The 72,089-nt window shown below is 33.7% G+C and overlaps 1 protein-coding gene across 1 annotated transcript; it reads right to left on the bottom strand.

Moving 5' to 3' along the window:
• Positions 1-12,592: 12,592 nt before the first annotated feature.
• LOC112683754 (segmentation polarity homeobox protein engrailed-like) lies at positions 12,593-58,221 on the bottom strand. Its single transcript, XM_025554914.1, has 2 exons — positions 56,055-58,221; positions 12,593-14,777 (listed from the first exon to the last, which is right to left on the bottom strand). The coding sequence occupies exons 1-2, from the start codon at positions 57,874-57,876 to the stop codon at positions 14,440-14,442; spliced, it is 2,160 nt and encodes a 719-aa protein (XP_025410699.1). The 5' UTR covers positions 57,877-58,221; the 3' UTR covers positions 12,593-14,439.
• Positions 58,222-72,089: the final 13,868 nt, after the last annotated feature.

The following is a 72,089-nucleotide window of genomic DNA, read 5'->3' as shown; positions in this document are numbered from 1 at the left end:
ACCCCTGAACAATACTAATAAATATGATACTATTTTCTTAAGAATAACAAAATCATAAAATTTTATAATGTACAGCTAAATTTATAAATTATAAGAAGCCTGTAATTAGAATATTTTTTTTAATTTATTGAGATTTTTTCCTTAAACTACTATATCCTCGACACTTATCACAAATAAACATAATAAATTAATAATAATAATTTAAACTGTATTATTAGATATTATAAGTTGCGATGTTCGTTGACAACTAGCTATATGTTAGTGACGAAAAATAATAATAAAACACGTACACATTTGAATACATATAGTTGTGACGCTAACAAACTTATTATTTATAACTTATTATAACTTATTGAACACTAATTAAAATTTAACTTTTCTTTGGATATGGATAAAATCACTTTCGGCTCCTGTGACGGTGTTTTAGAGGGACAACTAAACGTTGGTAAATCACAAATAACACAAGACGGTGGTACTGGTCAACAGTGTGAATGGTTCAATGTGATACCCACCGTACCATTAGAACATCCCAAGGGGCCGGAGTTTGATCCAGATTTCGGAAAGATGAACGAAGAATTCCGGAACATGATAAGAAGGAGACAACAAGAGGAATGGGATCGAACAGGAGCCCAGTGATAAGAACGGAAAGAAATTAAATGTGAAACAACTTTCGTAAAATTGCTCACCGAGGCCTTTTATAAATTGCAGCAATAAAATACTGTACCATATATTTGTACGTACATTGTAAATTTATCAAATAATATTACTAATAATTCTACGGATAGGACTGGACATACCTTTGTATTTGTTGCCTACCTCGTTACCCGATATTAAATATCCTTCTATCGATCTACTCCATCTATAAATGTATTGTAATCTACTATGCTTATAGGACATTCTATGGATATCTTTTTGCCTTTATTATTTTTTCTAATTACTATCTCAATAGATGAACTATACTGCATGTTGCTTATTATGACATTGAAGATACTGTCCAACATTTCACAGAAACAATCCAATCAGCTGCTTGGGGCTCATCTACTTTAACCCCTCCTAGAAGCCAAAACTCCTTTTCAATTCCCATTCATATCCGAGAACTAATAGCAAAAAAAAAACGTGCTAAAGCTATGTGGCACCGCACTAAACTTCTATCCGATAAAAATATATGTAATAATGTCGCATCTTCACTAAAACGAATTCTAAAACAACTCAGAAATGACAACTTTAGTTCATGGTTCTCCTCAAAAAATGGCTCTCTTTGGAAGGCAACTAGGAATTGCTTAAAGTAAAAGCCCATAAATTCCCCCCTAAAAAAAGAAGATAATAATTGGTGTAAAACGGATAAAGAAAAGTCAGAACTATTACGTACACATCTAACCAAAGTCTTTCAACCACATCATGACATTGTAAATAACGCCTTTGAAACATAATATGTTATATTGAAAACTCTCTAATTTCCCCCTTCCTCTCTATTTAGCCCCAAAATCGTTTACACCTGGTTAACTCCAATATCATATAAAAATGTTTCCTCTAAAAAAATTTCCTGGTCTGGACCTTATTACTGCTGAAGTTGCTCGTCAGCTACTAAAAAAAGCAATTAGTAACTTCACTCATATATTTAACTCTATCTTAAGACTTTCCTACTTTCCTCTACAATGGAAAACTTCTATCATAATTTTGATTTTAAAACCAGGCAAACCACCCGAAATCCCTTCTCATATCGTCCAATAAGTCTCAGCCTCTCTTCGCTAAACTCTGTGAAAAATTAGTATTGAAACGTATCTATCCCTTCATAAATGATGTATCAACCATTCCACAAACCCAATTTGGTTTTCGCAAAGGCCACTCAACCATCCACCAATTACATCGGCTGACAGACTTAATAACAAATTCCCTGGAAAAAAAAGAATACTGCTCAGCCGTCCTCCTCGATGTGGCCCAAGCATTTGATAAGGTTTGGCATTCGGGCATTCTATACAAATTGAAAAAAAATCCTACCTCTCCTTACTACTTATTCTTTAAATCTTACATCGAAGACCGTTTCTTTGCAACAAAGGTAGGGTGTGAAATTTCGACCTTAGCCCCAATAGCAGCAGGAGTCGCCCTATATATTATATTGAATATTTGAATTCAACATCACATCATCTGTGATAGTTCTCAGTTTAATAGGCGATTATTTTTGTCAATCTGAGAGTTGTCAGAAAAATATATCATCCGTAGTAAAATTTCAAATTTATTCCTTCTAATGATAGTTCCAAATTTAGTCTTATACATTTTTGAACTGCTCCAGTATAGTTCATATGCTGATAATTGAACCAAACCTGTCCAAATTAGGATTCCCAAAAATTGTTTCATTTTAATAATATTTGTATCTTTCCATTTACTTAGACGGGAATGAGGTGATATATGTTAACTTCTAATTTTCTGGAACGCATATCTATTAGTTTCAACAACTATTTTCCTTAGAATTTCTTTATTAACTAAAAGCATATAAAAATGAAGTGGAGCCCATCAATCATAGAATAAATTAAGTCAGGATTAATTCCTGTAATTTTATTTTCAGGATTGAATATAAATTCATTGGTAACTTTGTCATCGACTCTCCGCTGATGATTTGGTTCGGATACTGGGTTTTTTTTGGTTCTTTGGTCGTCCAGGCGGTTTACTTATGACTGTAATTTCATCTTCAGAGCCACTAATATGAGAAATCCATATTTACAAAATTTACAATAATTATAAAACAGTATATATTATGTATAGAAATAGTTTTCATTTACTAGAGTCATAATCATTGTTTTCATCAACATCCATAGTCTGAGGCTCAGCTAAATAATAAATAATTAAACTCAAATATTGTACAATTAAAGTAAAATAATTACCATTAAGATGTAGATTACTAGTTTCTAGAAATAAACAACGTTTTAATTTTATTCTTTTAGGTTCTGAATCACTTTCATATACAAAGCGTAATATAATATGAAAATATGGATAGTTAAAAAAAAAAATGTCGTGGACTATGTATAATAATGTACAGGCACTTACTAGATAAATTAGGGTCATCATCGGTTCATATGACTGAAAATAAAAATAGACAATTCGACTTCACTCGTACACAATTTATTGTTAGATATTGGATACATTTATGGACACTTTTAGAAATAATTCAAACTAGTATACAGTTTAGATATTTTAGAGTAGTAGATAATTATAACTATATTATTTATTAATTATAATTATTAATAATAATATATAATAATAAAATATGTTGATGAATGCTAAATGTTAATTTCACATAACTATAGGTACATAGCTTTTCATTATCTTGTATACGGTAATAACACTAATAAGTAGGGCTAGGATTTATATGCATTTGCATGTTTTTTTCCTTAAGTCCAAATCGATTGTTTGTCAAATTTGTCCACGATTTTGCTTACTCTCGTTTAAATAAAATCAATTTTTTTTTGCATATAATTGCATATTTATAGATTTTAATGTTTTTTATTTTTTTTTTAACTTAAATTTTTAAATTTTTATAAATTATTGTTAATTTTAAATGGCGTTTATTTCATAATACCGATAGTTTTTGGTTTATCCGTCGAATTGTAAATATATAGTATAAATATTACCCATCTAATCTTATCTTATCTACGACCGATAGGATTACCTACACATTATTTAACGACGTATTTAATTTCATTAGTACGACGTGTGTTGCGTAAATGTGCGGACACTTATACTTAAAATTTGAGTGGTTTTAATAACAGTATCAGTTAACAATTTTATAAAATGCCGAAATTTCAAAGTGAAAGTGCCAAGTTACGTCAATTTGTAGAAGATTTTTCAAGTGACATTTTTAAAACAGATGGTAAAATATTATATTGTATTATTTGTGATCAAGCTGTGCCCGTAACAAAACGTTTTCAGGTGGTAAAGCATTTAAATACAGGCAAGCATAACAAAAATATTAATTTAAAAGCCAAATCTAAACAGTCGTTCATTAAAAATACATTAGATAACCAAAATGAACAAGCGAATTTTCCTCTAGATTTATGTCAAGCAATGTTAGAATCCGATATACCTTTATGGAAGTTAAATCATCCATCATTTAAAATTTTTTTAGAAAAATATACTGGTAAATGTGTTCCTGACCAGTCTACAATTCGCAAAAACTATGTTTCTTCAATTTATGAAAATACTATGATATTTCTCGTATTCGTTCGGAAATTGGTGATTGGCCAATTTGGGTTTCAATAGATGAGACCACGGACGTTGACGGTCGATATATTTGTAACGTCATAGTTGGTCTCCTTCACGAAGACAATTATTCAAAGCCGTATCTATTAATGTGTAAAGAACTAGAAAAATGTAATTTCCAAACTATTGGCAAAATATTTAATGATGCAATGCACCTATTATGGCCATCAGGAGTGAAGTACGAAGAAGTTTTACTTTTTGTTTCTGACGCCGCGCCATGGTTAAATCAGCGAATTCCTTAACTATGTTATACCCTAATTTAATTAATTTAACATGTTTGGCACATGGGATTCATAGAATTAGCGAATGTTTACGAAATGAATATTCTACTGTTGATAAATTAATAGCGACAATTAAAAAAGTATTTTTGAAAGCTCCCAGCCGAATTATCAAACTACATGAACTATTCCCAAATTTACCTTTACCACCTCAACCAATTATCACTAGATGGGGTACATGGTTAAATGCAGTAGAATACTATTCAAATAATTTTGATTCAATAAAATCTGTAATATCCAATTTAGACGACGAAGCAGAATCAATTAAAAAATCAAAAGAATTGTTTGAAGACAAACATTTACAAAATGATTTGGCATATTTAAAAAGTAATTTTTGTTTTCTCATCCAAGCTATTACTAACCTAGAAAAAAGTACACTATCCCTTGACGAAGGTTTAAACACTATTTTAAATGTGAAAGATAAACTGAATAAATGTAACGGGAGAGCAGCAGAATTGGTAAAAACTAAAATGGATTTTATACTAAAAAACAATAAGGGATTTACAACACTATTAAAAATTCATAGAATTATAAACGGTGAATATGAAAATGAAGAAGAAGATATTGATATTAATCTAACTCCAGGGAAAATCGCGTCATTCAAATATGCACCAGTAACCTCGTGTGATGTGGAAAGGAGTTTTAGTCAGTATAAATCTATTCTACGTTCAAATCGCCGGTCGTTCATATTTGAAAATTTGAAACAACATATCATAGTAGCGTGTAATAATATAAACTAATATTTAATGTAATTATATAAACTTATATTTAATGTAATAATAATAAATTATGAATTATGATAAAAATACATATCTAGAAATAATAAAAATTTGTTTTTGCATATTTTTGCATACTTTGGTAAATCAAATGCATATTTTACAATTTGTTATTGCATATAAATCCTAGCCCTACTAATAAGTAATAAAATGCTATTTGAAATACTGGCATTGAATTTAATGACGACGAATTTCAAGTGAAATATCAAAAACCGCTGGCGGTAGCGGTAAAATTCGAGCATGCAGCAGTTACTGTAAAAACCGCGTCGCGATTTTATTACCGCACCGATTTACCGCTGCAGTGTGTGTTCACTAATCACAATACATGGGATACAATTTAACCGCTACCGCTGCAGTGTATGCGGACCTTTTATTGTTATTAATTTATTATTTACTTTTTAAAGTTCCGAAGGGGCCAAAGCCCTTGTGATGTGGTTTCTGCTATTTTCCAATATACGAGAATACAGTGGTTCGTTTGGTATAACATTTGATCTAATCACTTTGTATATACTAGAGAGATAAATTAAAAATTCGCGGAGTAGCGAGAGATATGTGCGCATATGACGATTGTTCGACCACGACTATAGTCTGCGGATGCATTTATTTTCTGTTTCTTACTTTTCTTTCAATAGTAGAATGCATGCTATCGACTTCCATTTGTGTATGGCCACGTTGAAGGAACTTTAGTATTAAAGTCACATTTGAGTTAATTGATAAGTTAAGTAATGCATTAGATAAAGTAGTGTTTCTATTTTGATAAGTACAACCATCACTTTATAATATATTAGAATTCAAATTTCCAGTATTTGAGTTTATAATATATTTTTGTAAAAAATAAATTATAATAGAACTAAACTCATTGGAAGATAATCAGTTTCATTGGCTATCGAACGATAGAGAACGTTATACCTTTTTGGCCGAACGATTGACAACACTTAAAATTAACAAAGAACTTATTGCTGACCCAAAAAAAAACCAAAATACGATACGATTGAGAACGAATTTATGTGCAACGCTGCCATAGTTCCATAGTTTGCCATATCATTTATTTGGCTTTGAAAAATTCAGTATACATACAATAAATATTCTCGAAAAAAGTTATAAATTAATAATTACAATCGTATACAAATAAATGCCTAATAATATGATATATAATATGAATAAAAAATTAAAAATATGTAGGACTTATAAAAATATTTAATACCTGTATAGTGTATATATGTAAAAATAAATTGTAAAATTCGTAGAATTTATAAAATTTATTAATTTCCAATAATTTTAGATCTTCACCTGGTTCGCTTCTTATAATTTTAATTTCGTTCTTTTCCATTTTAATAAATATGCTATGTAGTATATTATATTGACGAATAGTTTGTGTGACGACTACAAAGCCTAACCGTCATTCTTTCTTATCTGGTATCTTAGTTACTATTAACATCCACCTAATCCGATAAAAGTCCGATAAATATCAACAGATTATTGTGCTCATATTATCGATCGATTATATTTAACAACGATGGAAAAAAAAACGAGCGTTCTCAACATAGACAAGTATACTCAATCGTGTTACCAAAAATAACGTTCTCAATCGTACCGTTCTCGTATTTTACAGGTTTCATTCCATAGAAAACAGTATCCATTTTTTCTTTAACATAAAGTGTAAAATTATGCACTATAAGTTTTGATTTATAATAAAGTGAAGAAACATTCGATTTTTGACATAAGAGGACAGATTGTGGATCCATAGTAAAAATTTCATTTTCTGACATTTTGTCCTTTTCTTTTTCCATTCTTGTCTCTTTTATCAAACTGTCATGTTCTTCTTTTTCTTTTTGAGATAAATTTTTTATATCAAAGGCTGTACAAATATTACAGGCATCTTTTTTATGTTGAAATAATCCAATATTTTGTACTTCTATAACTTTATCAAATACATAGCTGCTCATTGGTGTGGTTTTATGAGTGGTGCAATAATCATTACAATAAAATTATACAATTCAATTTTTGAAGTCCAATTTGGTTCTAAATATAATTTGGATGTACTTGCTCTATAATAATGGCTTTCTAATTTGGGCAAAGTGTTTAAAAATTTGTTAAGAAAACTTTTTTTCTCTGATACAGTGATTTTAGTAATTCGTTGATTATTTGAAATGTTTAAAGCATCTTCTGTGGTCTTAAAATTATCATCGATATCATGATTAGAAGTTGAATTATTGCTGTCTTTATGACTGAGAATTTTTAAACAATCTTTTTCATTAATTCCAATTGTATTTAAAAATAGTACTTTACAAATTCTTACCCTATCATCAGCTGTTTGTAAATAGTATTGGATAGATGAACTTCTCTTTGAAGGAGTTAATGTATCTTTAAGCCTAAGAGTTGGAATTTTTTTTGTATAGTTTTTTCTCAATTTTTAAAAATTCCCAAAATTCTTCAAATATTTTCAACCGTTCCTCTTCTTTAACTTCTTTACATTTCAGTTTACTATTTTTTGAACTTAGTTTACAGTTGCAAACACATTTCAAAACTTTTGCAGGTTTATGTATGTTGAATAATCATACACCATTTGTTTTTTCTTACCATATTATTTTTTACCATTCAATTTATTTTTTTTTGTTTATGTTATAACTCCAATTTTTTGAGTTAGATCTTTTTTTCATGTACGTACTGCAACTGATTTTCTATATTACTAACGTTTTCTATAGAAAAATTATTACTATCGTTATTCATGCAATCATTTAAATTTTCTAAAACAAAAATGGAACCATATAATTATATTCAATAATATTGTTATTACTACCTAAAAATAAGACAATGGATCAAAAAATATATCAGCCTCATGCATATAATGCTAAAAGTACGATTTAGAGGGGATGTGTAACCATAATTAGTTATATTCTATTAGTTCTATTATTTAATTCTTTTTAAAAGTTATGCGTTGCCTAGAATTAAAAGTTGGAATAGTGATAGGAAGTAGTGAAAGAATATCAAGGGAATCAATTGATCCATTTAGTAGTTTATATAATATAGAATAAATGCAATTTTATTAAAACGACGTCTGTTAGTTAAGGAATTTAAAATTGGTTTTGTGCCACTACGGTATTCGGGAAAATTTAAAAACTTATTTTGAATGCCGTTAAAGCCGATCAATGTTAGTTTGTCGATGAGGATCCCAAATAAATTATGCAAATTCTAGGATTGAACGAACAAGGAAAGTAAAGAATGCCTGAATATTTTTAAAGTCGTGAGTTTTACAGTTAATAAAGCCCAATATTTTTGATGATTTACGACAAATATAGTCAATATGGTTATTAAATGATAGATCAGAGGAAAATATAATACCTAAATCTTTGATAAATTGGACTTGATCAATAAGTGACGAATTTATGGAATAATTAAAATTAATAGGAAAATGAGTTTTATAGAATGAAATGGAATCACATTTTTCAATATTATTAGAAAGCGAATTATTTTGGCACCAATTATTAATATTATTTAATGAAGACAAGACAATGAAGACTTTGCAGTGGATGATCCAAGTCCAATAAATAGCAAAATTAAAATGAATAACCCGTCAATACCTGATGATCTAAACGATATTCAACCCGAGCCATTTTGAAATTGCATTAAATAACTCATTTCTGCTAGACTTAGGTAACTTGAAAACAGGACAAACTCAAATTAAACTATACGATTAAACATCGATAGTTTATCGATGTTTTGAAATTTTTTATATTAGTTTTTCCTTAAAATTATTTATATTACAATTTTGCCTCGCACCAAAAGTTGTCAGTTGTCACAAATGTTTGTATGTTCATTCAATGCATTTTTTAAATGTGTTAACTAGACCAGCGGTCGCCAACCTTTTGAACCTCACGAACTACTAAATACATACTCTAAATTCTACGAACCACTTTTAGCTTAAAATAGCTTTTTACATAAATACCGTTAAATAAATCGATGAGGTATTTTTTTTCAGTCATATTTAACTTGTTATTTTCGTTGTTTGCTGCAATGAATCTATTATCCACATAATACCATGTCTAGGGTCTTATTTTTTTAGGAAATAACGACAAAAAGATTCTGTAAGTACCTAACGTTCAAATTTTTTTTGCGGACCACTTAAATTTTCTCGTTAGTGAACTAGTCAGTTAGTGACCGCTGGACTAGACGACACAAATGTCGCCCAGTGACAATGTTTTGTCGCTTAGTTAATAGTGTTTTGAAAAGTTGGGCAAAATACAATAAACTGTTGAAAGAAGATATTTTATTAATTATTTAAAAAAAAAAAAATAAGTTTAATTTAATAACTCAAAATTAATTTTTTTTTTTATGTAATGTAAAATAAAATGTCAGGTAAATGAGACACCTATAAATTGTTTTATCTAGGAAATATTCTCTTTCACTTTAATTCAAACTAACGATAAGGAATTTTTGGAATACATTTTTTCTAGTCCTATAATATAGCCCCCACAGATAATAATACCAAGCTACGTCCATGGTATTGGTCGACCAAATTTTCTTTTCCTTATAACCGCCATATGTAAAATTATTATTATATTACTATTATGTTAATTTGCTTTATTGTATATATTGAGTTTTGTTAATTATTCAATTATATATTTATTGTACCACGATGGGCAACTGAATTATTATTTATTCATTTTTATTATGTTCTTTTTCTATTATAAATGTATGTTGTGCCAACCAGGCAATTGATTTATTTTTCATATATTTAAATTGAGTGTTGGTAATTAGTCAATTATATATTTATTTTTATTGTATTCGTTTTCTATTATAAATTTAACATTTATGTCACTACCGTGACTGGTCCCTCTTATCATCGTTATCGCTCAAACAACAACTAGAATACCTACTTATTATTGTCTTACGTGCCATCGGTTTGATTTCAACTTGAGTAGTTGATGATTTATGATTTTTAATTAAATAAAAGACTTATACTTTTTATAATATGTTTATTAAACGATTTAAGGTTTTAAATAAATCTGATACAAAGAGACGTGAAGTTACTTGTAGTTCCGTGACTAGAACCCATTTGAATCAAGCGCGGATCCAGAGTAAATTATTAGGGGCACATTTTATATTGGGGGTCATAATATGATACCTATATAAAATTAAATAATTCTATAATATTATAAGTATTACCATAAATATTTCTTAACACTGTAAAGTATAAAGGAATAAACATTCAACTAAAAATGTTTAAAAAAACGTAATAAAGTAAATGCAATGAATTTATCATATAAAGGAAGTGCTTGAAAATCGTCTGCTAAGGCTATAATGATAACGTCTGATTTATTTAATGAATATGAAGTTGAATTTTCATTTATAAACTTATTAGAAAGTATATATGAAAGATTGAAGCATTCTAGTGTTTTTTGTGAAAAACGTATGTGATTATATAACATATTTTTTACAAATAGTCATCTTAATATTTAACTAATTGGTCATAGTCCAAGTAATAGGTAAAATTGTACGCCATTTTTTTACCATTTTATTATTGTAATGGGCACGAATTGCCTTTATTTTATTATTACATCGCGAATCGCCGTTATTATTGTAATGCATTATGTAAATTATTATTATTATTATTATTACTATTGTGAATGCCCTTACAATCTCTTAGGTATCTCTCTTAATTAAAACTCATAATAAAAATCAACTTAAACAGGTATACATAATACGCAATTATTGCATACAAATATACAAAATTAAATTGTATATTACAATAATATGTATAGGTGCTTGTAAAAAATAATTACGCTGTTGAAAAAAATCCATAGAATAGACCCTGTAATAGTGTTTCTACTTTTAAGTCCATTTTTGTTTTTAATATATGCCATATTTTTAGTTGTGGTGTGTTTCTATTGTTGTCGGTTCGGATTTTTAACGACCACAAAAAAATAGTTCATAAGTGGTTCATATCGTCAACAGCACAACCACCTAGTACCTATAAAAAAAAATTAAAAATCGTTCATAAGTAGTCCGTGAGATCTTAGCCTAAAATATATTGTATTTTCATCAAAGGTACGTATTGTAACAATTGAAATAACAACGAAGATAAAATATGGTTAAATAAGATTCTTTATTGTTATTATTAGTAATCACTAACCATCATTATTTGTACAGCGAAATTAATACATACGATATAATTAAAAAACACAATAGAATAATAATATTTAATCACTCAATAATGATTATTAATTGTGTGTGTATAAATATATTTATGTGTACATGAAAGGTTTATATTTTTATGTATAACTCAACACGTAATTTGATTCTACAGAACATCATATATTTTATTATTAATTTAGAAGTCACGAGTGACTATTGCAGACATTTGTACACTGTATACAATTGTACAAACAAAGTAAATATATAAATACATTTAGCGTAATAATAATATAATAATAATAATTATATAATATAATGACTAGATATACAGTTAAAAATGAATATGTATAATCGTAAAATGCTGACACGTTTCATTCTCGACGGGAAAGGTATGGGAAATAAAAATAAAAATTCTAAATATTTTTCAGTCTACGTTTTACGTCTAATATAAATATTTACAACACAATCTGTAATAGTATAACGATATGACGTCACTCATGATTAATATTGTTTTTAAGAATTATTTCAAACCGCCTAATTTTTTATTTCTAAGTTCCGTGTTACGCACACCCCCTGCTACAACGACATAACGTCCGATAGTCGCCAAAATCGTCAGTATTTACTGTGATGATGAATAAACTTGTAATTTATTTTTTGCGCTCATTATCTGTTACTTATGATTATTAACAATCGTATTGAAACGTAGACGCGAAATATTTGCAATCCACTAGTCGTAGACAGTCCTGAACAAGACTGGTTATAATTATGTGATCGTTATCGATTACGCGCGCGCCTACATTTAAAAACGATTATTGTTGTATAGTGTAACGTTTGCTCGCAAGTCTATTTTACTCAGATGCAGTGGAGTAAACTGAATGGTGCAAATGTGGCACTTGCAACACCACATCTAAAATGTGGTGGTACAAAGATATGTTTTTGCACCACCAGAAAATTATTGAAATTTGTATACCTATAATATTATTTTCAAGAGCCAAGGAAATCAGCATACTAAAAACAAAATTAGATTGTTTTTTTTTTTTATAATATTATAATAATAAAGGTTTTACTGCTAAAATAATTTAAAATTTATTTGGTATTTAAAGAAATGTTTGGGGTAATATATAGTTTATTGGGAAGAATTTTACTTAGGAAATTGGAAAATTGGTGTGTTGGAAATTATAAGTTGAGAATATGCCTCTGCACCACCAGAAATTGGATCCAATTTACGTCACTGCTCAGATGCACGTGTACAATGTGGAATTTACATAAACAATACGAATTTAATATAAACTATTATATGTACAGTTTATCATGGAGTTTTTAATAAATAAATTGACTGTTGGGTTTACACGTCATTTTTAAGTACGAGTATATACTGTAAAACTTCAATAGGACGGTAACCCCGTTGATATGGAAAATATCTTTGGTCCCGTTTCAGATATATAATGAATTCATCCCGTCAAGGCGGAAACCTCACTAAGCCGGAAACGGACACTTTATCGTCTGAAAATAGGCTCAACCACCCTCCCCTCTAAGACGGAAAACAACATGAAAAGCCAAACTTAGAATGGCCATTAATTTTATATTATACATATTATTATGTTCACTTGCTAAAAATAAGTAATCTTTAATTTCCATTTCTTTTTTCTTGAACCCCATTTACACGGAATATTTTTACGGTGTTATAAAGGTTTTACTGTATACGTAATCTATTAAAAAAGGAGAGGGGGAAAGAAAACACGATAAATTACCGTTGATACAATATAAAACCGAAACATAAATTTCTAGTTGTATATCTGAATCGATCATTGCATGATATTAATGCATATAAGATCGTATGATAAAGATATTTTCCGTGAATTTCTGTGGGCTCAGAATATTTACCGTCCACTAAGTATCGTAAAATTATGTATTGCAACTGTAAACGAAGAGTAAATTATTCTTGGTCGTAATACCGTTTATTTTCCTTATGTACACATACGAATCGATGAATTGGTCGAAGTAATAATACACATGCATGCGGATCGAGTTCGCGTGGCACAAACAAAATCGACTTTAGTGAAAAGTATACGGGCGTGGGTGTGCGGATGTGACGGACACTAACTACGTTAACTATCGGTCTTATTTCAATTTAAAATAATATATACGCACAGTATATGCGCGTATATGGAAAGAAGACACTTTGATTATAACTATATAATATATATACTTATAAGATAAATATTTATCTATGTACATCATCGCTATGCAACACAATAAGCGACGGACACATCACGCTCACACATGAATGTGTACGCGTTTTCCGTGCGGTTCGATAGACGAATCGCGAGTAAAATTTTATACTTAATAACATATATTATTATTATCATTATAAATAGAAACGTAATAGAAACAAAAGTTTTAACAAAAAATGCGAGTTACTGTAATAATAAATATACGCATTATACAATGTTATTTACACGTGCGCGGGATTCGGGGGTGGTGGAGAACGCAATTAAACACTAAAACGTGTGGGTATATGGGGATTGTGGAAGTTTTGTTTTGGGACAAATTGGAAAATACATTGAGATGTATAGAGGACGAAAACGTACATAGAAACGGAAGAAATACAACGTCGTATCTATATGAAATACAAATATAACTTTAAGTATCATACATATTACGTAAATGTTTAAATCCGTACAGATAACGTGGCGAAGACTTCTCGGGCAGGAGATTAACCTGATCAATGAACAGCCAATGAATAGGTCCTACAGCGTACACGCGATATGCATATGATATGCGCAATATGCAGAGCGAGTACTTGGACACGACATCGATTGAACACTATGTCGCGAAGAAGATTCTAAACCTATCGCCTCGTTGCATATAATATACGTGTACCACCCTAACATGTGCCCCAGGGGTACGCACTGTACCTATTCCGGTGGGAGTGTTGGGCTGCATCAAAAAAAAAGCTGGCATAGAGGGCTCGGGTGGCAGGACCGAGGGACACATTACGAGGACGCGACGGTCAAGTGGTCTTCCATCTCGTCGTCGGACATGGGCACGGTAGTATGATTGTACAGTCCCTGAGCCATTAGTTGTAGGGCCAGCGGGTTCTTTGAACCGCTCGACTTCTTGATCTTGGCTCGCTTGTTTTGGAACCAAATTTTTATCTGCGCCTCGTTCAACCCCAGCTCGTTGGCCAGCTCTTGGCGCCTGCGTTCCGTCAAGTACCGATTCTCGTTGAACTCCTTCTTAAGCCGAGATAGCTGCTCGCCGCTGAATGCCGTCCTGGGTCGTTTCTCCTCCGGGCACTTATCCTTACGTTTCATCCTCCGCGAACGTGGTCCTGCGAACAACAACAAAATTCGAAAACATCAATAACACGCCCAAAAATTTCTATAATATTCGTGACGCATTGCAATTACTCAACCCTTCTCGCGGGTTAGGTTCGATCAATCAGGTTAGATTCGATAAGTTTTCACGCGTAATACGTTATTTACAACTGTGGACCAATATGTACTTGCATCGAATTTTCTTTGAGGTGAAATTCATAATAATTACACCTACTATAAGTAGCGACCTCGATTATTATAAACCGTAACGGGATCAACTCTGTGTATTGTCGTAAATCATAATATTACGATCTCGAAGCGCTAGACGCAGATCGCAGGAGATCTATACGGTGTCCGAGGACCGTCTATGGTCATTCCCCCTTCCCATTGGTTGTATTATTTTTTTTATTTTTATTATTGATTTAATATCAATACATCCATAGACTATAAATAAAAAATATATAAGTATATTCTAGTAGTTTTCTTATCTCGTGTAGTATAGAAATCTGATAAAGATTTATTAAAGAAATACTGATAGCTTAAAAATTATCTAGTAAGATGAAAGTTGTAGATTGTATTATTTGTACATTATAATGCCTAATAATATCTGTAATTGTTGAACTATAATAGTTTGTACTAAAAGTTCTTAAATAAAAAAAAAAAAAAAAATGCCTGATATTAAAAAGTTTACCTTAAATTTATTGAGTTGTTATCAATAAACTAATATAAATAAAAAATTGTTTTATACTCGTGCTGAAAAAATAATACACATATGCTTGTAGAACGCGAACAAAATAACCTACAGAAGTGCGCTTGGTGGCATTCGGAAGCCACTTTCCCCCTTAATGCGCATACATAGTTTGAACGCATTGCGTTTTCCAGTTCGTTTTAAATAGCGCAAGTATTTTCTAGTGCTATATCAACGCGAGTTAAACAGCACGCTGTTGTCGGAATTTTAACAGTTGAAAATGTGACTACTATTAAGATACATGGCCGTTCAAAAGCAGTTTATGATAACGACGACACTGTTGATAGATCTACTGTAAATCGATGGGTATTAAAATGTCGGGGTTGCGAGCTTGGAAAAATCGTAATTGATAATACGCGCAGCGGACGGACGATCAACATCTCCAACTCGTTGACGATTTGGTTCAAAGCGACCGGCGAATCACCCAAAAATGTATTGCAAATCGTACGGCAATATCCGAGGAACGTGTATCTCAGTGCAATGTAGCTTGGTAGGAGTCGCAACGCGTGTTTTGTTTGGGAATCTTTGTCGGAACGATTTCCACCGAAGAGATAATGGACGGCAGCCGCAGACTACGTGGTTGCCGCTTATTCCATTTCGTAATATTATTGTGTTTCACCTGTGCTCCGTTGCCGAGTGGGCGGAGCGGTTGGACGAACCCCTCGCGACCCTTTACAGGCAACCACCGCCGACGGGAACCGTCGTGCATCGCATACTCTCGTACACGTCCATGATTCTAGTTGTCGTTGATTATGATGAAAAAAAACATAGTATCTTCCGCCTGTGTACGTATTATTCTACTATCGTGTAGTGCGTATATGACACAGGAAGTATTTTAGACTCCGTCTGCGCAATATTCTATTACTCTTGTGCGCACCCGTCGTTGTAATCGTTCTATTTGATTTCTTTCACATTCGGCAGAAGAGGTTCGTTTTTCGATGAAAAAAAATAAAAGAAACTTAATCGAAATAGTTGTTGCAGTTTGCATTAAGACGGAGTATATCTGCACGTGACAAGCGCCGGTATAGACGTGGCCGCGCGTCTCAAAAACGGATCCGTCAATAGTAAAGAAAAAACGAAAAATGCACGAGGAGCTTCGCAGTGTGTTTTGTGCGTGAGAGGGTATTATATGCCGTCGCGAGTATAAGAGAATATTTTATAGTACAAAGTCCGTGGGCACTAGTACCCCCCTCCAAGTGACAATTGAATGTTACCCAGTGACGGGTGATCGTTGTATCACTGACCAAACACATTCTCGTAATGACACGAGTTAATTTTCTTCGTACGTTCCTCTGGCAGACGATTTTATTATAGTATTGTTATCCAGTGAAGACCATGTAAAACACGCTTTGGTACATCGGTCGTACGCAGACACGTAGCTAAGGGAGGTTTTAATACCCACTCTAATATGTGTCCAGCCTTAGGCCGACCCACCCAAAGTATTCAGAGGGGCCCACGTTCACGGACACCTCACTTTTTGATATTATTCATGTATCTACTTCAGAAAAGCACTTTTTTATTACTTCTATAGCATATAATTTTTTTTTTAGTAATTGGTCATTATTGTTATAACAGTAATAGTATAAAATAAATTCAAAACCCTATAATAATAACGATATGTCTAATTCAACTTCAAAACTTTCATCTAAAAACTCTTCGATAGTTTTTTTAGAACTATTAGCCATTTTTAATTTTCACACTGTAAATCATAAACACGAAATGGCGTACGCTATTTTGCGTTCAAAACGTAATTTTTCAACATTCAAACCGTAATCAGTTTTCGTATACGGAACCGTTTCTTGGTATCATAATATCATATAATTAAAAAAGCAAACAATATCTATATCAACATCAAAACAAGAATTCCACCAGAAAGTATAAAAATAGAACATGTTATATTTGGAATAATATTATTGTGTGATAATGTTATGTGCCTAAATATATGAGTATACGTAATGGGTCAGTCTTATTTCCAGTTTCGTATAATACCATTAAAAAAAGTACTGTATGAGCAGTAATGCCCGATTTCCTTGATTTTGTAAATTACTGATGTAGCAGTAGTGACCAATTACATAAAAATTAAAAAAAAATTTAAATTACTACTATTGCAGTAACTGACCGTGAACGTGTTATATGATGGCTTTTAATTTGTATGTAAATTTTTAATATTGTCTAAATATGATGTAAATACTACCAAATATATCGAGTTTCAATTAGAATCTAATGTAAGTAACGTAAATTGTAACTATATTCAATCCTGTCTGTTTCTGGGAATAAAATATGCACGTATCAGATTGTACTATAATAAGCGGTTATCCATTGACAATGTTGGAGGGGGGCTACAATTATTTACATAAATCTAAAAAGTAGGGGCTTCGGCTCCACACACTCTTTAGAGTTCAATTATGTACCAATTGTGAACATTATATTCAAATTTCATTTTATCCGAAGAAATCTATTTTTTATTGATACTACAAAATTATATAATGCATAAAAGACAACTAACATATCAATAATTAAGTAATAACAGTAATGGATAATTTATTTTAAAACCAGCATTCTGGAGGATTTTGGGAATTCATTTAAAATATCTTCCCGTTTAATACTTTTAGTCGGGTCTTTTTCGATGTGAATAATAGATAGATTAGTAAACCGATTTTATTTATTTATTTACGGACCTGAGTCCAATTAAAAAGTAAAATGCTTAATGTTAGAACTTATAACTTGGAATAACAATTAGGATAAAAGATTATACATAGCATGATAATAATAAAAACATTAAGAACAATAATATTAATGTAGAAACTATATAAAACAAAACAACAACGAAAAAAAAGATATTAAATTAAATACTAAAGGTACATTAAAAATAAAAGACAGATTTATAAAAAAAAAATCAAAATCGGTATTGACAGAGTTACCATTAAGTAATAGATTATTTTATATTGGAATATAGTAGTTCTCATCCATGTCTTAATTCTACGTTGAAAAACTACGCTCACACGTTGCAGAGCTAACTGGTAAAGTGAGTGGCTGTAGTAATCAAATATTGTGCTCGGGGCGAAACTTCAAAATGAGGCCTTAAGTATTTTAATTTATAAAAAAAACTCACTAAAACTGAATATTTTTTATAAACGCAATATAAATAATAATTTTACCTCATAATTAAGTCTGGGATTTCGATGCACTTTGCATTGTTTTCCAAAGCTTACTGCGTGATGCTCGTCTTGTCATATATTTGTTTGTTATATGTACTCTTGAATGAGAATAAGAGTTAATTTTGTATTTTTTGGAATTAATAGTTGAATTAATTTTTATTCGCGTTCGACCTATATTCCTAGAAAGATCGAACAGTCGATCGCTGTTGTATTGGTATATAATATAAGGAAAATTTTCTCAATATTTGAAATGTACAATGTATATTTGAAAAAAATGTTTCTTAAAATTTGGCAAACATTTATTAAGAGGGACTTAGTGGTTATCAGAGGACTACCCCCACCCCAGATTCTGTTGCTACCAAGAATGAGTGATAATTTATTTTTATGATAAATAATATTGTTAACGATCGATTAGGAAATAATTGCTATTTTAAGCCAAATACCGGTACCATACTACAATGTCACGTTAATTTATCTACACAGTTATTATCGTATGCCTATTTTTAAAATATTTTTGAGCGAGGGTATTATCATTATATTGATTCATATAGAAATATAGAATTATATTATTGTCGCCGGTTGAACACTCACACTCACATTCACACTTGTGCAAAACGTCATCTGTACAATTTATAGTGTTTATAAATTTTATTTTATATGTTTTATGTTTGAATTAATTTTAAAATGGCCACCTCTCAGCGGTTAGGTGCTAAAATAAAACTAAAATTACCAAGAGAGAACAACATGATAAAACATGATGTAATCAGGTTATACACTTATATATTTGTAGTAATGATAACTAACTTTTTATAGTATAGATAAGTCGGAAAGTAGGGGGCCCACCTAGTGAATATTTTCTGACTACACGCCTGCTTGTACGGCATTCGAATGGCATTCAATTGAAACGGAAAACATTGCCGCACCACCGGTGTGCGATGCGCGCGGCAGCGTTAACAATTCGACTCGCGGGGCCGACGGTCTTGACGGGGTCCGCTAATGCGCTTCGGTCCCTTTAAGATTCGAACGCGCGCCTCGCGCTCCGGTACCATTACGACGTGCGCGGTTTCATTAATAAACATTTCCGGGACGTTTGAAAGCGCACATGCCATTAGCGAGACCGGAAGTCGCGCGCGCATCACAATAATAACATTATGTACACACGCGAGCGACGGCGATGAAAAATCGGTCGTCGTCGAGTGTTACTACACGTATAGAATTTATTATACTTTTACCGCGTACGCTTTTACGCACAATAATAATAGGTACGTAGCGTTCGCCATTATGTAAACGGGCGACGAATCTCGGCAACGCGTTGACAAATGGAACGTCGCGGCGACCTTTTCGGGCGATGACGTACGCTCGTCGTCGCTGCCGGATGGTCCTGTCGTCGGCCCGGCACTTAACTTCGCGGCGCCCGCACACGTGTGCCACGGACAAACGCGGCGCAAGCTCGGTGGTAAGTGAACCGAATGTTTACGTCGGGATTTCCGCGCGTCACGTAGAGAGCGTTTATTTCCGTTCGATCGTGGTTTTTTATTTTCGCTTCTTTCCCGTCCACGGCACGCCGTACGCGCACGCAGTACGAAAACGAGATGTAACGGCGGACGGGCGAATTTTGTACGCCTTGGTGTCGAGAGAAAATACGATCGTTTTGCAGCCGCCGAGAACGGATCATGTCCGAAATTATACGGTCGATCGATACGACGTACGCGTTTATTTATTTTTTACGAATACAACGTCTTCGAACAACAATTATTGACAGTAGACTACAGCAAAATTACAAGTTGATATTGAATAGTACAAATTTCTAAAACAATAATAATAAGTAATATTACATTAACTGTAGCTGGTAAAACTTGAATTAAAAAACTCTATATAATCAGTTTCAAAATAACAGATGGTTGTTACCTGTATTAAGTTGTGAAAGACCGCCGAGACTTACCGAAAAAAATCAAGTGCAGTAGTAATAATATTGACTGAAAGAAGAACCCTAGAGAGGAATGAATTTGTACCAGTGTTTGTTTTGTAAAACGGAACGTTAAATAAATCAAATCACGAGTGTGTTTACGAGGAATACGGAAATTAATTAGGGCTAAGATCTCAGAACAAATGATAAAACCATTTGAAATATCAAAAATTATCATAAAATCAACTAATTCACACCTTATATCAAGATAATGAAGTCGTCCTAAAGAACATTTGTAATACATTTGTTATTTATCACAGCTACTAGTTCTGATCGTCCGATTCGAATTCGTTGTTGTTCCACGCGTATACGTACATTTAATAATTGTATCTGCATAACGTTTTAGTCTTCCACTTTTTCTTTGTACGTATGTATAAATAAACACCTACATCATCGTCATCATCATCATTCATAATCATCGATGCAATTGCACATATATTTTCACGTCACGCGTATTACTAGGTCATAAACGATGTCGTGTACTCCGTTTTTATTGTTACATGTTCATTAACGTTTTTATCTTTCCGTGATTTATTGTTTACCGTAGTAATACGAAACGAGTAATTCAAATCGCTCACACGGTCAGAAAAAAAACCTTGCAAGTTGCAACCGCTATCGTATATATGTACACGTATAGACTCCGCAGGAATGCGGCCGAGGTCTTCGTCGGTCTGACCGAAGTTTTATCTATAATACGAGAGCTACTTTGCTATTTACGACTTAACGGTATTGCCGTTGGTTTCAGACATGAAAAAACATGAAAACTCCTACGGCGTAATCTCGGTGTGATGGTTACAACGAAAAAAACCAAGCAAACATTTTTTTTTCCTCGAGACTAATAAATATATATATATAATAAATTATAAAAAGCCGGTAGGATATTACAGAAGCCGGTTTGCTATATTCTCGCCTTAGTATATATTTGAAAGCAATAATAATAAATCGACGGATTTGAAAGACAATGCCAAGTAAAGTTTAGTGTAATACAACGTGTCCCATGATGATTTACTAAGTGGTTTCGTGGTAATATGCGATTGCTGCGTACTGGTTAAATTACCTAAAATTTTAACTCGAATCACGTAACATAATCGTCAATACTTGTGTTCGAATCAAATGTGTACAGATAAGCCGCGCCAAAGATTTAACTTTATTTTTATTGTTTTATTTAAATTAAAAGTCTTGTAAAATGTAATTTTATTCCAAATCGTTCACTCTCGGTCGGAGAATTTCAAATTCAAGCCAAAAAACTCGAAATATATCAATTACGTTACGTTTACATACATATCCATAAATGTGCATATATATTTGCGTATTATATGTCCGTAGTAATAACTCGAGGAAAAAAATCGGAGTAAGTTAATGGTGCAAGAAATGGTAAGTTCTCACACGAAGCATAGCAGGTAAAAATTTACATATGTAAGTTCGTAAACGAAAAAAAAAGTATAATGGTACATAAATTCCTAAACAAACAAAAATACACCGCTACGTAAGTTCCTACACGAACATAAATACAGCAATATGTAGTATGTATTGCGGATGTCGTTTCCATTTGGGTCAAGCTTGGAACCGTAAAACTCAAAACTTAAGTTTAGCACAAGAATTTTATTACGCAAATGATAACCAAAGAAATTGGTTGTAAAACCAGATAATAATAAAATAAATAAATGTTGCTATTATTTAATGACAAATTACATAGAAGAAAATAGTACGTTACCCCTAGTATTTGGGCTATTGCTAGTTATTTTAGAAGTCTTACAACAAATGCTTGTGAAAGTTTTCATTCAAAATTCAAGTCCAATTTTTATCATCATCACAATATATTCAAAATAATAGAAGTTTTAAAAATGTTTCAAACATATATCGAAATAAGAACATCAGATACCAATAGACCTCAACAAATAAACGAAAAAAAAACAAAACTATATAAACAACAAAATATAAGAATTATATTACTTAAATAACTTCAATAACACAATATGATTTTGATACAAGTTTGAGTTTTAGTAATAAACCACATAAAATGTAATTAATTTTATTATTATCATATTGAATACGTTTAACATGTGTATTATTATATAAATACACGGACAAAATTCAATTAAAAATTGGATTAGATTTTTTTACAAAACACAAAACAAATTTTAACCACACCAACTACTTTATCAGTCCTTAGTCTGAATCGAATGATAAGGACGTTTGTATTCGTTATCAGTTTTATTCGTGTGAGAACTTATGTATCGGTATATTTTCTTTCGTGTAGGAACTTACATTTGTCGAATGGTGCGCCGTGAGCGCGTGTCCGATTACCTTATATTCGAATGAGTTTCAATAACAATGTAGTGCACTATAATATATAATATTTTAATGTACTACTCTCTGAAGTCGAAATATTTTTACGATTCTCGTTATGGTTATAACGACCGTCGGAGAAGACGTTGAGGCGTATATATATTTAATGTATAAATGGACCGCCGACGAGCACTCACATACACACACGTATAGGAATGTCATGCACATTTATATATAGTAAGTACGCGTCATCATCGTGAAGTGTGTATGTGTGTGTGTGTATGTACGACAAGGAGACGTTAATATGCGTTTCATATGTACACCTGAACACGTATAATATATACCAAATATTATGACGATATTATTATTTACTGTGTAACATAATATATCGTCGAGCCATGTACCGATAGATGATTACATTCACGACACGACGTATTTTTAAACCATTAAACGCGTTATTGTTACGGATGGACAAAGCGGCGGCGTAGAGAGGAGAAGAAGAAAAAAAAATACTCGTTCGTTACAAACTGATTAATCAAAGTAGAAGAAAAATGGGAAAACGAAATAAGAATGAGCGCGCTCGGTCTATACGTGTATTTTAAGGTCGTCGTAGCCCGTAGAAGAATATGATATTATATACGCGTTTACGTAATGATACGGAAAAAGTAATAATGGAAGCGCATCCGTCTGACTAGAAAAAACACAGCCATTACACGTAGAATTTCGATGTACACGCCGAGCGTGTCTTGTGGGTGACTCGTTCGGTTTTTCTTTTATCGCGTGCATTTAATCTCCTCGTGTACACGGGTACCGCCCGTTTGCCTGTACGTTGTTGTGCGATCGACCCTTGTAAGGAACAAAAAAATAAAAAACAATAATAATAATCACCGAGATTATGTTGTATATACGGCGGCCGAGCTCTCCCTCTCCGATCAAAAACCCAACGTTAACGACTACTGCGTGGGAGGAAACGTTATCGAAATAATAATAATTGTAGCGCTATGGATTCGTTCATCATCGGGGGTACCGGTTACACGAAAAAACAACTAGGTATACACCGAGACTCTGTACTCTCATCAAGGTTGCAACAGACTTCATTATAATTCTGTCTTGTACAATGTATGCCTACTTACCACCCACTCGGAAATGGAATCAGTAATAGATAAGCCCGCGGTAAATGGTGAACAAATAGTTTGATAACGAATGCATTGCCAACGGAATATTAAAATATTATGTTAGCTTAGGTTGTCGCGCTGCAGTGTACAAAAACAATCACTCGTTGAATCTCAGTCGAACATACAAACATATATATATATATACTTAATAAAAAAACATGTTCGATAAATTTGACATGGTCTCACGCTATTCAGTGCCATAGGTGTGTAAATTGCGGCTGAAAACACACGTGTCCAATTAAAAAATCTAGTTCTTGACGTGCAACGGTGTCAGCCGTAGTGAAAACTATTCAGACTCGGAGTCAAATACGCAAGCCCAGAACTATAGGATCATTATGGTGATTAACGAAACGAAAGTATTAGAACTAGAGTCGACTAGAATACTAAAAAAGGAGTGGTGGTCAATCCGGTAAACGCGTTTGAGGTGTTTTGACGAGGCGTCAAGCTCACATGTTGCATACGTAATGTGCAAGTTTTCTGTTTAGAATGAACGACAATTATTTTTGACACATTTTCGCTTGCGGTGGTGCATTGAGCCATTAAAAGATCGCAGTCGTTGTGACTGTTCACGGTTCAACGTACACGATGACGGGTAAGAAGGGTTAAAATGCAAGGGCACGCGTTGTAATGAAAGCACTCAACATTTTGGCGATTCGAATGTTTACATGATTGTAAAAATATGAAAAAAAAAATCGTTAATCTTGATGGTTTTAAAAAAATCAACCCTTATATTAGTTTATATTAGACATTATTAGGTAATATCAAAAAAAAAAAAAAAAAATCGAATTAAAAGCGTTCGAATAAACCCGTTACCATTTTGCGGAGGGAAAGCAGCAAGGAGCAAACAACGGCGCACAACTACACAGGCAGGGCGTTTCGGTGTGGCGTTGGTGGGCCCGAAAGGGGGAGATATGTGTGATGTGTCTCAAAACAATTTGGCGCCCGAAAATATAATATAAACGTCCCAGGGGGGAGGTAATAATAACGACGACAACAACAATAATCATAATCATCGTATTCATTAACCGACCTAGGGCGGATATATGGAGTACGCGCGGCTATTTCCTCCATACACGCGGCGTCGTCATCATTACCGTCGTTACAATATCATCGCATATGGAGGGGACGACCCCAAACGCGCGATGGCGCGCGAAGGGAAATCATCCTCTGCCGGCGTGTTGCGGCGGCGGTCCGTGTTAATACGCGTAAACGAACGCGTTTTCCAGCCTTTTTCGCGGGACCGTAACCGTCACTGCGCGTACGTGCTCTTTTATTCACCGCGAAACCATTTCTCACAGGGGCGTGTGCTCTATCTAGTCCTTTGCGCACACGCCATCCGCTACACTCGGGATACGCGCAGATTAAGTGCACGCAACGTGCCACGATAAACGGGTTGAAGTTACGGTAATATTTCTTCGTCGGTTTTAAAAGTATTTATGTTTATGATCACAAAATATACTACCGAATTTATGCTACTACATATATTTACTATTATATGAAATTTATTTAATAATTCATCGCTAATTAGCTAATAAGAACGATTGATGGGGATGTTTAATTTCAGTAAAATTGCCATACAGACATTTAATATTTGATACGCGTGTCGTCAGTGACGTAGTTACGAGGAGGGGGGGGGGGGGTTGTAAAGGGTTCCCCAAATTTTTTTTTTAATGACAATTATTATTTATTAATATTTACATATTATAGTAAAATTATTTTTCATTTTACTATGATAAGGTATACTCGTATATTAAAAATTAAGTAACAAAATAATTATCATTAAATACGGGACATAATAATAATACAATATTAAATGTATTATTGTTATATAGGACGTCATATTAAGATATATTATAAATTAGTGATGGATCGAACTGTTCGAATCTCGAATCAAACCGAACCGAACCCATGATATTCGGTTCGGTTCGAAATTCGAACTCGGCACGAAAAAAAGTCGAACCGACCTATTAAGTATCTTTTACTGTTCGAAAATCGAACTTGAAAATATTTTTTGAACCAGACTCATTGGTCACGATAGTTTGAAAACCAAATATATGTACAATTCTTCAAAAGTTATTTTTGAAAAATAAAAATTGATAATGATTATTTAGAAATAATTAGACTATTGGCCATAGAAAGTGATAATCTGTAAAGGACACATTATGCATTATTTATTATAATAATAATGTTATTTTTCCAGTCGCATGTTATACATCCACGGCAGATGGATGATCCATCCACCGCTGTCCAAAACATTAATAAGTTGTTTATCGCCAATAGAGGCAGTGTATCTACATTCATAAATTAGCTATTTCTGTTTTTATCATATTTATTGCAGAGGTTAAAATCTATTTTGGGTAAATCCATGGTAATATTCCGATACCGCGACTGTGCTGTTAATAATAACATGTTTACAACTTACGTCTTACATTATACATTCTACTAATCATTCTATATTTGTGAATTATAGTTATTATTACTATTTTTTTATATATTATTAAAATGTACTAATTGTATTGTCATATTACACTCAATGAATATTTTATAAGCTACAAGACAACACGAGAGAGCACAATACTGGTTTTGAAAAATAATAATAATAATAATAATAAGAAGAAATTATCTAAAATTTAAATGTTTTGTAAACAATACAATTACTTAGGCTTAAAAGTTAAAATGTAGAATAGGTAATACGAAAACTTAAAATACAATAGTAATTAATAATTATGGTTGATTTAATTTGTAGGTAAGTACAATGTACATGATAAAAAGTATTGAGTTCGAGTTCGACTTAAAATCATAATAGGTTCGGTTCGGTTCGGTAGAAAATATGAAGGTTCGATTCAGTTTGAGTTCGAAAAAATAATTTAAAGTTCGGTTCAAGTTCGGTTCGATTTAAAAAATCAGGGTTTGACCAGTCACTACTAAAAATATTAAGAATTGACTCTTAAACACCCCCTCTCCAGAAATAAATTGTATCTACGTCACTGCGTGTCGCGTGTGCAATCTACAATCGATATACTGGTGTCGTATTACTACAATTAACCAATAAATAAAACCAGTATCAACGATCATTTGGATGAACGGAGAGCACTTAAAAAACTCACAGTTTTCTTCACCAAACTGTTAACCATCCACATACAAGATCTCGAACACGAGCAATTGATTATTTATGAAACATGCAAAGTCTGTGAATCATGCGAGAAACTTTTCCGTTTTAGACAAATTCTATGGTCCAATCTCCGCGGGACCAAAACGAGTTTCCTTCTAGGACAGGTTTCGGTAAATCGCTTCGAGCGAGAAAAATTAATGGTTCTAGTGCGCGCATGTGCGTGCATTTGGTATCATCATCCATCTTCTCCGACTACCATTAGATAAAATGCCTCCGGGACCGATGTCATCATGCGGTAAATAATATAAAAATAACAACAACGATGACGCGAACGATAGCGCGTGTATTTATCATTAATTTTCGTGTTCCGAGAATAATGATGGAAAAAAAAATCGCGTTCTCCGTAGGGGAGGAAACGTGGTTCGTATTGTTGCGGACGAGGCGAAAAGGTAGCAGTACCTGCACACGACCACCACCCGACGCCGACGATCGTCTTTTGTATTCACGTGTACGGGGGAGGGGGGAGAATGTAGCAGGCGTGTAATACATATCATTATGTGTGTGTTACCTGTACGCAGGCGATAAAATCGATAACCAAACAGCCGGTGGGCGTACATATCTAACGTCTACTGAAACCGTCGACCGTGTTCTGCAACAGTATTTTCTTTTTTTCTCTTACCAGAAGACACAACGCGATCCGCGTGAATGTTGATATGTTTTTTTCTGGGAGTCAAAGTCAGTGTGCGCAATTATTTTCCATCGATCACTCAACTCACTCCAGGTACTATGACTCCAATCGTCATAAAAAAAAATGCGCGGGCTTGCGCTGGCAGCAAAACGCGGAAGACAACGTAGTCTGTTGTCCTCTGTCCCCGCGAGTTTATCGGAGTACGTGCTATGAGCCTCGGATCATTTTTCGAGAATAAGGTTAGTTTGGGTTGTCTACAATAGTATTTTAGTCAAACGATTTGTCGAATAATTCGGTGGTGGTGATTTCGTGGCATGATTTCCACGAAAGAAGTTTTATTTCTGACCGATTATACTTAGGATTTGATAACTACGTATTAAGTTCACAATCGTAGTATATTTAAAACTTGATTTATTGTTATTTTGACGTCGGTGGAATGTAAATTATAAAATGCTTTTAATAATTCTTTTTTCGTCATGTTCTCTTTAGTGTTCTTCGGATTCTAATCGAATCTTAAAAATTAGTACTGATGCAGTACAATGTAAGTGATTACACGGGGTGGGTTAAATGGACTAGTATGAGAAGGAAAATTCTTCCGCCAGTATTGTAGATCCGTTTTGTCAATCAAAAAACGCCATCCCCGTACAACAATTTTAATCGAACGAGTACAATGATGATTTTGTACTATGGCAGTATATTGGAGTATACACATCGTAAAGTGTACGATTTCGGGTTTTGCAAACAACTTTGATGTGTACACTCGTGTAGGTACATCGTACACGTATGTACGTATGTACGTATGTACGCATGCATGGGAAGAAACGGTCGTGGAATGCGTGTTCTCCGGACACACGTCGTCAAGTCTTGTCGTAAACATACTGCAATTTATATAGTTACTATTCGGTCTCGTCCATACTATTTACCATGGGTACAGTATATACCTGTCCTTTGCCGCATTATACCCTATACACATGCCTCGTGGGTACACATTTCTGGTATAATATAAGTAGGTATACACATACACACACACACACACACACACACACTGCACAGCCATAGTTCATTCATACCATACGTACCGGAGTTGCGTACGTTTACGTCTGCGGCAGTTATGTTAAAATAAATGATATTAACGAGTCTAAATTATGCTGTATTGTAATGTTTGCCGCTCGCGTGTCCGTTGTTTTTCGCGTGCATACACTCGGGTATATCTACAACACCTCGCAAGAAAAAAAAAATGCGTACTGAATTAAAATCATTTTAGTTAACAATAGTAAAGTCGACGTAAATACATATTTTAGTCGAGTTTAATGGAATGCACCGAATCGAAAAAGTTAACGTACTTAATATAAACTAGCAAATGTGCCCCATTTGCGGTCGTACACGTTTCGCCGCCGTTTCATTACGCCACATAATTCTCAATTTTTATTTTGAAACACGGTTGTGAATTTTTGATTTGAAAAGAGAAAGAATTTTCAATAAATAAATTAAATTAGAACAAAGAATTTGATTTCTTAAGGATAGAGTGACAGGCCATCCTCTACAGATGAAATTGATTGATTATTCGGATAATATTAGTTATTTAATTAAACACATTGAATAATTTAAATTAATGAAAAAAAAAAATTGTATAGAATATTATATACTTATTTGTTTATATTATTATGTAATTGTGTATAAATATATAATACATAAATATAATTAATAGTTATGTAATTTGTAAACTAAGTTACTCAAAAAATAAATTCGGAGAAATAGAAGGGTGCTCACCCTGTTTGCGACCATGATGATGAATTGTTGAAATTTTTATTTTACTAAATCGGCCAAAGTATTTTAAGTGCAGATCAGTTTACGTGACATTTATTGGAACTAGGTGAATATTTTGGTGTAAAAAAAAAAACACCAATAACTAAATGTCATGAAATTAATTTCTGTTAAAATTATGCAATACTTGAATTTAAGAAAAACGTTAGCTATGTTTTCGTAAATAATTAGACAGTCGTCGGAATATGCGATTACAGAAAATTATACAATAGAAAAAACACACGCACGCAGTGTTCGAGAATTTTATTTTTCTCGAACAACATTTTATAATTCGGATTACGCGCCGCGACTTTGGGTCTAACCAGACAAAAGCTACCTATCGATATAATTTCACCGGCGTCCGTAATCGTTTACTCGTGAACAAGTGAAACGTTAACTATGTTTAGACGAATGGGACTTTGTGATCAACACGTTGTTTTCGCACAACGATAATAGTAACGTAATAATATATTGTGCAAAGGCCGTGTTAAGGAGGGTCTAGCCGGGGAAAGAGCCCCGGAGTCCTCTCGAGTACTCAAGTGAGAGGGGCCCAAACAATTTTAAGCGGATACACATTTTTATCATACTAAAATTAATAGTTTTATAGACATAAACTTTATATACCTATTAATTTTATAATTTTATAATACAATTGACAATTTGTGAAATAGTTAAAAAAATGTATCGTTCTGCGAGCGTAGAGAGTGGCTTTGTAAAGCATGTTTTGTCAAAAGGGCCCATATAAAATTTCAGCCTCAGGGCCCAATAGGTACTGAATCCGGTCTTGATCACGTGCATCAGTTACGTTGAACGGGTTGCAGTGCGAAATATCCGTGAAAATTACGCATATTATATAATATTATATGTTAACCAGTGTTGCATAAAGATAACTAAACATTTATCTAGATAAAGATAAAATATAAAACTTTATTTATCTGGATAAAAAAAAGATAACATTTATTTTATTTTATTAATTAGTTTACACTTTTTTTTTTATAAATTTATACATAAAAAATTTAACAAAATTAAAATTAACTTAGATTTAATTAGGTACCTCCAATATAAATAATGAACAAAAAATATTTATACTATATACATTTATGTGTGGAAATAAGTAATAAATAATGAGTACTTAGTTTAAAAAAGTTTTCTCATCGTATCCTTTGATCCACGAAAATCCATTACGGTTAACCGTTTAAAAGCAATACATAGTTTCCTAACCGGTCACTCGACATATCATATTGAACAATGAATGTTGTTTCCGAGATTCAAACATTTTTCTTTTCGAAAGAACCGATAGCAATTGTACGTACCAAAAAAAACAACGAAAAATGTATTAAAATCTATGTTCAGTTTATTCAAGTGTGATCAAACAATTGTTTTAAGAGTTACAAACATCAGAGAAAACACTACTGCAAATATCACGAAATCATGTTCTATCATGAGAAACGGACAATGAGTCGGATTGTTTACGCAGATTAAACAGTACATCAGTAAACATAGTATAAAACACCTGAAAAGAAATTGAAGACAACGCCTATAACATAAATTAACAACCCGTAAATCCCCTGAACATAAATTAAAATGTTTAATTGGTCAGCCTACACAATTTAAAAAAAATTAGTACCCGTTTGTTATTTCCAGTTATTTTTATGAAGTTGAACCGGAATAATATTGTTTATATTTTGATGACCTGTGCCCAGGGCATGCCCCTACCCTTTTGTTTTTATTCTTATAATTTTCCTATCTCAGGTTGTCTGAATTTCATAAATATTTAATCACGTAATATTTTTTTCTGGCCTCCTTCCCAATAAGAATTTCAATCCTAACACCAAATTCAGTTCAATGTTGTGTTCACGTATTGATTGTAACATGGCCGAATAAAATGTTTATTGAAAACCGATCACTCGATAAAACTATTCCAATCAAACATACACTGTACCACGTGCGCGTGATACAATAAATAGTGGTGAATTTCTGCAATAACACGTCGATAAGTAAGTATTGTCACTCCCGAGAAGGTCAGCGGCAAAGTCGATATGCTTCGAGTTACATGGTGTACGTTGCGTTACACACACAGTCGAGGATAATATTTTAATAACACACACACGGTCGGTAAATTATTCGTTTCTTTCGACGACTATATAGCAGTACTGCTCGTCCCCCGGAGTGATTCGAGCCACGTCTACTATATCATCGTGTGTATACGCGCTATACAGATACCGATTTCGTACGCACATATACGCGTGTAGGCACGACAATAAATAGAAACTAATAATATTATTTTCGTGTGTACGTCCGAACTCAAGTACGGGCCTAGGTTATTTTATACATATATACGTGTGTATATTATATGTTTATAGAAACGATCCGACGTGGACGTTGCTCCGGTCCGTGGTTGGGCGTGGTCTGTTGTCGAGCCGCAGCCGATACACCGAAGCCCCCGAGGGGTTCTCCTCGATGTGGCGTACACACGGACGCGGGGAAAACGTGTGACGATGGGCCATCTCCTTCGCACACGCACGCGCAACGTACACTGCGTGTCCTTTTTTTTTTGTACGTTATTTTCGGGGATATAATTTTGATCGAGAAGGGGAGAGAAAAAAAATATATATAACCGAGTCTCTTAATACGTGTATACACACATTCAGTGGTGTACGAGCGAGTTACTTTGTTTGCCCCTCCCCGACACGTTATTTCTGACATGCGTTCGTGTATATATATATATGTTGGTGTATCTAAGCGTAATATATCTTCTGCCATGGTTCGAACACGGAGGGGAAACGAACATAGTACGGATGGAAAAAAAATAATAATAAGTAAAAAAAAAAGAACGGTGGCGGTTTTTGTTATACAACAATTACGTGTGTGTGTGTATGAGTTTAACCGTGTATTATTCGCATCTGCTTTGGCTAACACCTATGTTACTCTTATCACCGTGTACACGCGACGCGATCGTGTGACGTAAGTATACGCAGAGCTTGATCTAATGAAATTAAGGCCAAGTGCACCAATTTATTCGAGAACCCCAAGCCAACAATTTTGCTGAAAAAAATTAGAGGAAGAAATTATGAATGTTTAAAATTTAATACTAATTAAATAATATTATAAAATTATACTACATAAAAACATTAACACGGACACGGACACCTCACTTTTTATATTATTCATGGATCTACCCCAGAAAATCACTTTTTTTTATTACTGCTATAGCAGTAATATTTTAGTACTATAGAGCAGTATTGACCTGCCTCTTATATTTTTTTAAGTAAATTGTCACTACTGTTATAGCAGTAATAGTATAAAATAAATTCAAAATCATATAATAATAACTGAACTTAGGTTCTATTTTAAAAATCAATATAAACATTTCGAAATGTAAAAAGAAAAATTAGTTATTGCATGATTTCAGCTTGATTCATGATAAAAATTTATTTAAAATATACTATCAATAAATATAAATAAATATATAATATAATTAATCAATTCTCAGGACAAAGTGGTTTTCCACAGACTTTACATTGAAATTACGTTTTTTTTCGTATTTTAGTTTTGTTACACTGAATTAAATTTTTTAAATATGTGTTTCTTTTATAATTTTTTGGTAAGGCAATTTTTTCTGCATTATGATTGTTTTCAGATGCTTCAATTTTCATTTTTTTTTTTAATTTTAAATAGTTCTATCATTGCATTTCATTGCATTGAAAGTCTTATTAAATTATTTATTTAACCTGTCCAAGACGATGGCCCGGGATAATACGGAAACGTTTTTCGGATAGACTTCGGATCGAACTTCGCCGCAGACGCTAAACGTACAGTAATTGACGTGTTCGTTCCGACCATAATGAAAGGATTTTCGCTACCGTACAGCATTCGCCGTTTTTTACTCCATAGTTGCAATCCGTCAAAAGAGCGCAAAAGCTTTATTATGCCCACGAATTCGTTTAATTCTCGTTCACAGTCTTATTCTGTACCTATTTGCGATGGACGTGCATTACTAAGGTGACCATACATCCCGTTTTTCGTATCTTCATCCCGTTGTTCCCAGAAATATTTTCGGAGCACTTAAATATCTCGTTTTCAAAAAATAGTAAAAAATAACTATAACCAATTTTAATCTGTCGATGAGTTATTGTTTCTTCTATTTAGTTAAATTATTTAATGATTGCGTGTGGATGTAACGTATATAATATACATTGTATATATTGTATGGTTGACGTTGAACGAAATCGGTACTGTGTAGTGTATCAAAATATAACTATACTAATAAAATCATAATGTATCAATATGGACGGTTGTCACCCATCTAATGTGTTTTAATACTGCATCACCTGCGCTAACAAAAAATTATTTTTCATAGTTCATTATTTCAGTATTACAGTAATCATCGACCGTTTTCTTTACGTCTTATATAAAAAAAAGTTGTTTTTTAAAAAATTTAATTTTTTTGTCCTTTAAAATCATAATACTATATAATTTTGTTAATATCTACTAAATAAAAAATTTATTTTTAATCAAAATATATTTTTTTGGTCTCGTTTTGACTACATAGTTACCTTTTGCATTACATACAACTCGAGCACGTTTTCATTCTCCCGGTATGATGTTTCTTAGACGTGCCTATACTTTTTGTGTGTGTAGATGATAGTGTTTATCTTCGACGAAACGCGCGCGCGGCACACTGTGGGACTCGGAAAAAATGATAAATCTATCGTGTTATGTACATGGGTGTACACGACAATAGAGGACACGTGGACAAGTATTCGTTTGGAATTCATGCGTTCGTGTATGTATTCAGGCTCTCCGGGTTAATGTGTAATACATAACTACAGCGACTGGTAAATTTACGGTAGAGGTTGCTGAGTTAGTTACTACGAGAACATAACGTATTATTATCGGTGTATCCGGGGCTTAACGATTGTATGATAAGACTAAGAGAACGACAACCGCGATTGTAGGTACATGCGCGTTAATCGGCCGCGGTCGTATTAGATATTCATCTCCACACCGTAAAAAGCTGCATTATGTAGATGTCTGGAAACATTTCTTAAACTCTAATAGCACCCATATGCCTCTAAATACGTGTCATATAATACGCATGTATTGTAATACGTAGGATGCATGTCCTTTTAACAGATTTTGATCGAAAATGAACAAATCAATTATTGATCATTGTCGTTCTCCTTCTGAGCCGGGTAATTAAAAATAACAATTATAATACCTATCGTTACGAATTATTTAATCTTACAAAAAAAGAATCTAAGGACGATTCTTGTGAATATCTGACGCGTCGAAGATGACGTACAGTTGAACTACAATGGCCATAATACCATGGCTGTAATAAGAACGCGAGAACGCGAGAACACAATAAACACTCGGCGACATCCCCGACGTACTTTTCTTTTTCATTTTTCATTTTATTTCTACCAAGCATTACTCTGTTGGTTGGTTCATAAATATATTTATGGCCGTTCAACGTGTAATTAATATAGGTGTACTTGTGCGCACGTTTGTACGAGTTACGTCTACAATGGCGCACCAAACGCACGTACGTTATATTTTGTATAATTAAGAGATTATTATTATTATCATCATCATCATCATCATCATCATCGCTATTATTATGTATTATTTATTAGGTATACGTTGTATGGCGACGACCTTGACACGGTGAACGTCATCGCGTACCTTTTTGTATTACCTACCTACCACGTGAAATAAATATTTACGAAAAATATAATAGTCTAATAGTTAAGTGGAACAATGTTTCTCGACCGCCGAAGGATAAGTCCATATGTGTATATTAAACTACATAAAATTCAAATTTATATTTGATAAACTGCAGAATTTTAAGTTGTGATGATTAAAACTTAACGCATTTAAGAATTTCGATTTAATTATTTCTAATTGAAATAAAATATTAAAAAGATTTTTCTTTGACATTTAGTTTTTTGAAGGTATGTCGCGAAATATGAAATATTTTAACGATTTGCCGTCCTAATACAAACGTTAAGAAACACTAGAGTAGATGATGGACCACCTTATTTATTACCATTATTTATACCAACTAATTTATGCCTACCGAACATAGCATGTTTTTCACCGTATGAGAGTCAACATTTGGATTTCATTTCGAAAATATTTAGAGACGTATTTTATGTATCTTAGAGCGGTGGATATTTTAAACATTGGCACGTTTTATTTTTTCGTCAAAGTAGATGATGGATCCAGAAAAAAAAAAATGTTAACCAAGAATCTTAAAATACTAAAACGTATTTCAACAGGACCCAAGTGTTTATATTGTTCTGTCGAAATCCGTGTCAAAATCACTTAACCAAAAGATCGTCAAAACCATGATAACAGGAATGTTTTATCCAATAGCTCGTAATAGCTCGTCAATCAAATCAAACAGTTTAAGATTAATAAACGAAGTGTACGTACTAAAAGCATGCTTTAAAAACATCATCGCTGAAAATCAAGATCTCCGATTCAAACTTAATGACTTGGTTTGTTTATAAAACTTTAGACAGTCAATTGTAATTATTGAAAAACCCATGTCTATTGTAAAACGATTCGATGGAAGTAGCATTAAAATCTGCCATATGTATATTATTACACGAAAAAAACAGTTATAGTTGATAATTTCTATAATTTTCGATTTAGGCTCCGTTTAAATGCTCGTTGGATGGAAGTATACAGTTTCCTGGAAAATGTGAAGTAGTAATCAATGGCAAACAAATTACACTATAGTCATAAGAAAGTTTTAGAAGAAATTATGACTTTCATTTTTTTGTGTCTTAGAAACAGAAAATTGTATTTGCAAAAACGGAAATATCAAAACTTCACGCTGAGATCAAAGAAATACAATCAGATAAACTGAAATTGAAATCGGTCAAGCTTTGCTCAATCAATACGATTTTACGTCCGTTAATTGTCCGATAATCTAACAAACACCTAGAAGTACAAATGAATTTGATAAATACATACAGTGTAGGAAGTCATCCTTTAAAAAACTATATCTATGATACAAATGTCAAAGTGAAATATGAACTAATTATACAAATTAGATCACAAATTAAGTAAATTAGGGTAATTTTAGTTTACTTTCAATGTGTTTCATTTATAATATTAATGTATAGTTATACTAAAATTTTACATAATTTTAGATTTTTTTGAATATTATTACTATAATTATTATTAGCTTACCCTTTAAGTATGTTAAACATAAAGCATTATCTGATTTTATATTAATTGTAAGTAATTTTGTATTACGAACGAGTACAGATTAATCATCTATAATTAATTGCATTTAACTTGTATTTTACTGTTTTATTTGTAATGTATTGATTTATTTTGAATCATATATAATGTACGGTTTCATAAAAATACAATATACCTACTCTGTACCACATGTATACGAGCTGTAATCGTAAAAATAGTATACTCCTAACGCGACAATTCGTCAAATATCGTGACATTATGCACCGGACCATAACGAAACCGCGTAAAAAGGCACCCACACACGGCACGCGGGTAAAAAAAAAAACTCAAGTGGAAAATAAGTTTTCCATGCGTAATCGAAGAGCGGTGGAAAAAAAACAACACGAAAATCGATAAAATAATATTATTAATACGAACGTTTTAATTCTGCGTGCACGCATCACAAGCAAGGCGTAAATATTATTACAAATCGACGTGGAGTTCACGACGTCTTGTCTCATATCGAGGTGCGCGTTAATGCGTGTTTTCGGGGTGCGAAGTACATATACATATTATATATTAAATCACTATTACTATTATCACTACGTCCGGGTTAAAACGACGGGCGGATGGATAAAAACGAGTTAAATATCCTCCGTGTGCTACTATATGTATACATATATTTTATTTTATTATGCCGTCGGAGAGAAAAGGGGTCGCAAAAGTCTTATCTGCAGCGGGCGCGCGCCTCAAAGTTTGTTCGCGCGCCAAAAGCTATTTATTCCGGTGACGGGTTGGATATAATGTAATATCGTACACGAACCGAACGTGTAATAGTCTGCGGCGTGTAACTGCGTCGTAATAATACAATAACCCTCTTCACTCTCATGTCACGGCTTCTGTGTGCACGTGCGTACACCGCTAGCGGTTCCCAAACCGTTTTCAATCTGGCCCGTCTGAGAACGTGGAGGAGGGAAATCGTAATGCTAAAACATACATTGGGCAAGGGTTACGTAACCGGTAATCCGTTAATCGGCATATTCGGATATTCGAGAATCCGCATAGCGACGGCAACAATGGTGTGCTGCGATAAATCTATATATCATTTTATAAGTATGTATTTACCAACTTATTATCGATATTTGATGAAAACTGCTCGAACAAATCGTAGATACATATAATATTATTTATTGTAAGTATGTCCATCGCAACCATCTCGATTGGTCGATTGTATTAATTAATTTCACAATAAACAACCCTCTAATAGGGTAGGCTGTAAATTGTGTATATATATATGCGTATCAGTGGCGTATACAGAAAATACTTTCGGTAGGGGCTACTATGGACAGAGTTAAATTACCACTGCTATCTAAAAATTACTAACAAGACACAGTAGGTACTTATCTACATTTCATTTTCAGAATGTCCCAAAACGATTTGACGTTGGACACAAATTCTAAATAAGCATAAGCACCATTAAACATACGTTTAAAATAATTTTTAAGTTTTTTAAAACATTTCGGGAGGGTTATGTAGCCCACTAGGCCCCCCCCCCTATGTACGCCACTGATACGTATAAAATATGGTTCACATTATATATGGTTTGGTGGGCCACAAACATTTTGTTGGAGACGAAGTATGCCACTTTGTTAAAAAGGTTAGTAAATCATTGAGTTACGGTGTGTCCTAGGTGAACGAGATTTTGCGAGCGGCCGGGCGGGCGATAACAATATTATCGCTCGTGTCAAAACAAATATTTTTGTTTCTGACGCGGACGACTAGCACTATTTTCTGGACTTGAATAATTCAATTGTTTTTCTGTGTTTGTACGTTTTCTTTTTTATTTATTTTTATTTGACATTTGTCGCTTCGTAGCAATGAATTTTCATAGAGTATTACATTACTTTGATCCATTTTTAAGAATATAGCTACGATATTGTTAAATAAAAAATTAAAATATAAAATGTAATATTACAATTTTAATACAATCAAATGTCTACTAGCACAGCAAATAACCATTTAACATGGATCATAAACTTGAAAATAATTGAAAAAATATGTAACGCAAGCCTATAGATCGCTCGCCCGCTATTAGGACAATCGCTCACCCGCTCGAAAAATCACATTCACCTAGGACACACTATTAGTATGCGGATATACTATTCCGCGAAGTTTGGAAACCGCTGGTATACGAATCGCACGAGCGCGTAAATTTATTGCAACATACCGATTGTTATCGCGTCATCGGTCGTAATGTTTCAATTACCTTGTTTACATGCATCCATTAATTCGAATTAATTAGATTCGTATTGAATCAATTCGAATTAGGGTACCTGTATACATGCGCGTCTAAAACTGTATTAGTATAATACACTTCCATCAAACCAGTTTACGTTGCAACGTTTAAATGCACAGTTTAAACCGATTTAACTTAATTCGAACTAATCTAATTTTTCCCCTATGAAAATATTATTCCATTGATGGCATTATGATTGTGATTATGCGATATTATTATTATAATTATTAATTTATAGTTATTAATAGACTTTTCAACGGTTTTAAATATATCAGAATTTCCGAATTTTGAGTGATCCAAATGACTTAAAATATGTTTTTCTTTAAATATATCTAGCATACATAAGACAGTTGATTCGGGCCAGTTAGTGAGAGTTTCTTTAGTTACTTCACTCATGGCGTATACTGTATAGTAATTGTATAATAAGTACAGTACCTGTAGAGTTTTTAAATGGATATAATAAAAGTAAAATCACAGAGTGTAACTTCACTTAACTTCAATTTTTAATTGACCTACTAGTTACTACTGAAATACGATACTATTGTCTATGAACTAATTATTTTTTATTATTACCTAATAAAATAATGAATATTTACAACTGATGACGAGTACAACTGATAACTGATATCGCAATCCTGATTAGGTTGTAGTTGTGGTTTCGCATCGATCAGTTTACATGCATTTTGTACTCCCGTAGTTATTTCTAATGCACATTTCAAATGTGAATTAACTAAACCGTTTTAGGTAAACCGAATTGATTTTAAACCGAATTAAGAGTCGTTTACATACAATTAACTCCGGGAATTGGCTAATTCGAATTAAGTTAAATCGGTTTAAACTGTTCATGTAAACGTAAATTTGACCGAATGCGTATTTACAGCGCAGACGACGGGCGGGGCACACACATACGGATTACCATCTAGTTCCGCATTCGTATTACTAACCATGCGTTATGTGCTCGATTTGATAACGTGTGCAATGCAAACGTTCACGACGGTGCTCGATCGTAAAGGCCGAAATGTTGAGTAGCAGGGGCGTATTAAACTTACTTCTAGGGAGGAGGCGACTCAAATTTTTTCTTAAATTCAGGCTCAAAATGTACAAGTAAAATTTTTGGTAATATTTAAATTAGATGAAACCTTAATATTTGTGGATTTTTTTTTTAAATTTAATGCCGGTTCCAATTAAATTCGACTTTGTTTAGTTTTTTTTTTTAACACCTATCTATGTTTTGAAAGTTACGCTTGTGTTTTATTTGATTTTTCACCAAGTATGAACCCGACAAAAAGCCCAATTCAGTATTCACAGCTACGTGTAATTTGATTTCGCGTGTAATTAATATTTCATTATGAAATGATCCACATAAAAAAAATTTGAATTGTGTATCTCACATATAATCGATTCATTAAATATGGGTTCAGGGGGAGCGATCGCCCCCTCCCCCCCCTAAAATACATTCCTGTTGGGTAGGCATATGCGCTGTTAGTTTCATTACATATTATTGTTGCTGTCAGCGAAACGGCTAACCGGAATCTATGTGTTTTTGATTTTTACTTATATTCTTTTTCTTACGAATCTACAAAGTATGCATAACTATGTGAATCAAATAATGCTCATATACATTGAACCAGTGCATTTTATAAGGAATTTTCACTGAGCGACAAAAAATATTTTTTTTTCAAAATAGTCAATGCATAATACCATAGTTCGATTATAGTATTACACGTTTGTTTCGCATTATTTTGCCCAATATTTTAAAATATTGTCGACAGAATATAATCACTGAGCAACATTTGTGTTGCCTAGTTAACTAGTTAAAAAATACACTGTATTAAACCACCATGTATTCACCAGCGATAAGAATCATCTATCAAACATCGATTATGACCACCATATACATGAAGATAAGAGTGCTTGCACGCAACAACAGCGTATTTTGATTTTTTAAACGATTTATTTATCGATTGTATATGCTTATAAAAACTATCTTAAATCATACACAGAATACGTAATGTCGACTTTATCGTTAGAATATGTGACGCGTGTACGTGATATATATCCGCATTTAATAAAAAAAAAACGGCTTCGTTAAGTACTTCATATCGTGCTTTGGACTCGCAACCGATATTACGTTTAAATACATACCGCGCATGTGTGATACAAAAGCAATATAAAATAAGTCGTGGGGTTAGACCGTGACTATGAAGACAAAAACTTTATGCTGCGTTGACAAGGGCTATAAAGTAAAATATATTCGAAAAATGTATTTTAAAAAATGGATAAAAAAAAAGATCAAGGTACGTTTTGTTCAAGTCCGTCGTGTTATATTATGCTTGTATTTCATAGCGCGCGACGACAGTAAAAAGAAAAAGTAACGAAATCATCCCGTTCCAATGAACTCCATACATCGTATGAATATATATAATATACTCATTGTGTATACGTACGTAAATGTCATGCGTTGGTTTATATATATGTAGAATTCTCAACAAAACTGAGAAAGTCGACGATTGACTCTACATGCACATTTATACATACATGTACGCACATTTCATGCCGAAACGCATCTCTATTATACGTCTACCATCTATACACATGTACATGTACGCGTATAATTTATACATAGAACCCCGCGTGCGTGCGTACATCTATTTCGGAAACGAATAAAATAAACATTTACACTTAAGATATGTATATTTTACGGCCAGAATGAGTTATACGTTAATGTTTACAGCGGTTAGGCGTATAATAAATATAGGTGTTCTGCGCCCGCGTGTGATCCTCACCTGGACCAATGCTTTTAACGACGGTACATTATAAAACGGTATAGGTATCTGTATAGTGTCCAAGTTTGGTCGGTGAAAATTACGGTAAAAATATTCGTCTGCATTACCCGCCACCGATGCAGTTGTTATAGTTATAGTTATTGTTATAGTTTTATCGTTAGACAAACACACATGTTTATAGATTTTTGTACCCGCCGACCATTGTATGTTATAGGTATATTGTTACTGAAATGTACACGCGGTATACGTTATACCTTATCCCTCTTACTCGTCTGCGGAAAAAAAGAAAAAAATCCTCGCGAAGTAATTGCGTACTAAATGTGCGTACGAAACCGCAGTAACGTGCAGACTGTATACGTATAATATTGATGCGTATCGGCAACGATACTCCCGTATAATAGATACATATTACTAGAATATATGTTTTAAGTATCTATACGCAGTGTAGTAGACACAGCAACTTTTAACGTCATGGACTTACATGGACCGTACATATACGTATAGAAATGTAAATATTTATATAATATGTTGGAACACCGACAAACAGTTATTATTATATTTATGTACGGACTTGCAGTAGACTGTACAATGTAGATATAATAAATGTCTGTATGCACGTAGAACGTGTACTCGGATTTTATACGTGTATATGGTTGCAACACTATACCGGTACAAATGAAAACTACCATTGAAAAAAAATTACGTGAGATTATATTATAAATGTTAATATGTATATGCTATGTATTTTCTCCCTTTGTGGAACGCGCGCTTTGAATACATTAAGTGCGTTTTTTTTTTCTCGTACCCGCTTTTAGTTCGTTACCTGCGTTGTTATTACGTACGCGTAGGGTTCTATTACGATTTCGCCGCGATCTACAATATATAATACGGTATTATAATATCAGCGACGACCGCATTGCAGCATGGATCGCGATTTGAGTTACGATAATGTAGGCATATATGAACGTGTATATATTAGGAATAGGCAATGCAATATCGTGTGTATTATTATTAGGGCCCGGATTTCAATGCAAAGTACATATTTTTTTGGTTGATCATACACAATGCTCTCTAAGAACATAATTCGTTTCATGTAACGAGGGTTTCAAAATTACAAATTTTATTTTGCATTTTTTTTTACATATTTCGAGGTTTTTTCATTATTAGAGCATTTTTAGTATTATTGCGTCATTTTGTTAGTTTTTAATGCATATTTGTTCGACATACTAAACAAATTTAGTCTATTCAAAATAAAATCAAAAGACAAATTATTTTCTTGATATTTAAGTAGGTTTATCGAGTTTTTCCATACACATTGTCAATATTTATTTTTCAATTCATTTATTATCTTATTTTAATTTATTACAGATTATGGAACGTCACCAGTATTCGGTCAAATAACAAATAATCAGTGAGTTCGTATTACATTGCAGACGTTGCTCGGATTACGTGTGAATGTGATTTTAATATATGTAATAAAGTGTTAAATAATGCTCAAAATAAAAAAATGATGTCATTTTTATGGTAAAATGCATTTTTAAGGATATTTTTGGCTATTTTATAGAGCATATTTGTATGATTTTAAGTGCATTTAAATCCGGACCCTAATTATTATTATTATATAAACTGCCATTAATATAAGATCTCGTCGCAGATTCGCGACTCGTATTCCATATAAACCTATATAATGTTTTTTATTATTCGATGGACGTGTTCCTGTATTATAGAAACACACACGTGTGCGAATACATTGTTATTATTATTATTCGATTTTCGTATAAAACTGATATGTGTACACATAAAAGTGGAGATATTGATTATTTTTCGCATGTATTATATATTACGTTTTATAATATTTGTGTTGCCAATATTTTCGTTAGAATATTGTTCACGGTCAACACCGAAATGCAGGGGGGGTTTGGAAGTCCCCCCTTCGAAATATCAGAAACAAAAAATAAATTATCTGACCTACAAATGTATTACTAATAAATAAATTTAAAAAAATATTAGTTATTTAAAAGTTTCCCGGGGTTTGTAAATTGATATATGATGGTTAGATATATATGATATTTATGAATATTTTTAATTTTTTCAAAACCTCCAAAATATTTTCCTGCGTTCGCCCTCGCCGAAATGTGTATATCATAATAAACATTTCATTAAATCATGTTAAAACTTATAAATGTAGTACATATTGTGAGAAATATAAAATGGAAGACCTACGTTTGGTTTCATATACACGTGGTATTTCAAAATGTACACGCCAACATGTTTGTTATTTGTTGAATAAAGTAAACGTATCACTCAAAATTTCAAACGGACGGCCAGATTTACATCAGTACAAAAACTACACGAGAACAAGTAAGTTCAGTGTAATTTAGTAGATAAACAGTAATACTAACAATACTTTTTTTGACTGTAAAAGTACGGAATCTTTAAATTAAGATAAGTTATCATAATTATAGTAATCACTGCATACTGCAGGGACCAATAACAAATGCTTGAGAGATGCCGTACAAAATTACAGAACAAAAATTGTCTTCATGCATTAACTATGTTTATTTTAATCGTATTTTATAATATATAGGTATTAAGCACCTTACAAATATCATGCTGCTTATAATTGTTAGTTCACGAAATCTTAAGTGAAGACTTGTTAAAATTCAGTACACTTTTGTAGAAAATCACGTGGTAGTGTGTAATAGTCGGTGACCTGTCGGTACCGACTTACAACAATGGCGTAGTATTCAGAAGGAATCACACCTGAATAGTGAATAAAAACAAAGTATTGGCTCAATCGCGAAACGACACAATTAATATAATATAATATTATATAATATATAAATATGTATAGTTAATATAATTAATATAATATTCTATATTATAAACCCATATTAACTACATTCTGCAGTTTACTTACATTTAAACCGCAGCGAAAAAGTCACGGGATACAAACGATGTATATTATACATACTGCAAGACTGCAGCCGCGTTTGATACAACCGAATACAATAAAGATGTGAAACAGACATTTTTCTTGCCCAGTGAAAGAGTTTTATTCTCTTGTGTGTACGTAAAATCACCGCCTGCACAATTTAATTGGCTATGTGTATGTACACGCGCCTATATACATCGTTTGCTTACGCACGGACAAAGTGTATATCGTTCAAATATGTGTACCCGCTTGCGGGGGTTGGATAGGCACTCGGATCGCCTGGAGAAAACAAGGGGATGAAAAATAGACTAGATAAACGTAGGCAAATAATTTCGACTTCGGGAGAGAGGAGGCCAAACGACATTTTCAAGTAAAAATCTGTACATTTTAAACATCACTTCCAAAAGAAAGAACACTGCGAAAAAACAAAATTATTTATATTACAGTTGAAATACTGAAACATTGTATTTACGACTCTGTTATAAATACTGTTATACATAGAATCGATTTGGGTCCGTACAAAACTTAATCGAATTATTTCTCAGGTCTTTCGGAAACGTATGCGACAATACGAAAACATGGAATGCGGCAAAACATAATTAAAATATCGGTAAAATAAAGTTCTAGGGTGAATGGTAAATAAATGTTCCCTCCTCATCTTAAACGTGTGCGCGCGCTGCGAAATAAAACAAATGACCCGCCGACATTGGCGAGCGCGCGCGCGCGGTAATTGGGCGGTGAAATGTCGGCTGCAGTGGCGGGCGTTCGGTTCGCGTTTTATCGATCATCGCACAAGTCGTATACTCGCATATATAGTATATTATTTCGTTACGACGGCGACGGGCTTAGGTGTTTTGTGCGCCAACGCCATGTCTAGAGTCCCAGCCACAACAATAATAATAATATTAATTCGCGTGTCAGACGTATAATGTTCAAATAATTGTAGCTGTCGGATAGCGCGATAAAATCAGCCTATGTATGATAGACGACCAGCGTTTCAAAGCACAGTTTCAACCCCCAGAATAGGTAAAAAAAAATAAAATCAATCGCCTCACGATCACTGACCAGTGTCGCGTTTAGAATGTAAAAACACTCCGGATCAGTGCTCGAATTAGCAAAATTAAAGAAAGAAGACTCTATTTACTTTAAAAAAAAAGAACGTCCCCAAAACTGGCTAAGCGTTATGATTATAGCGTGATAATAGTAGAGGGACGCTAAAATTTCTGAATATTAGTTGGGGTACTCCGTCCCTTCTCAAGTCGAGCACTGCTCCGGATGGAAATTATTTTATTGCCCCCTCCACTTGTCGGTATTCTTTACAATCTCAGACCTTTCCTTTTCACCCTCCATTAATGAAAAATATTTTTCTTGCTCGTTTTGAATAATATTTTAAAATGTATACCCTAGGGCTTAACAGTATATAATTTCAAAGTGTTTTGTTCAATTAAAAAATCATACCAAATAATAAGTACATTTTATTAAATAGTTTAATTACTATTTTTTCTCGCCTCCGCGAGTAAATGATAGGTACCATAAAAAACCACTACAAAGTAGTATACGTTAGACCTTACATTACAGATTATATAAAAATATACTTTAACTCATAAACTAATAATAATTCGTTTAATACGTTATTAGTGATATTCATAATATATTCAACTCAAAATGATTTGATATCATAATCCATAATCATTGGTTAATCAAAAAATGCTATAAAATACATGTCAATCAATTTTATATATTTAGTGATAAAAAAAATACACCCAATAAAACTGCCGTCCCTAAAATTGTTAAAATTTAATTTGCCCCTTTCACTCCTCAAAAAATGCGCTGAAAAAATAAAAAATAATTTAAAAAAAAACCGATCGCCCGTTCAAAAAATCATAAAAATTAAATTTTGAACCCAAAGCTTTGAAGAATGTATAGTCGCATTCAATGAAAGACCCCTCCGTCTCGTAAATACACTAATAGCTTACGCTTTCGTTGTAATTTTTTAATTAAAAGCATACGTCGCACGCTCCATAACGTCGTAGTAAACCTTGTTGGATGATCGGTATTTCACTTGTATTTCTGACGGTAACTGCCGAGCGTAAAAATATCTAAACGAATACCGAAGGGCGTAAACATTATTATTTTACGATTTCAAGTTTTTTAATAATGTAATAAATTAAAATATTATAATGTCGAACACCGCTTGCTATATATATATATACACCAAGACGCGTGAAGTGTTACGAACGTTGTACTCGTAGTCCTGCCGCCATACACATAATGAGCATAATTTCAATTAGTGTAATGAAATAAAGTGATATCATGTGTTCCGAGCTCAGACGTCAAGTATCGAGGTTTGAATAGTTATTACAGTCTGCGTAATTCAAAATAGTTACCATGAATAGAATAAAATTTGAATATTTTTATTTTTTACTTCCGACTTGAAATCAATATCGTGATAATTCGATGTAGATATGCTTAACATTATAACTCGATTATTTCTAATTTATTTTACTACTTCGTCGGTGGTGTGACAACAAGTCGTGTTAAGTATTATTTTTACAATTCAGTTACGCGTACATTCTGCCACAATTGATTTTAAAATATCAAACAAAAGAATAACACGCTCGAATTAAATTATTTGAAAAAAGGTAAAAGAAAAAATAATAATATTAATCTTATAACAAACATTGTTGTTAATTCCTATTAATAACAGCTAAGGCCGTATCTAGATGTTTTTTCCGGGGGTTCTAAGATATTTAATAAATTTAAAAAATGCAACAAAAAGAAGATTTATTAATTGTTTGTAAATACAATTACAAAAATATGTACCTTAATGGATTGAACAATGAAAACAAGTTAAGTAAAATAAAATTTAGAAAATAAATCATAGGTAAATAAATAAATTATGAATCGAAATTAATAATTGAATAATTTAACAAAAAAACACGTTGGTACCATATACAATGTTAGGATAAAACGAACTCCTGCAGCAACTTTTAGTCGCGTTTTAGGAAACTAGTCGACTTGTACAGCGTTTAGTCGTTACGGCCAACCGCAGCTTGGAAACGATTGGCATGATTTTTAATCGATTACCGATAAAACGCATAGGTCTTTTCGATTGCGGTTGATCAATACTGTATTACCCGGTAAACAACAGAACGCATGTTGTGATGCAAATGTAAATGATTTGTAAAATATTGAAGGTATTTTTTTTGGGGAGGGGTTCGGACCCCATGGATTCCCCTCGGATTCAGCCTTGATAACAGCGATCTCTTCTAATAAATAACAATTATCGAAAGGTAAAAACCGTTTGATCATCGACTGTGTTGTTACTGCAACGTTCTACGGCATTGACACACAGAGTAAAACATAATAGTAGGTGAACATCAAAAGTTTACGTTTGAGAAACCGGTGTTCCCAGGAATATCATTATGATTATAATTTTCGCGATGAATCTTAAGGGCTTCTAGTAATAAACACGCGACAAAAATGCCAAGAATTTCGGCCAGACGTAATAAATATTTGAAATTATCAACTGCTGTACCGCAACAACGCCGTAAATATGGAATACCTGTATATCGGATACTTGCATACTATGTAGTAACAGTTTCGACGGAAATCGATTATCTTTAACCGCCCAAGAACAAAACGCACCGTCGTCAATCACGTTAGCAATATAATTCTCATTGAACATTACAAATTGTAATTTTTAAATTTAGATAACTATTAGACGTCCATATAAATATATGAGTAAAACATTTACGAATTAATATTGATTACAACAAGATTTATAACCACTGTATAGTTACGTGTCAGTTTAAATTATTTGCATAATTATTTATGTATACGGTTAGTAATTATAAAACCGTCGTACATATTTATTTTACGCAACAGAGATGAGCTTTTGACAGGTAACGCGGAATTAATCAGCGAGTCTATTAATGCATAACTGAAACACAGAATTTTTGTTAATTTTTGCGTTTGCAAAATGAAAATACAAATTAATATTATTTCATTTGTCATATACAACTAATATATTTGGTATTTTTCTGAAAAATATTTTAAATTATTTAGTACTCTATTTACGCACGGTTCAGGCAATATGAATATATTTGCTTCAGTTCAATGTTCCTGTGTAAGATATAAGAATTTATTGATCGAAATAATTCATTGTGCAAGGGAAGTTACTAGTTTTATATTATTAAGATATTATTACAAAACATTTAAACTATGTTAAACTATATTAACTAAATTATCGTAGTGGAATAAAATATGCAATGTAATAATAAATTATAAGTATGATAAATGTAACTTGAACTTAAAACATCGCTTAAAAATCAATGAAATATGACATTAGGCGGTATAATTTAGAACGGAATTACAAATTGAAAATCTATTAAGCTTCGTATTCTTAACACGACAATGTTGGAAATAATCTTGGTTTGGAATACCGTATGCGAAAATAACGTGAATATAAATTTTATTTCATCTTCAAATTAATTAGTTTGGTATTTTGATAATTTACTTATTGCGAATGTATGTGTATATATATTGTTTAAATTATATATGTAAGTATATATAACAAACAAACATTTAAACGTATAACTCAGAAACGTGTTCGAAACCGGGTTTACGGTATCGGCTATATCAGATACCTGGATACTCCGGGAAAGGAAATTGCGTCCGAAGTATTAACAATGCGTTTTCAAACCCTAAAAAAACTGGTCTTGTATTCCAAATACATATCTGGCTGTTCAGACGATTTACAAGGACGAATATATTATGATATTGTATTATGTCTAAAACGTGCGTGGATGTCGTAAAGGTATAATTGTTAATCTTAATCTCATAAAGTGCGTGCACGTCGCGTCGGACGTTAAACGTAATAATTGTTCAATTAATTATTTAATATTAATAGATTAATGACAACTATATTAATGCCATTTCGAAAAATCTCCACACCTTGGAAATATTTGAATTCATATTATCATAAGCGGTTAAGGTCTGCAGACATAATATAATTGTAGGTACTCGAGGTAAAATTAGGATGTCTGATAGATCAGTCTTTATATATTTAAATTTTAGTAAACCAATAGAAGTTTTAGTAGATTCCTATTTAATTTTGTTATTAGATTAATTGAACTACATGACTAAATTTTGCGAAAAAAAAGTCGTATATAAAAGTAATCATTAAGAATAACATTGATTTAACATCGTTTACAAAAATGAGATTTACAAGCATTAACTTTTTAAAATAACATGTTTAGATGCCTAGTACGTGAAAAATTATTAATAGTGCAGTTGTGAATAAATTTGAATATAGTTAGAAGTATAATATTTTGCGGATTTATAAATGTCGGGCTCCTACTATATGGATAACAAATGGTACAATGTATATGTTATCAATTTCAATCTGAAATATATGTACATGTCTGCTGAATAATGTATATTTTCGAGTCCTTTAGAGTGTTTGTCTATGCGATGTTTTCATTTCCGTAACAGTGCAGAATCTTGTGGACACCATTTGTACAGTATGAAAAAGTCGATAGTAGAGAAATAGATCGTAATATATAAATGGTGTAACGATTGTTACATATTATTAATGTCTACTCATGTAATATGGATAATTGCTGAGTAGACATTACGTTAATTTACATGTTTACAACATTACATTAAGTCGCGGAAGTTCTGCCACGACGTTCTTCCGATGTAGCTGAACTCCATATTGTCTTGATGTAGTCCATAGTCCGTAAGTCATATTTATATATGTATATAAAATAATAATAACTAAACTATATCAATCTATATTTATTTGTAATATGAAGATCTTTCCTTTTATGCTCCCGAACAACGGTATAATATATTCACAAGGACTAGAAAACCTTTTCAGAATATCAGATATATTTAACTGGTCATCCCCGACCACGTTACAATGGTATATACACGACCGGTATGAATAAGACACTATAAAAAAAATCGGTGTGAAAAGACGTATCAAATCCGAGAGACACGCTGTATCCGTGTTTTAATTGCGAATTAACAGGATTTGATTTTTATTGTAGTTATTTTGTTTTTTGCTTTCGTTTCTCGGTGGCGTATCTATACACATATATTTAGTATTTATCGTGGTGAAAAAACTATCAGGAAATTGGTTTAACAAAATATGCGTATCGAAGACGGGTATACGCGGAAAACTCGCCGTGAAAACAATTGATTTGCGTGTATCCGAAACGGATATTTATCTTCTCCGTCCCTCTCATTTAATTGTTTCGATACTGATTCCCATAGTGTTGATCTGACCCACTCGTCTGTCCGGCGGTCCTCAAATATTCTTAAACATTGGGCGCCCATCAATGACGTGATTAGGGATCTAGAGAACCATATACAATTACTCACATAACTCCCCCCCCCCCTGAAGAAAGTAATAAGTAATGAAAATATTTTAACGTATCTTTAGTATAAATACTCGTATTATCCACAATAAATTACAAAGGTATTTTATTTGATAGCTGTGTAGCTCATTACTATTATTACTACTTCTTGAAAAAATAGGTTTTGGTAAAAGGATCCTTTTACCTTTTAGTTATTGTTTGTATAGGAATTAATTATTATTTAAATCAAAGTGAACAAACGCGTACAATTTAATTTAAAAAAAATATATATCTTATTAATTTTAACACAATAAAATCATGAAACATCTATAAATAAATAATGTACTAAATATAATTATATTTTCTTTGAATAATCATTTAGAAATATAAAATACACAAATTGAACATTAAACAAACAAAAACGTAGGACTGTTTGAAAAAATGTTTCTTCTTGACTTTGAATATGCAACTAACTCTGCCTAATGGGTAATACGACACTGATTATAGTAATGCATGAGACACACGACAAGTGGACTGAATATATATCAAAACATTGGGCCGCCGCGTGCGAAACGTGGTCAGCAAAATGTCACTCGACGGCCCGCGACGGCGTACCGACCGCATTTATATATTTGTTATTATAATTTTTTTACATTTTTTTTTTTTTTTTTTTTTACTCAGGCCCGTATGTAGTACACGTGCGTTGAACAGCACCGCGAAACGCGAAGGGTCGACTACGTGTAACGACAACGACGACGACAACAACAATAGAGATAAGCTGCAACGGAAACGGATAATGGGTGCCCCAGCGCTCGGGGATTTGTACGTTTTATTAAGTGCCTGAGAACGTCACACAAGTCGTACCCTGCGCGGATATTAACGTTGTAATGTATGCGAGCGCACGCGAAACCGCCGTACGCTCGTTAAATACTGCAATGCGCAGTGGCGTAGCAAGGGTATGTTAAACTGTGCCTACGCCAAGGGTGCAAATTGCAAAGGGGCGCAAAATTGTGCAAAAGTCGTACTTTTATCCTATAATCAAATCGATATTTTTCCATTAAACTTTTTGAAATTTCGTAGATGTTGTTTATTTGTACACAGCACGTGTGAATTTAATGATGAAATTATGAAAATCGGGTATTTAAATAAAAAATTTCATACAAGAAATTTAAAATACGATCATTAGTCAGTCGTAAAGCGAGAAAAGTAAATTTTCAAAGTTTAAAATGAACACTGTAATAATAACTAATAAGTATAAATTGAACACTTAAAAATATTAGTAAAATTAAAGGTTAAAAAAAAAATATCATAACATCAAATTTTAATTGGTTAGTAGAAAGGTAACTTTTTTTAAGTTTGCCAGGGGCACTAGCGAGTCTTCGAAGCCACTATCTCAACGCATGCAGCGGCGACGGCACACAGTCGTACACGTACGTCGGCGTTTGGACGCATTACACGTACGTCCCGCGACAATATTTCTCTGACTCGCCTCTTCTGCCCATATCTCTCTTTCGCGATAAATCTTCATCACCGCCCGTCCAACGTATTTGTTTTTTTTCATTTGAATTCACTTCGATTAAGGTTGCGAATGGTTATTGGCAATCGTTTGCCACTTTAACGGCCGGCACTTACTTAACGCGTAATATTTAATGGATGATAATAACATTGTGTGTGTTGCCTAGAGTTACAGGATTGCGATGCAAAACCAACGAGAATATATACGCGGTCTTAAGTCTTTATATTAATTTGTTTTTTTATGTGTTCAATTTAAATCAATAGCATGTACTGTAACTCCCTACACCACCACAAGCTCAGCTTAACGGTATAGGAATTTTTTATTATATAATTAATGCTACTTTTGTTTTATATTTTTTAAATAGTAAAAAAAATTTCTAAATTCAAAAATTCTTTTTTTTTAAACTAAACCATAGTAAATTAATACATAACAGCAGTGGTGGTTTTACGGGGAGGGGGGGAATAGGTGGACCGCCTCTTTCTTGAGCCGTGTAAAAACTAAAAATATGAAACAGTAAACAGTTTACTAAAAATCGTTTTGGCAATAATTTTATGTCAATACTGTTTACCGTTTACAAAAATGTGTGCTCCTATAATTTCAAATGTTAATCAAGTTTGAATGAAAAATAATTTTTGTTTTAATTTTTTATTGATGCCTATATTTTTATGTTATGCCATTGTGGTATTAAGTTTATAGAACTTAAACTTCCTTCTCATGTATCAAGCCAAAAGGCTTCTCAAAAACCGACACTGCATAGCAATGTGTACACAACACGAATTCTACTAATTAAATAAATACTATTAAACGGAACGTATTTTTGGAAATAATAATCGTATGAAATAATATGTTTTTATATTACTCATTGTATTATAGGTAACTATTTTAGATTTTATCGTCTCTAACGCATTGTCCGTTTTCGTGTGTTATTTATGTTAAGCTTCCACAGTTCAGCGCATTCGGTGTATAATTTTTGTACGATTTAAAGCTGGGCGTACTATTGCTGTAAGTAACGATTATTTCGTAAATTGTTTTCACCCCGGTTTCCCGTTCCCACCCAAATACGGCCACTACGATAAATTGTGTTTGCGCTACATCGATGGTACGCGCTCGAATAAAAAAAAAAAAAAATTAAAAACGCGTACTTTTTATATTGAACATTGTGCAGGGCCAAACATGTTTAAATCATTGTAATCTGCACGTTATTCAATACATTCCTTAATACATACATGTATAAACATTTGGACATAAATCTCCAACATACGTGCACAACGCGTCGTACACGGCTAATAAACGATCGTGGCAGGCGGTAGACTTCGCGCGAAACAGACGAATGAGATGTGCCACCGAGAAACTCTCTGCGGAATAAATGGAATTAAGCACTCGCCGCGTTGTACGGGACGTGTTTGAGCTGAAAAATGGGAAACGCACAGAAACCGAATTTTTCCGCGTACACCTACACCGCGCACGACATATACCGACGCGTCGATGTGAAATTTACTGCATGCCTAGCACACGATTTCGTGATGTATTGCCGAAGATCTTGTCTCGAATCCGTGTAAAAGTCGAACGTGATGCGATCACAACCGCAAAGGCAGAGCGTAATATCGTGTGTTAGGCACCTTATTCTGACGTTTTACGTTCATTTTTCCTCTTCCATTCCGGCCCGCGAAACGTTCCAATAACGAATATTAATCGTATCCCCATACTTCTCTTTCTCTCTCTCTACGTACACACCCGTTTATTGTTGTACACGCGCTCGTACATGCGCATATTTATGTACCCATTATAATAGATATTTGCGCCGAACACAAACCGAAGTATATAGAAATGTACCACCGCGGCGAAAAGACAGCGTTTCGAAATGATAATATAAATTGTCACGCAATTGACAAGGAATGTCACAGTCGCGTACAGATACGAATTTTTTTCTCTTTTTCTTTCTATCATAGATATAACCTTTACTTTTTGTGGATTGCACAATATTTCGTATAAATAATATCGTAGGTGTATATATATAAATAAATATAATTGCGCGCATGTGAAAGACTGCGTGGTGTACCTACACAACGGCCGAGAGAACAATCGATTCTCGAACGCAATAATACTTGTTTGTACGCATAATAGATCAGGTATTCCGTGTGCACGATATCGTATCGTTTAGTTTGAAAACCAAACGGAAAAAAAATCTTATGAAAATCGGGTTCGAACACGAATGCGATTCCGCAAAAGCTTACAATTGTATGGAACGAGCGAGCGTACACACAGTACATAATAATGCGCACCGCCTACACGCATATATTGCGACAGTAATCCTAATCACGAGTGTACGTTGACCCGGCCCGTAGTAGTAACGGCGGTGTACAGAAACGATATTTTTGTTTACATAATATTGTAATATTATAATCGCACAGAACGGAATCGAAAACCGCACCGGTTTTTTCCCCGTCCGCCCGTTTATTTAACATATATCATATGCGTAATGCGCGAAAACCGCGTCGAATGACTTAATTTATCGCTAATCACTGTACACGTATACATGTATGTAAATACGACTGATGCAGACAAATATCCAAGTGTGTATACGGTATGTACCCACAAAATAGGAACAGTTAATGCGAATGTGTACCGCCTGAACAGGGTTTGGCGGTTCGATTAAATCAAACGCACGCGAGATTCGTTGAAAATGATTTCGCGCGTGTTCGTATTTATAAACGGGTATAATGTAATTTACATAACTATGCGATGGCGGCGGCGGTAATCCGGCTGCTGACTAGAGACAACAATAATATTATCGAACGCACGTACTGTGTACACGCGGTAGGAGGTGGCGTATATACGCACGCGTAATATTGTGGCTTCGCACGAAAAGAAAAAAAAAATCGACTTTTTAACACGTACGAGACAGGCGTTGTACTAAGTGTGTACACGTAGTTCGATGTTGGACCGCTCCAAAGAATAATAATTATTAAACAGATTGACGCGTTTGTGAAACGTTATTTGTGTGTCGACGTAACAGGCGCGTTTGATTGCGAAGAAACGCAATGCACACGGTCGAATAATATAAGAGTAATGGAAAACGGTCTAGTGGCTGTAAATCCGACACGGATGGAAGGGCGGGGGGAGATCCGCGTTCGGTTTTCGTGTATGAAATAAAATGCGGTTGATGCGCAATCGAGTGTTTTTAATACGTTATCGGTCCGGGTGCGCCAGATCATAAAAATTATAAACGACTTAATGTATATGAGAGTGATTACCTGAAGACGGTCTGTCGGAGTACCGCGTGCAATACACCCAAGCCGGCCACAACTCCTTCTCGTTGGACTGCTGGTCACCGCTTCCGGCCGCGTCCGATCCGGACTCGTTGTCGTTGCTGTTGGTGTTGTTGTTGTTAATCATAGACTCGTCCGACTTGAGATGGTGGTGACCGCCGCCGTCGCCGTCTACGCCATTGACAGCGGCGGCCAACTTAATGTTGTTGTTGTTGTTGATGCAGTGGCCCGGCGAAAGTGACGACGGCACAGGCTTCCGTTTTAGTTTTTCCACGGCAGCAGATGACCGTTTCGGACCGACCGCGGTGGTCTTCGGACGCGTTGGACCCGGCCGGAGTAACGACGATTGGACCGCCGCTGGCTGCTTCAGCTGTTGCTGCGCGGACCTGTTGTAATGCAGTTTGGCGGCGGCGGCGAGTGCGGCCATGGGCGGTGGTGACGCGGACGTCGACTGCCTGCCCCGGTTGTTGTTGTGGTGGTGGTGGTGGTGGTGATGATGTAGTTTGGTGCCGAATTCCGGTCGGAGTATGTTGTCGACGGAGAACGCGAGCGGAAACGGGCTGGGCGAACGGGGCGACGGCGATCGGCAAAACGTTTTGTTCGTCGTGCCGCCAGCTGCGGCCGCGGTGCCGTTGGTCGTCGCACCACATGAAGACGACACGTCCGACGAACCGGAAGTGCTGGTCGGTCGGGAGACGTAACCCGACAGCGACAGCGTGGTCGCGGACGGTGGTGGCGGTAACGTTTGGTGTACCAGCGGCGGTTGCGGCGGCGGCGGCGGGCACACCGGTTGCGGCAACAGCGACGATACGGACGGTGGCTGCAGCGGCAGGGGCACCGGTTGCGGGATCGACGTGACAACTGGTCTGTGGACCGGCAAGTGCACGGCTGCTGGATGGTGCAGGTTTTCGATGGTCGACTGTTGTTGTCTGATCGCCGATAGTTCGATGTGTTGGTGCTGCAGCTGATGAATCGGCAAAAGGTGGTGATGGTGCGCGGCCGGTAGTTGTACGTCCGTTTCGGGCGAACTTTGTTCGCCGTTCCGCTGTAGGTGGTGAACATCGCGGAAGTATTCGGCCGCGGCGGCTGGCACGATGGGCAAAAAGTTGAACCGATACATCCACGAGTTAAACGGGAACACGGGCGGCACATGACCCGCGGCGGCAGCGGCTGCGGCGGCCGCGGCCATGGCCATCGTGTACTCGACCGCGGCCGCGGCGGATTGCTGTGGTGGCTCAGCGGTTTCCAGGACGGCTGCCGTGCTCTGCTGCTGCTGCTGCTGCTGCTGCTGCATCCATCGCGGCACGTCGGTCAACGCGTTAGGTTTGTGCACGGGATGAAATGGTTTCTTCCTGGCGTTCGGCTGCTGCTGCGGGAGCGACGGCTGCAAACCATGAACACCCTTGTCCGCAGCCGTCTTGTTCTGCAACGGCGAGCATATGCTCAACGGTTTGCTGCAGGCCAGTAGTAAGGACGCGTCCGCCGGTGTCCGCAGTTGGCTGTGGTCGTCGTGGTCGTGGTCGTCGATGTCGTCGTCGTTGTCGTTGGCCGCGGTGGTAGCGGCCGGCACTGCGCCCTCGCGTACCGATCGGAAAGCCGAAGTGGCCGTCGCGGTGACGGTAGCCGGTACCACCGGGCGGCCGTCACCGTCGTCGCACGCGGACGGAGGAGGCGTCTTGCAACGCGCGTGCGGTGACATTTCCTTGGTCTGATCGCTGCAATCGTCCAACCCGGGGCGTCGGTTGTTGTCCGTCGGCCCGGGACTAGAAGCGTTGTTCGGGCTGCAACGTTCCGTCTCCAAAGCCATATCACTCTATCGTGCGAGACCCGCTTCGCACGTAGTGTTGGTTAGTATAACGCTCGCGGTCGTGCGAGAAAAATTGAAAAAATTGAAAAACAACAAAAAAACCGTCGTCGGTCCCACCAAAAACTGGTACGGCCACGGCGTTACGCGCCCGGAGAACAACGCGGCATGACGACGGTAAATAATCGTGATCGCGTGCGAATAATATTCCGTGCGCCGGCGGTCGGCCGCGCGTGTTACCCGAAAAACGGCGGCGGCGGCGGCGGCAATCGACTCGTCTCCGGTGCTCGATCTCTTGTAATCGTGTCGTCGTCGGAACGCGTCTACCGGCGCCGCGGTCGTAGCGGCCGTCCGATCACCGAGCGCGCGCGCAAGCCCCGCCCGCATCGACCGTGTGCCATGGTTACGCGGGGCCCGACAGACCAACGGCCGCGCCCGTCCAATCACGCCCACCCGGCCGCAGCCCCGCACTATTGGCCGCACACGCCGATTGAGCTGTTCGGCTGCCCCGCGGCGTCATTCCTTTCTCGCCCTGCCCGCGTTCACCGTCTCCGATCGGTGCTGTACATGCCGCCCGCCCCTCCCGCTCGCTCTACCCGTCCTCGCCCGTCCTCATCCTCGTCTCGCGCACGCATTTCGCTTTACGCTTCTCTTCGCCGTCGCCGCCACCGCCGCCGTCTTTATTCCGCGGACCGGTGTAGTATGCGCACAAGGGTCGCCGCACACCGACACGGAATTCGTTTACACACATGTGCAGTCGCGCTGACCGAAGACAAAACGAGAAATGTAAATTAATGACGGCTCGTGTGTGTTACGTGCGTGCGCGTCTCCTCGTGTAGGTGCACAACGTGCGGGCACGAACCGGAGAAATCGATCCGTCGACGGCGGCGGTTAAATAAACATATTACTGTATCCGGTGCGATTCTGAATTGCGCTCAGGTACAATGCTACGTACGAGCATACACAGTAGAGTCTCGATAATCCGAACGAGCTTGAGAAATATTTCATCTAAATATATATTATTTATTTATTATTATTGATGTATTATTATTATTATATTATTATTATATATTATTATTATTTGATGTATCGTGTCAAAAGCCTTTGGTAAGTCTAAAAAAATAACAAATACTTTTTTACATGTATACATACATACACATTACATGCATACATGTGTAGTTTTTAAATCACAAGTTTTTACACGGTTAGTACGAATAAAAATACATTTCATAGTTTAAATTACAATAAAATCGATGTTTTTATTAAACTATAATCAGAACAAATTGGTAATTCGAACGACCCCTTTCCCCACTCTCGTTCGGATATACAGTTTATATATACGATTAATTGTGTGCAAACCGTTAGTTTTTCAACGATAACGGTCGACTTCTGGATTTGCGCACAGAACGATAATGCTAAACTAATCCCTGTGCACGGAATTTGAATACCCAATCGCTCACCGACCGATCGGCGGCGTTTTCGTTTGACGTTTTGAAGGAACGTTCGCCAGTGCGTCGAAAAAAAATTTTTTTGAAATGGTTTTATTTTTTTTTTTTCGTTTGTTTTATAATGGACTTTATGCTGGGCGGTGTGCACGGTTAGTCGGTTTTCGGGTTACCAAGAAATGATTTTTTTAACCTGTTTATTTTAATGATTACCACTGATCCAGAAGAATGTTAATATTAAACATTAAAATTTAATATACGACAGCGCTTTATATATATATATATGTATAGCGAAAATGTAATTGCTTTAATAAGAAATAGTAAAATGTCTCCTGCAAGAAGCAGTTCTAATTCGTTCTAATAATAAAAATAGTTATTTCGTTGTTAATAGCGTATTAGTAAATAGTAAATAGTGACGCAAAAGTTGATTGACAAATCATATACAAAGTATTGGACATTACTCTACACCATTGTTTTTCAATGTTTGCATTTCGGTTATACATCATTAAGATGTTTTATCAACAGCGACACACCGCTATATTACAATAATAATATTTTATTTTAATAAGAAATAATTAAATGAGAAGTCTTAAACGATATAACTTAATATACATCGTATATCAATTCATGTTTTATATCATTTAGTGTACCTTGCGACAAATTTGGACTTATTCTATGAAATATTATGGTACTTATGGTTCTACCAGGATTTTTGACTCACGTAGGCGCTCATCTATAACTGCGGACGGTATATTAGTTCTAGGATCTATTCAACTAACTATAGAACGATATCAGTGTCGAAAATGTGTCACGATATCGATATCGTTGTCCATCACTAATAATTATTACCTTGTGTACTATGTTTTTATACATGCTTTATACATGCTTTATACCTCTCAAATGATTTTTTGAAAAAAAATGCAAATTTCCCATTGTGGGAGGGGCCAAATACAGTGATTCGCCATGGGCGACACCAGACCTGAATACGGTCCTGATAAAAGTGGTTTTAATGAAGAACAATTTTTTTAATAAATATGTTATATATTATATGAAGAGTGCATACAACAATTATGGTCTCTATTAACTACTACTAACTCGAAAATTTTTTTTATTTATTTTATTTATTGATCACTGTTTTTTTTTTTTTTATTCCATTAAAAGATCGTTAATAAAATCTCCTCAAATTGCTACAAACTGATAACATTATGCGGTGTATTAATTACAAAAACCGACATAATTTTTCACATATACAAGTAGTCCGGCCCGTACTTTTCGATAACTTTTAACAGTGATTACATCGAGCGGCGACCACTTTATGTAGAACACGGCATGCATACGCGTGTACGCATGAAGATGTAAGAAAATCGAGCAGTTTGCGATGATAATATAATAATAACGTATGGTATATGCGGCGGATAGACGGGTGCGCGCACGCTGCACAATGTACGTACGGAAAAAATAATAATAACGATATTATTCTACGCAACATGTTTATACGCGTGGATAGAAAATGTATGTAATAAGACATCAATAATAAAGGACTCCGGCGCGTATTCCATTGTAATCCGTTGTACAGCACGTTATTGTACATCACGAATGTCTTTGGTGTATTATTTTAAATACACGCGCGTGTATAATGCGCGTATTCGTAGATGTGCCTATCATAATGGACTATGACTATGAAAGTAATCGATATAACAGCGGGTAGGTGTATGTAATAATAACAATAATATTAATAATAATACGGTCACAATAATCGGGAGACTACCAGCTATATACATTCATACATTATCGTTGGTACGGTCGTAGTCGTTGTAATCGTCTTCATCGGCAACGTCATCAACTTTATACCGTTTCCATGTACAATGATTGTTGCAGCGCATGCATACACAGTGCAACTGGTGTAATATATATCCTTGTACACTGCTTGTATACGTACCGGTGGTTCTCAAACTTATCCGCGTGGTCCCTTTAATGATATTAAAGAAAAAAAGCCCATAGGAAACCAGAAATATTAATTTTAAACCGTAACAAGTGTTCACGTGTCTACAATTCGCTTATCAATGCTTTTCTTTTAACTAGTACGTCGTATAGGTACAAAATCAATTAATTACATTTTTATGTTTAAAAAACGCAATTTGTACGGGGCCCATTAGCGTTCACAAGGATATTATTATAATTTTTATCGTTTACCAGTTTTTCGATATTTCGGTTGAACGGAAAAAGTTGAAAGCTGCTTATGCATTTAAACGCATAAAATGTATAGAAACATAACAATCTATCTAATAAAAATATTCGAATTTTATATTTAATTCCGGTGTAATACGATTTCAACTATAAGTACCTTTATTTCATAATAATAATCTAATAATTCTATATTGACTATTATATCTTTATGTGTGTGTGTGTATAATAAAGCCTCTCCAGTTAGTCTGTTTTCGTCCATCTTGACCATATGTTTTTATCTACATATTAAAAACCATAAATAACGATCGAACATGCAAAACATTTTGGATTTCGAGCGCACATTTTTCATCCGAATATTATTATTTATCCGCGATTAAAATAAAATATCGATGGGGTACATCATCATATCGCCTCCTCATAAATTCGCCCCTGGTCTGCCCCTAGATTACTTTCGCCGAGCCTTAGTATTTCGCGGAACAGAACATTTTGAGAACCGCTGATATACACGTACATCGTATACTCATCATTACTGTGCGCATTGTTTAAGAGGACGCCGTACCCGCATGTGTTGTCTCGGTCATACACACATTCGACATAGTAAATTTTCATTCACCAGTTCAAATGGTGTGCTTTTAGTTTTAATATTAATGTGAACTGACCTATTATCAAACTTTTCGGTAAGAACATTATCTGTGTTCTCTCGACGGTTTTTTATGATGTTTTAATTTTTAAGTGAATTATGAGCATTTTAAAATATTAATAACAGCTATTTAAATTCACTGGTATACAGTGTAAATGTATATTAACAATATCCTATACGCGTTGCACAACGAATATAATAATTAATCGATCAATCGCGAGATTTTTAGTTCTGCTGTTCTTGCATCCAATTCCGTGCATGTAGATCGTTGACGATATATTAATGCGTATTATACTTATAATATAATAATAATTTCATTATGATAGCTGCTGGCCCCCACGTGTAAAATACATTTTCTCCGCACCGTTCGTACGCCCACGTACAGCGGTGGACGAGTCGGTCTCTGTGCTGGGGGTTGTTTTATTTATATTTTTAACTTTTTTTTTGTGTAAAATTGCAATTTTTTATTAAACAAAGAACAGATAAGGTGTGAGTTAGTTACATTTTCCGTACCTAAAAACGGTAAAAAACGATTCCGCAAAATTTGTGGATTTGAATTGATCAAATAAAACATCATTTTCATTATTCGTTTAATAAAATGTCTTGATCATTCGTGTTTTTCATTTATCCGTGTTACCCTTCCCCACCATTACTCAGGATAATCGAGGTTCTACTGTATTATAATTTAATATATGATACATTGTTGGTTACTTTTAAATATTATTCACTTGTTTAAATTTTTTTTACATAATAAATTAAATAACGATTTGAGACCGTATCAGATATTAATGTATGAATAATATTATAATAATAATTAATAATGTATGGTTATTTTAGGCTTTGTCGATTGTGATGGCAGCGGTGGAAATATTATTTGATAAGATGATGCCCTAATTACACAACTATTAAGTGCAATAATTTCCGAATCCTACTAATCATAGCTGATAAAAACTGAATGCGGCTATGGAACTGAAATAACTGATTACAGACGAAAAAATTTAACAGTCAACAATTGTATTGAAGTATATAAATAATCAGGTACATTTCCCTAGCACTTTCGAATTTTGGTGTCAAACCAAGGTCTTTCGTTTATGTTACATTTAAGCTGGAATGCGCTCGAATTTTATCGTTTGTGCTACAACCCCTAACGAGTTACAAGGGTTTTTAATTGGGGGTGCCAGCGAAACGACCGCACCCCGGTTCAAATTTTGGATTATAACCTAGGGCTTTCGTTTGCGCTATGTTTGTTCTATAACCCTTAACTAACTACAGAGTTTTTTAGAGAGAGTGCTATGAAGTCATAATGCATTCCAAACTCAACATTTTGGAACTTCGAATGAGCCACACTTTAAAAGTTCGTTACTGAATTCCTGTACTCTTTATTCGAGGTTAGTACTCAATTGCTTTCAAAGTTATTTAAAAATTTAACTTGATGGTGGTAAAGATTAGTCGATAAACTCCTGTAGCGAACTTTTGGTCAAAATTATTTCCATCGGTTTTGTCTTCGTCAGTGTTTGTTAGTATTCTAAGTCATTGCTTGCTTTATTTCTACAAAAAATGTTCGTACTTTTTGCAAGAAGGTCTTCTTTAAATCGAGTATTACCTCAAGAGTTTTACAGAAAAATGTTATGAATTCATAGGTAGAATTTATCCATAGGGTCCCTTTCGTTGTTGTTTCTCGTAGTTTTTAAGTTCAAACAACTAAAATGTATAGAAATTTGGTTTTTAATATTTACGTAATTGTTATATAAAAATCAAAGTTTTCAGATTTAAGCATTTAACCCTGCAAATTATGTAGAGTAAATAAATAGCAGCTATGGATAATTTTTACTTGTTCTAAAAAAATCCATATCTATAACTGTTGAACGTTTAAATAAAAAATAAAAACGAAAAAATATGTAAAAAACAAATCAATGAAATATGAGTTTTAAAACGATAATATTAATTTGTATACCGCCTAGAACTAGCCAAACTAATTTCTTTCAAGAGGGTGATGATACAACTATCTACAATTGATCTATTCTCTTTTAAAGATTGTTTGATCTGTATTTATTACAGAACATCTCTCCAATGCATGCGGATGAGTATTTGATTATTTAAAAGTTACAAAATAAATATTGACTTTGATTATTTAAAATATATTTAAATGTATCGATAGAGCGATTTGATTATCTGTCTATAGCTACCCATTTTAAACTATTTAAATATTTAATAGCCAATAATTGTTTTTATAGAGAAAGAATAATTATATCGTTTTGAATATTAATATAAATATTTAACTTCCAGTACAATGATTTGATTTGAGGATCTAAAACGTTGATTTTGAACTGGGTTCAAGATACCTATTTTTCAGTATTTATTAAGTACAAACATAATATGATACAATTCATTTAGTACATTTATGTCTATGGTAAGCATACGAATATTGTTTTTTTTTTCATCTGACACACATTCACCCCTTACTTCATATAATAAAACTATAAGGGAAAAAAATAAGAACATTTAACGATCACAGATAATTTATTTTTGCTCATTGGCGATGATTATGGTTTTACGTGTGGTTTACTGACTATAAAATTGATTATTATAATAATTGTTTAAAAAAAATTCATTAAATCTAGTGCTTTTAAAGAAAATAAAAAAAAAATAGGATTACTGTCCTGTGTCTATTGTTTAAATTTCAAACATATATTTATTTAAACATAATAAATTTAAAGGTAAGTTATTTACAATTTGCTCATGACTTATATGCATTATTACAATGAATCAGATTTATTTGACGCAATATTAAATTTATTTTTATCAGATATTATTAATACTATTTATTAGATAATGTTTTTTTATTATTATTTATTTATGCACGGTAAACTTTGATGACATTTTGAATTGTATAGAACACCCGATGCTTTACATTTGCATTTATTTGTTTTGCAATTTGATTTACACGCACAATGCTGAGTTTATTATTATTTAATTGTTGACTTATATTAATTAATTTTATTGAAATAAAATATAATTATGAATTTATTAATAATATTTAACATTAGCCATAACACGATGACTAAAGGTACTTTAGCCAGGTAATGTGTATGAAACTATGATTTTAAATGTTTATTGTTTACTTTATCCAACCAGTGTGGTTAGAATGCACAATATTCGGATAATGTGCACTTTAGCCATGTTTCGGACTTTAGTCGTAACAAATATACACATACCGACATACGTACCCAATGGTTAGTCAAAATGGTCCAAACCAAAGTGGTCAAAACTTCAAAATGCGTCCTTATGTATTTTTAATTTAAAAATATTACGCTAATTAGATATTATTTTCAATGATCACTTTAATTAATATGATGTTAAAGATTTTGAAAACAAAATATACGACATTGACCATTGTAATTTTTAACATTAAATGTAAGATTTTAATTCTTCCAGGAATTGCGCCCGATACGTAGGCACCTCTCGACACCCTCTTGTTACGGCCCTGTGCGCACCATAAGTAGTTTTAAGAAAATTAAATTGTTCTTTTGAAATTGATACAATAAATATATACGCATTATTGTTTAAAACACCTGCAGCAATGGGTGTAGTTGTAACCTTTCTTGTACGGGGTTATTTAGGTACACAACGAATTAAAAAAAATCGTCGATGAAAACTGTGTTAATAAACGGTGTACAAAAATAATATTTTCGGTGGGGCAAATCTAAATTAAAAAATAATGCACAATAAATGAAATTAAAAAACCATATCAGTTGTAAAACGTTTCTTAACCAATACCTATAAACTGTTGATTAGATAGAATATTATTAATAATAATTTATTATACTTTGTATCACGTTACGACTGATGTTAGAAATAACGTTATGTTCAATAAAATCTTAATTGATATTGATCCCACACAGACAATTTTTTTTCAGGAACGGTGCATAGAAATTATAACTGAAATATAACTAATATGACAACTAAATATAGCCGAAATGAAATTGTGTGACGGTGGCCGTCGACGCATGTTTCTGGATGACGGGTTGAGGCGAGTTGCTGTTATTGTTAATGTTATAACAAATACACAGTAACCCGTTTATGGAGGGCGGGATGATAAAATTTAAAAATAATTTTAATTTATCACACAAAAGGCTGATGTATCTGTGTACCACCGATATAGATAAGAATATACTGAAGCGCGAACTCACCCATGTTCCTATATAGTGAAAAACGAGCCGTCTCAACTGCCACTACCTCCACCACCGTATGGCATGAATTTAACTTCCATACAAAAAACATTGAAAGACTACACATTTTAACTTAATATAACTCTGGGATAAATGGTAGTATTGCGTTAATTTTGGTACCAACGTGTTTGTGTTCATGTGGACTTCAAATTTATATCTACCAAAAATTAAAATAAAAAATTATATGAACAAAATATTTATTAATGAAAAAATATAAATTTTTCATAGTATTATATATAATAGTTAGATAATTAATACAAACATAATATTCATTAATATTTAAATGCATTAAGTACATAAAACATTTATAAATATTTAAATAAAACTAATTATCACAGTGCTGTGCACAGTATTATTGTTAACAGTATTGATAAACCGTAGCCTGTTCGTACACACGCGTAATACGTGTACATGCGATTCTCGCGCAATCAAAAATTGATTCAAGTGAAATAAACATACAACATGATTTAATCACATACGCCGATGTATTATTATATTTTCCAAGTTAGGGGGGGCAACAATTACGCTTATCACGTAGGCAGGTAAATATAATAATACATAAACACGATGTGTATTGATAGGCGTTTAACAAATAACCGACATTATTTCGGATACGAAAGAGTTATTATTATCCGCGTAACACGATACATTATTATTCCCCCGAGCAATGTACGTATATTGTACGATGTATGTACAGTAATGTATTGGAAAATGCACGTATCGAGCATCGCGCGCTTAAATCATAGTTATGTACATATTATTATTATTATTAATATATATATTTATTTTTTCGTTTAGAAAATAAAACAACACCATCGCGCATGCGAGCGCGTTATGGTAATTATTTCTACTACGTGCAATAACAATGTGCATAAGTGATAAAAATAGATATTACGTACGCGATAATTATTATAATAACGTGGTATTCGCAGGATTTCATGCATCGTTGTACCGAATAATTACGCTGCGTCCATCGCTACAGTATAAATATATCAATTGACTAATTTTTTTCGCTCCGTCGCTCCAGACGTGGTACTTACAAATCTATTTAATACTGTTGTTATTATTATTACTGTTTTTATGATATTTATGTGAAAGCAGAATCGTTAAGCCATGTTTTAATATACTCGTTGAAATCCTTAAACAGCCATTATTGTGGAGTGTAGTGTATACATGTACACTACACTCGGACGCATGACGTGCGTGACGTAACCGCCTTGGGCGAAAAATGATTTGAAATTTTAATAAACAACGTTTTTAACGAGCAATAACATTATTTTCTCACACCATGGTATATATTGTACTCGCACACACACACACACACGCACACACACTTAACACGCGTGCAACACGTTCGTGATCACATTTTTTTATCTCACATTTCAATCAAAGTTATCGTGGGTGCACACTGTATACAAGGCGCATTCAATACATGTGATACGGAGGGCATATCACGTCACGGGTTCGCAACGCGATAAGGTCAAAACTTTGACAGTGTAATTATTGAATATTACGTATTCATTAAGAGCCCTGTATTCCGTACAACTAATTACGGTTGCATATATTACAATAAAAGTGGTGGCATCGGGTATAGGTGGGGTAAGGGAGAATAAAAAGGTGGAGGTGGTATGCCACGTATATTTTATATACGTAGGCAAGGAGAATGAATTAAAAATTCAAATTATGGTATATTCGGTAGAAATATTCAAAACGTGTGTTAATCGTTTTCGTATACCAATGTAAATGTGATATAACGTATGAACAACGTAGGCCCTCCTCGGATACAGTGCAAATATGTATACGAATTTATTTACAAATATATTTAACAAAACATAAATAATGACGAAGGTAAATAAAAAAAAAAAAGAAAATAATAAAAGTAATAAATATAATTCGTGAGGATTAAATTCGCTTATGCATTAATAAATTTAATGTGTTGATGTCTATATACATGCGCGAACACGTTCATAATAAATTTAACGTTTTCTTATTATTCAAATTATGCGACAAATACGAAAGTGTATAGTAATTTTCGAATCACATATGAACCAGCTGTGGGAGCGCGCATCGGCATTACTGCATAGAGTAGGTGTGCACGTATACGTAAAAGTACAAATACATAATATAATCTTGAATGGTATACGATAAAAAATGGATAACATACTGTAATTTATTTTAAATACAACGGGCGATAACAAGAAAAAAAAAGAACCACGTTAATCCGGACTAATTGGAGCTCAAGATTGTCCGAATTAAATAAAATAACCAAAGATCGTAAATTATAAATTTAAGAAAATTGTATTGAAAATAATATTTTATATAACCATTACATCTTAAAGCACACCTTCGTTAACCATACTTGACATATTTATTAGTTTGAATAAACAGCTTATCTTTGATTGTCTTCCTTTCACAGTGATTTCTTTAATGATACACTCACGCAGATGTCTGATTCATAATCCGCAGATATGTGTAACGTTTCTCGTTTTTAGTAGTGATATAAATCATATCACACTTCAGTGATTCTATTTTTCGACCTCTGACCGTTACGATTGATCAGTGTCGAATATAGGTTTTCATTTTGGAGGGAGCCAATTATATATTTGATTTTTGGGTGGAAGGGAAGGAGGAAGCATACTATTACGAAAAAAATTACTTTAACACTGTAAGACTTCTCGACAGTCTTTACACCATCAGAAAAATAAGAAACTCAATTTTTTTAATGATTTATTATTTTTTAAAAGTATAAAAACTACATTGCAATAAACAAATTTTTTATTAGTCACTCGAAATTCACCACATATTTTCTTAAGAGAATAAATGTATTTTATAAATATAAAATTTTAAATTATTGCATAAACAACATTCTCAGTGTCGCGACAAATTTTCGGAAACCCCCAGTATTAAAACATATCTATGTTAAAAATAACAATCTTTAACAATGGTGTTTTTCATTTCGGAGGGTTCCGGGCCCCCTCGGCCTCCCATAAATACGCCCCTGCGATTGACACATCTCATAATCTCATATGAGAATTCTAATATTATCAAACACTATATACCCGAGTTACGGTAACGGAGATGTATAGATTTATATGTATAAATGAAAAATAATATTGAAATCTAAGGAGTATATACAATGTCCCTTATTTAACTATACATTTTTTTTTTGCATTTTTGTTGGTCTCACCCACTTAATTTGTGCTTATGCCTAAAAAAATGAACTGAAAAAAGTTTTAAGTCAATCTATTAAGGTTAACCCGTGCCGACTTGAATTTGAAATTTGAGTATATTAATTCATTCATAATTTAATGATATATTTTACATTTTCATATATAACTCATTTACAATTAGGAAAATTAAAATTTGTTACATAATATATTTTAAATATAATAAAATTGACTATAAATTATGTTCTTACATACTTCTTCTTATTTATTATAATTTACAAGATATATTGAATTTTGTGTATGAAAGTACTATTTTCTCAAAATTATATTATCAATTTTTATTAATTAAAATTGTTTTTTCAATGTTTCCTTTTTACAATCAGGATATAGTATTCTGTGTTCTTGTATACATTGTAATAGCAACTCAGACTTCTTATCATCTTTGGTTAAAGTTCCGTGAAAATCTTCCATAAGTTTAACTGCTCTTTCCGCTGTGTCATTTACTACATTTAGCGAGCATGCAATTTCTTTCCCGTATAAATAACTAATTTGAGTGTCCCATGTGCTCGGATCTTCATTCAAAAAGTCCGTTAAATCGAGAAAAAAATTGCATACTGTTCTTTGATATAAAAGAGGCCAGTGTTTTTTTCTACAAAAAAAAATTATTATTTTTCAATTAATAACCTTAAGATTTACGTAATTAAATATCAAAAACGGTAGTATAATATACCTAAAAAAGTTTCGCCAAGATCTTGAAATGAAACAATAAGAAGCTTAGTTGGTTGGATAATTCCATCATTGTTAAGTGACTGTGCCATTAATCTTTTGATTTCGTTTGATAATGTGTCATCAAAGAAAGCTAATGCTGCTGTATCTTCTGTTAAGTACCATAAATGATTACTAATTTTTGTTAAAGTGACTTTTGAAATTTTGGAGTGTTCATTTTCATATAGTTTTTAACATTTTATAAAATTTAAATCGTTTGCCGGTGCTCTAGTTGCTGCGGTACAGTTGAACCAAGCTTTTAAATAAAATCGAACAATAAAAACACAAATATCACGAATAGCGTTTTTTTCAGAGGATGATTAAGAGTATTGATTTCGGAAAATATATATTTCTAAACAGTAAATAGCTCTACTCATCCAGCGAGAACGTCAATAGTTTTATATCATACACATATAATGGCTTATGAATAACTTTTAAAATTGAGAAAAATAAATAAAACCAAATCGTTGTCGGAAAATGTGTTTCTTACAAATTTTAACAAATTATCTATAGAAATTAAACCGTCAACTCTATGGCATATTTATTCAATGCTTAAAATCATGAAAATATGAAATATAATATTAACGTTGGTACTTATTTAAAATTATAAGTTTTTTTAAAGAGAAAATCGAGTGATGAAGCTCCTGATATTCAATATTTAGTAAAAAGGTAGGCGAGATAAAATTGTTTTGTATATATTGGCTATTCATTTTCCGTTAATTTATTACGATATATATAATATTCATTAGTAAAATATATATTACACATTATACTTCTCTATTCAAAAACAAATTGTTCACTATTTACTATTAAAGGGGAGTTATATAATATTTTTAAGAAATACATAGAATTATGACCCACAAATATAACGTCAGATAGATTTGTTTTTAGTTATAAAAACGGTTAATGCATCAAGCAGGTTATTGGAAAAAACAAAATTGGAAATATGCCTAAAGAAATTGCAATATATTTAAATTTACTGTATTCCCTATCTTATACAGGTGATTTTTTCCGCCGAACTTCAGCAACATTACTTAGCGATTCTGCTGGTGATGTTACAACAAGTGATGGGAATAATCAAATGAAATAATCGAATAATTCGATTATTTGAAATAATCGAATGATTTTAATAATCAAAATAATGGTAACAAACATATTTATCAAAAGCAAATCAATTAAATTTTTCGAAAAATTGCGTGTTTTACTCATTTCCCATTGGGTACTAAATTAAGAAGTCGACTGTCCGTCAGTATTGTATTGTAATTTTTAAAAATAATAAAATTGCTAAATGTAACTGAAACTACAGGTACCTATTTAGTAAGGGACCCAGGTCTTATAATTTTTGAGAGGGCCTACCGAGATTTTGCCGGTATTCCGGTGGGCCAGTATGCGTCTGATTAGTACTAATAGTTGTGGCATATGTGTTTGCGGTTATTATTATGAGAGACTCGTGAATATGATAAACGCTACATGCATGAGTCTATATCACTATATTAAATAGAACAAACAAAAATCACAAGATATAATATTTACATTTATGTAAATACTACTTTTGACTATAATATATATATATGTATGTGTGCATACCTACTATTTACACATTACATATTGTACGCCTCAGATAAATTACAGGTATGTTTTACCACAAGTCCTGTTTGCTACTCTCTTTGTTTAGACGTAGTTAAATATTGGCTTGTCTTTTTTATTGACTTTATCGATATGTTGATGTATGTATTAATCCTTCCTCGAAAATACATACATCCATTTGCATAGTTACATAATT

This window comes from Sipha flava, unplaced genomic scaffold, assembly GCF_003268045.1.
Source record: "Sipha flava isolate LNK unplaced genomic scaffold, YSA_version1 235_pilon_pilon, whole genome shotgun sequence".
Classification (NCBI taxonomy): Eukaryota; Metazoa; Arthropoda; class Insecta; order Hemiptera; family Aphididae; genus Sipha; species Sipha flava.
The sequence above is the reverse complement of the archived record's forward strand: the minus strand, read 5'-3'. Positions and strand labels throughout refer to the sequence as shown.

What these genes read in the sequence shown, in the direction of transcription:
- LOC112683754 (XM_025554914.1), bottom strand. Translation starts at nt 57,876, where the DNA reads ATGGCTTTGGAGACGGAACGTTGCAGCCCGAACAACGCTTCTAGTCCC. An exon ending in CTCCGACAGACCGTCTTCAG is followed by an intron (nt 14,778 to 56,054) that starts GTAATCACTCTC and finishes TGTTGTTCGCAG; the next exon opens with GACCACGTTCGCGGAGGATG.